Source organism: Arachis stenosperma, chromosome 9, assembly GCF_014773155.1.
Source record: "Arachis stenosperma cultivar V10309 chromosome 9, arast.V10309.gnm1.PFL2, whole genome shotgun sequence".
In the NCBI taxonomy this organism is placed as follows: domain Eukaryota; kingdom Viridiplantae; phylum Streptophyta; class Magnoliopsida; order Fabales; family Fabaceae; genus Arachis; species Arachis stenosperma.
In genome coordinates, this window is record NC_080385.1 from 17,339,951 (window position 1) to 17,412,039 (window position 72,089).

The window sequence follows — 72,089 nt, forward strand, 5'->3', positions numbered from 1 at the left end:
TTACACTAGAAGGGTCACTTGATCAAAGGTTGGACCAAGTCCTCACAACTATATGTGAAGAGGGCGCACAATGAGGCAGATTCAAGAGGAAAGCCGTTCAATTGAGAAGCATGACCTCAAGCCCTGGCTAGAGGATGGTTAGAGTTCATACAACGCTCAATCATTCCCACTAGCAACCGGTCTGAAGTTACCATAGACCGGGCCATCATGATTCATAGCATCATGATTGGAGAAGAAGTGGAAGTTCATGAGGTTATAGCTCAAGAACTCTACAAGGTGGCGGACAAGACCTCCACTTTGGCAAGATTAGCCTTTCCTCACCTCATTTGTCACCTCTGTTATTCAGTTGGAGTTGACATAGAGGGAGATACCCCATTGATGAGGACAAGCCCATCACCAAGAAAAGGATGGAGTACACAAGAGACCCCTCTCATCAAGAAATCCCTGAGATTCCTCAAGGGATGCACTTTCCTCCACAAAATTATTGGGAGCAACTAAACACCTCCCTAGGAGAATTGAGTTCCAACATGGGACAACTAAGGGTGGAGCATCAAGAACACTCCATTCTCCTCCATGAAATTAGAGAAGATCAAAGAATCATGAGGGAGGAGCAACAAAGACAAGGAAGAGACATTGAGGAGCTCAAGCACTCCATAGGATCTTCAAGAGCAAGAAAGAGCCGCCATCACTAAGGTGGACCCATTCCTTGATTTCCTTGTTCTTTATTCTTCTGTTTTTTCGATTTTTATGCTTTATGTTTATCCATGTTTGTGTCTTATGATCATTAGTGTCTTAGTGTCTATGCCTTAAAGTTATGAATGTCCTATGAATCCATCACCTTTCTTGAATAAAAATGTGCTTAATTGAAAAGGAAAGAATTGCATGAATTCTGAATTTTATAGTAGTTTAATTATTTGATGTGGTGGCAACACTTTTGTTCTTTGAATGTATGCTTGAACAGTGCATATGTCTTTTGAACTTGTGGTTCATGAATGTTGGCTCTTGAAAGAATGATGAAAAAGGAGACATGTTACTGAGGATCTGAAAAATCATTAAAAATGATTCTTGAAGCAAGAAAAAGCAGTGAATACAAAAAAAGAAGAGGAAGCAAAACGGAAAAAAAAAAAACCGAAAAAAAAGAAAAAAAAGAAAGAAAAAGAAAGAAATAAGTTGTGATCCAAGGCAAATAAATGTGCTTAAGAACCCTGGACACCTCTAATTGGGGACTTTAGCAAGCTGAGTCACAATCTGAAAAGGTTCACCCAATTATGTGTCTGTGGCATGTATGTATCCGGTGGTAATACTGGAAGACAGAGTGCTTTGGCCACAGCCAAGACTCAATAAGTAGCTGTGTTCAAGAATCATCATACTTAACTAGGAGAATCAATAACACTATCTGGATTCTGAGTTCCTAAAGAAGCCAATCATTCTGAATTACAAGGGATAGAGTGAGATGCCAAAACTATTCAGAGGCAAAAAGATAAAAGCCCCGCTCATCTAATTAATACTGATCTTCATAGATGTTTTTGGAGTTCATTGCATATTCTCTTCTTTTTATCTTATTTGATTTTCAGTTGCTTGAGGACAAGCAACAATTTAAGTTTGGTGTTGTGATGAGCGGATAATTTGTACACTTTTTGGCATTGTTTTTAGTATATTTTTAGTATGATCTAGTTTAGTTTTTAGTATATTTTATTAGTTTTTAATTAAAATTCACTTTCTGGACTTTACTATGAGTTTGTGTGTTTTTCTGTGATTTCAGGTATTTTCTGGCTGAAATTGAGGGACCTGAGCAAAAATCTGATCCAGAGACTCAAAAGGACTGCAGATGCTGTTGATTCTGACCTCCCTGCACTCGAAGTGGATTTTCTGGAGCTACAGAAGCCCAATTGGCGCGCTCTCAACGGCGTTGGAAAGTAGACATCCTGGGCTTTCCAGCAATATATAATAGTCCATACTTTGCCCAAGATTTGATGGCCCAAACCGGCGTTCAAAGTCACCTCAAGAAATTCCAGCGTTAAACGCCGGAACTGGCACCTGATTGGGAGTTAAACGCCCAAACTGGCACTAAAGCTGGCGTTTAACTCCAAGGAGAGTCTCTACACGAAATTCCTTCATTGCTCAGCCCAAGCACACACCAAGTGGGCCCGGAAGTGGATTTTTATGTCATTTACTCATCTATGTACTAGTTTTCTATAAGTAGGACCTTTTACTATTGTATTAGAGAGCTTTGAGAGAGCTTTTAGGGAGCTTTTGATCATGTTTTTATGATTGAACCCTCTTTGGGAGGCTGGCCATTCGGCCATGCCTAGACCTTGTTCTTATGTATTTTCAACGGTGGAGTTTCTACACACCATAGATTAAGGTGTGGAGCTCTGCTGTACCTCGAGTATTAATGCAATTACTATTGTTCTTCCATTCAATTCCGCTTGTTCTTTTACCAAGATATCACTTGTTCTTCAACATGATGAAGGTGATGATTGACGCCCATCACCATTCTCACCCATGAACAAGGTGACTGACAACCATTCTTGTTCTACAAGCATCTGAGGCTTAGTGAATATCTCTTGGATTCCTGATTGCACGATGCATGGTTGATCGCCTGACAACCGAGTGCTCGCCTGACAAACGAGCCAGCCATTCCGTGAGATCAGAGTCTTCGTGGTATAGGCAAGAACTGATGGCGGCATTCAAGAGAATCCGGAAGGTCTAACCTTGTCTGTGGTATTCTGAGTAGGATTCAATGACTGAATGACTGTGATGTGCTTCAAACCTGTAACCTACTGGGCGTTAGTGACAGACGCAAAAGAGTGATTCTATTCCGGTAGGGGAGGGAACCAAACCGGTGATTAGCAGTACTGTGACAGAGTGCGTGCATTAGCTTTCACTGCGCGGATGGGAGGTAGCTGCTGACAACAGTGAAACCCTACACGAGCTTGCCATGGAAAGGAGTAAGAAGGACTGGATGAAGACAGTAGGAAAGCAGAGAGACGGAAGGGAAGGCATCTTCATATGCTTGTCTGAAGCTCTTACACCAATGATATACATAAGTATCTCTATCTTTACCTTTATGTTATTTTCGTTCATCATCTATACCCATTTGAGTCTGCCTGACTGAGATTTACAAGGTGACCATAGCTTGCTTCATACCACCAATCTCCGTGGGATCGACCCTTACTCGCGTAAGGTATTACTTGGACGACCCAGTGCACTTGCTGGTTAGTTGTGCGAAGTTGTAGTGATCACAATTTCGTGCACCAATCACCTTCTTCACAATTAAGCGCGAATAAACATCTTAGATAAGAACAAGCGTGTTTGAATGGAAAACAAAGGAATTGTGATAAATCATCGAGACGCTGCAGAGCTCCTCACCCCAACAATGGAGTTTAGAGACTCATGCCGTCAAAAGTATGTAATTCAGATCTGAAAATGTCATGAGGTACAAGAAATGTCTGTAAAAGTTGTTTAAATAGTAAACTAGTAACCTAGGTTTACAGAATATGAGTAAACTAAGATAATTGGTGCAGAAATTCACTTCCTGGGGCCCACTTGGTGTGTGCTGGGGCTGAGACTAAAGCTATCCACGAGTAGAGGCCTTTCTTGGCGTTAAACTCCAGGTTATGACGTTTTTGGGCGTTCAACTCCGGATCATGACGTTTTTCTGGTGTTAACTCCAGACAGCAGCATGAACTTGGCGTTCAACGCCAAGTTACGTCGTCTATCCTTGCGCAAAGTATGGACTATTATATATTTCTGGAAAGCCCTGGATGTCTACTTTCCAACGCCTTTGAGAGCGCGCCAATTGGACTCCTGTAGCTCCAGAAAATCCATTTCGAGTGCAGGGAGGTCAGGATCCAACAACATCAGCAGGCCTTTCTGGCGTTAAACTCCAGGTTATGACGTGTTTTGGGCGTTCAACTCCGGATCATGACGTTTTTCTGGTGTTTAACTCCAGACAGCAGCATGAACTTGGCGTTCAACGCCAAGTTACGTCGTCTATCCTTGCGCAAAGTATGGACTATTATATATTTCTGGAAAGCCCTGGATGTCTACTTTCCAACGCCTTTGAGAGCGCGCCAATTGGACTCCTGTAGCTCCAGAAAATCCATTTCGAGTGCAGGGAGGTCAGGATCCAACAACATCAGCAGTCCTTTTTCAGCCTAAGTCAGATTTTGCTCAACTCCCTCAATTTCGTCAGAAAATACCTGAAATCACAGAAAAATACACACACATAGTAAAGTCCAGAAATATGATTTTTGCCTAAAAACTAATATTATTTTACTAAAAACTAACTGAAACATGCTAAAATCTACATGAAATTACTCCCAAAAAGCGTACAAAATATCCGCTCATCAAAGAGGTTGGGAAGTTCTTACCAACCCCATTCAATGAGTCGGAATCTTGATGGTTCAAGAGTTCTATGCCAATGCATGGATCAGCAAGAACCATGATCAAAGTGTGAACCTTGACCCAAAGAATTGGCTTACAATGGTTCGGGGGAAATGCTTAAATTTTAGTCCGGAAAATGTAAGGTCGGCATTCAACATGCCCATGATGCAAGGAGATGAACACCCTTACACTAGAAAGGTCAACTTTGATCAAAGGTTGGACCAAGTCCTCATAGACATTTGTGAAGAGGGCGCTCAATGGAAGAGAGATTCAAGAGGGAAGCTGGTTCAACTGAGAAGGCATGACCTCAAGCCCGTGGCTAGGGGATGGTTGGAGTTTATCCAACGCTCAATCATTCCCACTAGCAACCGGTCCGAAGCTACTATAGACCGGGCTATCATGATTCATAGCATCATGATTGGAGAGGAAGTAGAAGTTCATGAGGTTATATCCTAAGAACTTTATAAGGTGGCGGACAAGTCCTCTACCTTGGCAAGGTTAGCCTTCCCTCATCTCATTTGTCACCTCTGTAATTCAGTGAGAGTTAACATAGAGGGAGACATCCTCATTGATGAGGACAAGCCCATCACTAAGAAAAGGATGGAGCAAACAAGAGATCCCACTCATCATGAAATCCCTGAGATACCTCAAGGGATGCACTTTCCTCCACAAAACTATTGGGAGCAAATCAACACCTCCCTAGGAGAATTGAGTTCCAACATGGGACAACTAAGGGTGGAGCACCAAGAACATTCCATCCTCCATGAAATTAGAGAAGATCAAAGAATCATGAGAGAGGAACAACAAAGGCATGGAAGAGACATTGAGGAGTTCAAGCACTCCATAAGATCTTCAAGAGCAAGAACAAGCCGCCATCACTAAGGTGGACTCGTTCTTTAATCTCCTTGTCCTTTATTTTTTTGTTTTTTCGAATTTTCATGCTTATGTTTATCTATGTTTGTGTCTTAAGATCATTAGTGTCTTAGTGTCTATGCCTTAAAGTTATGAATGTCCTATGAATCCATCACCTTTCTTAAATAAAAAATGTTCTTAATTGAAAAAGAGAAGAATTGCATGAATTTTGAATTTTATAACAAATTAATTATTTTGATGTGGTGGCAATACTTTGACTTCTGAATGTATGCTTGAACAGTGCATATGTCTTTTGAATTTGTTGTTCATGAATGTTGGCTCTTGAAAGAATGATGAAAAAAGGAGACATGTTACTGAGGATCTGAAAAATCATAAAAATGATTTTCTTGAAGCAAGAAAAAGCAGTGAATACAAAAAAAAAAGAAAAAAAAGGGAGAGAAAGCAAGCAGAAAAAGCCAAAAGGCAAGGGTAAAAATAAGGTCGTGATCCAAGGCAAAAAAAAAAAAAAAGAGTGTGCTTAAGAACCCTGGACACCTCTAATTGGGGACTCTAGCAAAGCTGAGTCACAATCTGAAAAGGTTCACCCAATTATGTGTCTGTGGCATATATGTATCCGGTGGTAATACTGAAAGACAAAGTGCTTTGGGCCACGGTCAAGACTCATAAAGTAGCTGTGTTCAAGAATCATCATACCTAACTAGGTGAATCAATTACACTATCTGGATTCTGAGTTCCTATAGAAGCCAATCATTCTGAATTTCAAAGGATAGAGTGAGATGCCAAAACTGTTCAGAGGCAAAAAGCTTAAAGCCCCGCTAATCTAATTAATACTGATCTTCATAGATGTTTTTGGAATTCATTGCATATTCTCTTATTTTTATCTTATTTGATTTTCAGTTGCTTGGGGACAAGAAACAATTTAAGTTTGGTGTTGTGATGAGCGGATAATTTATACGCTTTTTGGCATTGTTTTTAGTATGTTTTTAGTATGTTTTAATTAGTTTTTATTATATTTTTATTAGTTTTTAGTTAAAATTCAATTTTCTGGACTTTACTATGAGTTTGTGTGTTTTTTTTGTGATTTCAGGTATTTTCTGGCTGAAATTGAGGGACCTGAGCAAAAATCTTATTCAGAGGCTAAAAAGGACTGCAGATGCTGTTGGATTCTGATCTCCCTGCACTCAAAGTGGATTTTCTAGAGCTACAGAAGCCCAATTGGTGCGCTCTCAATTGCGTTGGAAAGTAGACATCCTGGGCTTTTCAGCAATGTATAATAATCCATACTTTGCCTGAGATTTGATGGCCTAAACTGGCGTTCCAAATCAGCTCAAAACTGCCCAGCGTTAAACGCCGGAACTGGCACAAGAATGGGAGTTAAACGCCCAAACTGGCACAAAAGCTGGCGTTTAACTCCAAGAAAAATCTCTACACGAAAATTCTTCAATGCTCAGCCCAAGCACACACCAATTGGATTTTTTGTAAACCCTAAGCTACAAGTTATCTACAAATAGGACCTTTAACTATTGTATTTTTCATCTTTTGATCACTTTAGATCTTAGGATCATCTTTGGACGTCTAGTTCTTAGATTATTGGAGGCTGGCCATTCGGCCATGCCTAGACCTTGTTCTTATGTATTTTCAACGGTGGAGTTTCTACACACCATAGATTAAAGTGTGGAGCTTTGCTGTACCTCGAGTATTAATGCAATTACTATTGTTCTTCTATTCAATTCAGCTTATTCTTGTTCTAAGATATTCATTTGCACTCAAGAACATGATGAATGTGATGATTATGTGACGCTCATCATCATTATCACTTATGAATGCGTGCTTGACAACCACCTCTGTTCTACAAGCAAACAAGGCTTGAATGTTTATCTCTTGGATTCCTTAATCAGAATATTCGTGGTATAAGCTAGAATTGATGGCGGCATTCAAGAGAATTCGGAAGGTCTAAACCTTGTCTGTGGTATTCTGAGTAGGATTCAAGGATTGAATGACTGTGACGAGCTTCAAACTCGCGATTGTGGGGCGTTAGTGACAGACGCAAAAGAATCACTGGATTCTATTCCGACATGATCGAGAACCGACAGCTGAATAGCCGTGCTGTGACAGAGCGCGTTGAACATTTTCACTGAGAGGACGGGACTGTAGCCACTGACAACGGTGATGCCCAACATACAGCTTGCCATGGAAAGGAGTAAGAAGGATTGGATGAAGACAGTAGGAAAGCAGAGAGACGGAAGGGACAAAGCATCTCCATATGCTTATCTGAAATTCTCACCAATGAATTACATAAGTATCTCTATCTTTATGCTTTATTCATAAATCATTCATAACCATTTGAATCTGCCTGACTGAGATTTACAAGATGACCATAGCTTGCTTCATACCAACAATCTCCGTGGGATCGACCCTTACTCGCGTAAGGTTTATTACTTGGACGACCCAGTGCACTTGTTGGTTAGTTGTGCGAAGTTGTGATAAAGAGTTGAGATTACAATTGAGCGTACCATGTTGATGGCGCCATTGATGATCACAATTTCGTGCACCAGTGATCCACCAACACAAAGCTTGCCATAGAAGGAGCCATGCGTATTTGGAGAAGAAGACAGTAGGAAAGCAGAAATTCGGAGGACAGGTCATCTCCAAAACCCCAACATGTTCTCCATTACTGAATAACAAGTATCACCTGTTTCATGTTCTTTTACTTTTTGCAAACAAAACTCTTTTTATTATTAAACTCCTGACTAAGAGTTACAGGATAACCATAGCTTACTTCAAGCCAGCAATCTCCGTGGGATCGACCCTTACTCACGTAAGGTATTACTTGGACGACCCAGTACACTTACTGGTTAGTTGCGCGGAGTTGCAAAAGTGTGATTGCAATTTCATGCACCAAAAAGTATGCTTATAATTTGGTAAAGGAAATAAGTGGTGCGTTACAAATGGACAGGTTTCCATTAAACAACGAATCTATTCAAAACTTCATTTAGAATAGCGCATGCCAACCTTAAGTCAACTTTGTCAAAATTGAACAATGGTTTCCATTATAATTAGGCAACAGAAAAATAATTTCAGTTTAGAACTTCTGTAAAGATAATTCAAAACTTCAAAAAGTTTGAAACAGGAATCCAAAAGTATACTTGAAATCACCTTCTTAGAAGGATATTCAAGAAAATTAAGATGTACTTGAAAGGAGTCAAACCAAGATCAATAGTAAACTGATTCACAATGAGAGGATAAACGATGAACTAATTTGAAATGAATTAAACTGACTCACATAAAGATGAGATTCACCATAGAGGAAAAACCAAGATCAATAGTAATGTTCACAAGATGTAAAAGATTAGTTAAAAACAAGGTCAAGCACGACATTCATGGAGATAGAAGGATAAAGTGAGACTTTAGTCCGTTCATAAGAAGAAAGCTATGAGTCCAACATTTTCAAAAGAAGTAGCAATGGCATAAATAATGTGGTATGCTAAATCAAGCTCAAATCAAGATAAATTAAGTGAAGTTTATTAAACAAAACCTAATCGGAGTAAAAGCAGAAAAATCCTTTCTTCCCAGGATTTTGAAAAATGCTCAATTTCATATCCAAATAAAGATGTGCATTGGAATTATAGTAGAATTACTAAAAAGTCAATTTGTATTTAAAGCAAAGACAGTTCTGTAAACCAGTAAAAGTACAGGCGAGGAATTAGAAATAAATAGTTGTTAAGCTGTATAAGAAATCTTCAAAGTCTCATATATAGATAATAGATAAGTATATATCTAATCAACAGCAATTTTTATGAAAATCTCAAAATTGGCTGTAATCACTGTCAAATAAGAGAAAAACTGAATCAATAATTTCTCTAAGAATGGACTCGAAATCCGGAGTTAAAATGTACAGCGCATTAGGACATGTTCAAAGCCATATCAAAGGATACATGAATCAAGAAGAACTCAAACAGGGGAAGATAGATGCAACAAGGATTTTAAACAGCATATACACTTAAGATTAAACAAGAATGCATATGAATAGAGGGATAGAGTTGAAAAATCAAACTACTTTTCAAAAGGATTAGCAAACAAGAACTTCAAGTTAACATATGAAGGAACAGGTCGAGTCGAACAAAATTCAAGACACACAACCGAATAGCCTCGAGAAATAGTTTCCAACGTTTCCGAAACCTGCGATTTGATTTACTCAAAACTCGCATGTCATCTATGATAACCCATTAGTGCTCTCATATACATAATTCACTAGTATTAAGCCGGCCAAACTTAATACTAAGAATTATGTAATGCAAGACTAACAGCGTTAATCAATAGACCGTCATGTGCATAAAGCTCTAATTCTCGTCATCCGACAAGACCTAACACATGACAAACGCTCAGAGTATGCAATTGAAGCATAGTCGGTCCATTCCTCAGGCTCTACAGGAAGGACGGCTCTGATACCATAATGTACCACCCTAACTACCAAAGCTCACGCTTCTGGCTGTGCTACTCTGATACTATTTAATACTAAAATATGAGTCTGTTTAAAACTTTAAAACGCAATACCGCTCCCAAAACTACTTTCGTTCGATAACGTACATCCATAGATACCATACAACTTACATAAACCTACAAAGAATACATCCATATATATATATATATATAATATTACAAGCATTAATCAATACAATTCCTATCCCTCTTACAGAATATATCAAGATAAAGGCGAGGGTGCAATATATAATAAGCTAAAGCAATACAGAGCGTTTCAACAACAACTAAATAAATTCTTCGTAACTTCCGCGCCCATATCCTAAAAGGGGAAAAATATAGGGGGGAGAACATCATCCTTGAAAGGGTTCTCAGTAGAGGGTTTCTGGGAATTTCTGTAATAGGATACGTGAAGATAAACCGTACCAGTGATTAATAATCATCTTATGCCTCTTTTAAAAAACAACGGTTTACAATAAAAGTAAAGTCGAAAATCTTTTCTGAAAGAGGAAACTGTTCGTTTAAAACAAGATTCAAAAGCCTTTCAAAAGGTTTATCTAAGCTGAACCAAATTAACATTTCATACATTTCCAAACCAGAACCACAAAACCGAACCAACCATAAGTCCATCTCATTTTAACCATGGCCCTAGGCCCAAACAATCCAACAGCAACCAATCCACCACAATCCAACAGGGTTTCAATCGCAAGCACAAGTAGGAAGGTTCAAGCATAAACAAACAGTTACAGCAAGTAGAACAATTAGCAGTTAATCACAAGTAATCACAAAGGTAAACCAAGTACAATATGCACACCCAAACAATGTCACATAGATGCATATGATGCATGCCTGTCCTAGTGGCTGATGATATCATCTGTCGGTTATAGAGCCAACTCGACAAGTCCAGGTAGCTAACCATTGGACTGTCCCTCTGTCGTGCATCCCCAACTCGAGTTATACTCATCATAAACTTGATCATAATCATGATCCATATCCAACACCCTCACTGGTGTATATTCACGAGGGTGAGCTCATCTGGGGCTTTCACAGCGCCCGATCACCCTTACAACATAGGGTCAACAGAGTCTCGAGTTTTCACCTAGAACACGTGGTGGCTAGCCATTGCTTTCTTCCATGGAACTCGTGTCTCAGATAGTGGAAGTGCAAAATCACAATTATCAATATCTCAACATATATGCATTCATTCTCAGCCATGGATCAACATCAATCTCAGCCATCCGGCTTAAGTTCATAATTCATAGTCAGCTAACCGGCTCATAACATATTTCGCAATCAACCATGATTCATTATCATACACAGCCATTCCGGCTCATCATAAAATAGCACTTCCACCATTCCACATCATCAAATTCATAAAATCGGCATTTAAGCCATAAATCACTTTTTCTCAATTCATTTCACTTTGAAATCAAAATTTAACTATTTTCAGCCTTGGCTTTAAAGATCTCATTTCTCAAATCATCTCAGGCTCATAAGCCAAATTTACTCAAAGTGTGTTCCCTTTTTAAAACAAAGCTGCTCTCAGCATTCTCTTTCCAAAACTTCCAAAACCATGGAAAGCTATTGATTCATTTTGGAAACATTAAAAATCATCCATCCCACAATGGGATTTTATAACAAAAGTTTTTCGGCAGAGTCCCAAGTCTTTAGGGGAGAATAATATAACTCATTTTGCCAAATTCACTTAAAATCATTAAAATCCTTGGCTTCCTGATTTGAGTACTAAAATAGGATCTAAGCCAATCCGAGTCATGTAATCAATTACTCCTTTCAAAGCCATTTTCTTTACTTAAAAAAAACCGGCTTCAATTCCATGATTAAATCTGAAGCGTTTCAAACTACTAAGAGAATCGTTTTTGTTGTATTAAACTAGAGTTCAAAGGATACTCTAAATCTTATTTAAAACGTCAAAATAATGAGGTTCATCAATCGAAATCCAATTCCTTTTAAAATCACGAAAACTCTTCCAAGGGACAATCTTTATGTTTAATAGAGAAAAACATAAGCCCGTTTTACCTTTTAAAATAGCCTCAAAGCAAAATTCTCTTTCGAATGACTTGTACCCAAAGACATACTAATCTTCTTGGAAAATAAGGACAAATCATAATTCTCTTTTCAATAATTCTTTTAAAGCGTAGCTTCATCGCTTTCATAATTGTTCTAAGTAAAGATAATAAAAGAAGTCCTAAATTCACAATCATCCAAGTAAATAGGAAAGGCATTAAACTCAAAATTTCCCAAATAACATTTCAAATAAAGACTCGGATTTTATAGAAAATTTGGCAGCATCTCCCCTAAAACTTGGACTTTGCCACTAAACCGTTCCTTAATCCCTTTCAACAGTCCAAAATCCAAAATCAATTCAAAATCAAGCTAAATCCAACAGTCGCCTCATTGGCATATCTCAAGGAAACCATTTCAAGATCAAATCGTTATCAACCGATTACACTCATTTCTAAAGCTTTAAAGAAATGGTTCAGCAACAAATCATTTAGCAAAACCAAGTCAATTAAAGTAAACCAGGCTGAATCCAAAAGTGCATTCGACTTTTCACATTATCAAAACAATTAACTCAATTCAAATCAATACTCAACGAATTAAACTCGATCTCAAATCTTTAAAAGAATCAACTTGAAAATATTCCGTTTCACAAAACCGCACAACAATCCAACCAACAAACGTTCATAATCAATCGAGGCAAATCAAGTCATACATAAAACCGATACAATCAACAAATATACATTTTCTCACATCAGTATCCATATGTAAGAATTCCAATATAAAAAAATATAGTTTTCAGAAAGCGCCCCTATCTCAAAATACAAATCTATAGCACAAACGTCTCAGAGAGTCCTTTCCGCCTCAACCCAATATGACGGCAACCAACAACTCGGCTCCACTTGCTTCCTCCACAATCTCAACAACTCTAATCGCAACATACAACAATCGAATCCCAATCTTATGGAAATTAACGCCACAAAATTCAGCGTATGATAACAGAACAGTAACCAAAAGGGATTCCATATCGAAAACGCTTACCAAAACTAAAAAAGAACGGCCAAATCAAGCAACGGTAGTCCTGGCGGTGGTTCTGGCAACAACCGCGCTATACCCGATGACTAGAACAGCAACAATCAGAATTCGAACCTATGTTACCAAGCCTCAGAGTCTTTAACCAAGCATAACAGAATACTAACTAAAAGGGCTTTCCAAAATAAACATGCTTACCGCAACTAGGGAAGAACTACACCGAGTAGCGGCAGCCCCGATGGTGGTTCTGGCAACACCTGCGTCACTCTCGGTGAGCGGAACGATGGAATCAGCGATGCAGCTGCTCCGAATGGCAAGCACGGCGATGGACAACACCAGCAGTGGTGAATGGCAGTAGCTCCGGTGTGGGTCCGGCAGCGGCAACTCGCATAACTCCTAGCACAAACAGCCTTAGTACAACTCTCATGGCATAGGTGAATTTTAACAGATAAGGAAATTAAAGACGGTTTAGTGCTTACTGACGATCGGATTTTCTATCGGTAAAGAATTTCACAAAAATAATCACGTTGTAAGTATAGCTTCTAAACCAACAGAAAATCCTTTCATACAAACGTTTGGTTGTCACAAGTAACAAAACCCAATAAATTTATAAACCGAAGTATTCAAATCTCGGGTCGTCTTCTCAAGGAATTGCAGGAAAGTATGATTTATTATTGGTTATGAAAAATAATATTTTTGGGTTTTTGAAATAAGGAGCAAGTAGTTTGAATGACAAGAAAAATAAAATAATAATAATAAAATCTCTTGGCAAGGTATAAGAACTGGAAATCCTATCCTAGTTATCCTTATCAGGTGTGATGAGAATTGTTTATTGCTCCCACTTAGTTAACTCGTACTAAATACAGGAAAGTCAAGTGGACCAATCAATTTGATCCTCAAGTCCTAGTCAACTCTTGTGGAAAGACTAGCTTTAGAGCGATCCAAATTAATCAGCAATTTTCCAATTTTAATCACTGCTGAGTTTGATGACTCAAGTGTTACCAATTACTCAACCAAAGCCAAAAGGAAAAAAATATACTCGAATGGAAATAATTTGGATAAAGCGTAAGCATCAATAACATAAATTAAAGAAAGCAGTCATAACTTTGAAATACCTCAAATTATATTAATTAAGAAAATCCTAACATGAATGGTTCATAAATTAAATTGGAAAAATAAATAAAAGGAACAATGAACCTGGAACTTAGAAAAAATTATAAGTTGAAATAATAATAAATCCTAATCCTAATCATAAGAGAGATGAGAGAGACTCTCTCTAAGAACTACATCTAAATCCTAAAACTATGTATGAATGTATGTTGTATCAAATCTTCCATGAATGGATGCATTTTCTCACTTTATAGTCTCTAATCTGTATTTTCTGGGCTTAAAATTGGGTCTGAAATAGCCTAGAAATCGCCCCCAGCATTTTCTGGTTCGTATAGGTCGCGGCAAAGTGACGCGGAGGCATCGTCCACGCGTTTGCATGGGTTGAAATTCGCAGATGCGATGCGTGCGCGTCATCCTTGCGTCCACGTCGTCTAACTTCGAGGCAGCTATAGCAAATTATATATCGTTGTGAAGCCCAAATGTTAGCTTTCCAATGCAACTGGAACCGCGATATTTGGACCTCTTTAGCTCAGGTTATGGTCGATTTAGTACCAAGAGGTCAGGGTGGACAGCTTTAGCAGTTCCTTCAGTTTCTTGTATTCTTTCCAGTTTTGCATGCTTCATTTTCATCTTCTGAGCCATTCCTGCCCTGTAATCTCTGAAATCACTTAACGCACATATCACGACATCGAATGGTAATAAGAGAGGATTAAACATAGGAAATTTAAGGCCAAAGAAGCATGTTTTCAATCACAGCACAAATTTTGGAAAGGAATTGTAAAACCATGCAAATAGTATGAATAAGTGGGTAAAGAGTTGATAAAAACCAGTCAATTAAGCACAAGATAAACCATAAAATAGTGGTTTATCACTTACCAAAGAACACCGCTTCAGTGGTGGTTTCAGGCGGACAGGCACGGCGGCGCGACCCCAGACGGCAGAGGCGATGGGGAGCACTGGGGTTTAGTGAGCAGATTGGGCGGCGGGAGGAGGCATGAACGACGGCTTCGACAGCAACATCTCCCTCCACCCCGCGCGTGTGCTCTCTGTTCATGAGCCACCAAGGATGGCGATGAAGGGGACCTGGCAGCGACAACGATGCGGCTCCAAGGTGGCGGCAGGAACCTCGAAGGCGTTCAGTCTTCACCGCGATGGCGAGCTCGTGGCGGGCGCGGCGGTGGCTTCTCCTTCCCAGTCCTGGCTCTGCTCATCACCCTCTCTCATGGCTTATTTCGATCTCTCTCTTTCTCAGCTTGGTTCGGCGACATCAGCAATGGGACATACTTGATGGAAAGCAGAACGGACGACAAAGCTGATCGCAGAAGACGCGACAGCGATTGCGACGGCGGCGAGCCCTGGCTGTGGCGTCGTCCCTGCCCCTCTGATTCTCCATCCTCTTTTCTGATGTTTCCCTCCATGCGTGTGTGTGTGTGTGTGTTCCTATGCTGAGGGAGGATGAGGGTGTGCTGCTTGATTTGGGGGAAAGGCTGCGTAGCTGCTGGGTTGTGGGGAAACCGGTTTTCAGGGTTAGGGTTTCATTTTTTTTAAACTTAGGGCTAAGGGCAATTTGGTACTTTCAAACAAAAATGGGAATAATATATTAATTGAAACCCAAATTAAATCCAACGGTAATTATATATAGAAAATACTATTTGTTCATCAATTTCACAAATTATTTTCAATAAAATATTCAAATCCAATATTTGGAAATAATATAACTAAATCCTTTATTTTCCCAAAACACCAGTATTAATATTTTAAAATATTAATTATTTAGTCCAAATCATATAAAAATTCTTATTATTCCACAACTACCAACTTTATGATTTAAATATAGAAAATAATCCAATAATTATAAAATTGGATAATAATCATAACTTATCTCAAATTCAATAAATCAAAACTTGCCTTAATTATCTTTAATAAAATAATTTCTGAAATTAAGGCTTTAAGTAACTATATGATTTGAGACTTGATCATAATAAGACTTTTCAAAAGTTCTAGATCTTACAGCATGCGCACATAGCAGAAATCATAAAATTCTGCAACTTTGCAAAATTTCAGATTTTGACACCAAACTTTGAATGATCATAACTTCCTCTACAAAAGTCCAAATTTTACAAACTTTATATCAAATTGAAGAGTTTTCAATGGACTTTAATTCTAAATAAATTTTAAAAACTTTTGAAAACTAAGGCACAAGTTTTGACCCTTCAAAGTTCACTAAAAACCAGTTTTTACCAAAAACTTTAAAAACTTACTTTTACCAAAACTCTCATTTCAAATCCAAATATTCACAACCCAAAAATACTAGAATCACTCAAGAATCCATACCAAATATTTTTCAACCACATTAACCATTCAATCATATAAACCCTTGAATACTCACCTCATCCAACTCTAAATTCAACCTAACATCACATCCAATTTCCTTAATACCACCATTCAAATTCTCAACAATAACCAATGCTACAAGTATCAATTCTTTCATTCTATTATCATCAATCAATCCATTCAAATCATCAAACCACCTCACTCATTTAACTACAACATGAACCACTATAACCAAATCAAAATCATCATTAACATCCAAAACCATCATAAAAGCACTCATAATCATCATCAACCATCAACAACATCAACAATCACTACAAATCCTCATAAAACTCACATCCTTCAACAATAGTCATCAAATAACCTCAATATTAGCTCCGGATCAAAAGTTATGGAGCTTTGAAGGAGGAGGTGAATAGTTTTTCCATGGTTTCTCTTCTCTCTTCTCTCATAACCGAGCTCCCTCTCTCTCTCTCTCTTTAATGAAAATGAGCTGAAAGCTCATTAAAGGAGGCATATATAAGTTGGGCTTGGGACCAACTTGGGCCCGGTCTAACCCATTAGCGGTTTTAGCCTGTTTGGCCCACTTTGGGCCAAAATCTTTAAGATTAGTGTCCGATTTTTAATTATAAATTATTTTTATCCTTTCAAAACAATAAAACAATCTTCAAAATATTATTTTCCAAAATACGCGGTACTGGACAGACTAGAGCTGGTACTGACCGCTTAAGCGCCAGTACGCATTTTTTTTACAAAATTTTTTGAAACAGATATATTTTCCACCTCAGAAAAATCCATTGAAATCAAATTTTCATCTTTAAATTTTAAAAATAAAATTTCTAAATTTTGAATCTATCTCGAGCACTTAAAATTATTATTTTTATTAAAACGGTTTTAATTGAAAAACTCTGGCTCTTACATATCCACTCTGCCCCTACCCACTTGGTGCTGGGTCTTGGACAGACGGGGCGGGGGTCAGATTTAGGTCATACTATAAAATACATTTAAACTTTCATTGCGATCTTTGTATTTTGAAGAATCATCATTGTTTTTCATTCAAGCTTCTAAATTACAATACAAGTTCATGTTATTCGATTATATTGTGAGTATTAATATTCATCATTAGTTTATTAGATGTTATTTTGTTATTGATACTACTCTTATTTAATTTATATCTAATCGAATTAAACATTATATTATTAATAAGATTCTAACAATAGTTGGTATCAGAGTTAAGTAAAAGTTTAGTTCTAGTATCTTTTCATGAGGCCACCATTTGAGCATATTACTAGTTGAAGAAAAAAAAAGTTGGCTGCCTACTCAGCAGTTAATCCTAATAATAGTGGGTGTAGTTTAACTCAAAAATTATGTTTCTACCACTATATCTCACGAAAATATAAAGTTTAGAACCCAAATAGAACAAAATACAATCTAAAACTCAATCTTTCTACAGAAATAGTAATTCAAATAGAGGAACTCTCTTTTAACCAAGAACTTGCAATTAATCTTATATATTATAGTATTTTAATATCGTTACTCTTATGTTATTATTCTAAACTTTGTTTGAGCAACTAAAGATTTTTTAAACTCCATCCCATAATCTTTTAAAGATAATTGTAGCAGTAAAAGCCGTTTATACGATGGTCATCCCAATGAGCAAGCCTGGTGGTAAGTCTTTCTTGAAGGCAGTAAATTTATTGGTCAGCTAGAATTAAAAACTTTAGCTGAAGCTTGAATTAAACAGAAGAAAGAATAGTTCAATAATAGTAAGAAGTAATGATAATGAAGTCTCCAGTTCTTCATGAGAAGTATAAGTAGTAAAATTAGAAAAAAAATTTCATAATTGGTCTGTACCCCTTATAAGTAAAAATGAAGTTTATAAAAGACAAGTATTTTAGAAACAAAGAGATAATAAAATATATATATGTTAGAATATAGCTACCCAGGAACTAGTAATAACCATATTATAGACATCTTAGAAGAAAAAAACTAAAAAGATACCAAGAAAAAGGTTATAATTTTATTCACATAGGACTTATCCAAGTAACAGTCAAGCCTAACTTTAGGCTACGAATCAATATCCCTATTTTAATGATTTTACGAGATACAAAATATAAAATATTTAGATATTCACTAATTGCTATACTAGAAAGTAATTGTCATGATAGTTGGATATTTTTTAATTGTTATCCAAACTTTTTCATGAGTCTTAAAAATAAATATACTTCTAAAACTCTTAAATTATATATTAAGACACTCAAAGATATGATTGATGAAAAATATGATCATGTTGAAGTAATTTATAAAATATATTACAAAATTTCAAGAATAAACTACAATTTTAGGGTTAGAAGAGAATCGTCAAAAGGCGAAACTATTATTATTCACGCTAATTTATGAAGATTTTTTGTTCAAACACCTAAAAAATTCTAACATGAAGAACTAATGAAGAATATCCCTAGAGGATGTAATAGAAAAAGAAAAAATAAAAAACACAAAAATTAGAGAAATTATTAGAAAAAGGTCCAAACATTAGATTAAGAATGAATAGGTAACAATTAGTCAGAATACCGGATTACTGGAATAAAGAAAAAATTACTCCTAGACACTATAGATAATTCTATTATAAACGAAGAAGTTATAGGGATAAACAACATTAGACCAAATATATCAACTTCTTTATATGGAATAGAAACTAATTACTCACCTACTGTCTCTCAAATCTTAGGAGTTATAATGAAATAAAAACCTTTTGAAATTGACAAAAATTAGATTAGTAAATATTTTAATACAAAATATAATACGGGATTAAGAAAATAGTATTTTATTAGATATTCTAAAAAAATCATAAAAATAGGAAACAAATTTTATGATTACTTAATAAAAAATAAAATTAATTTATACTTCTTTGATTGGTTCAAAAACTACTTTCAAAATTTAAAAAAAGAATTTTGTCCTTCAAGTAAAACAACCACTATTTGAAAAACCAGCATAGGACAAATAGTAGAGTCTCAATATCCACCGAAAAAAACTATAAAACTACAAGTAGTCCAACATTTAGAACTAGAAGTCACCCTATATAAAAATAGTGGAATAAAAAGAAATATAAACAAAAAAGATATTAACAAAGTACATCAGCAGCTTAACTACACTAATATGATCCTAAATATTATGAAAAATCAGTTAGAAAAAATTGAACATAAACATGAACAAATTAAACCCATAGAAAAGTCTATATATAAATTTCAAAATCCTGATGTGATTAAACTAAGAACAAATACGAAAGCCAACATTGATCAGCTAAAAGAAAAACTTAAATCTATAAGTCAGGAAAAAACAACTATTAATACAATAAAAATTAACAAGATGATACATAAGAATCAATATTATCCGAAACTAAGGAATTATTATCCAAGACCAACCTCATCTGACGTAAGTCTTGAAAAAAGAACACAATTAGTGCAAAATATTTTTACTGGATCTGATTTAGTAGAATAAAACTTAGATGAGTTAAGTGAACAAGCTATTCTAAATCTAATGTGTAGTATGACTATGATATCAACTGCTTATAAGAAGAGAAACAATAAGTAAAAATATATACTGACAGTAGATTACAAGAAAAATAAGAAGAAAAAATACGAGTAATAAGTAAAAATTAAGAAACTTTTGTCAACAGTAAGGCATCACCACTGAAAAGGCACTTAGCAACAAAAATAGAATCATTATGAAAAGAAATATAAAGAATTATGGAACAGTATATGTATCAACCTAGGGAACCATGCATATACAATAGGAAATAAGCCAATGAAAAAATATAAAAAAATAAAAATAAAATAATAAAAAAAGTGACAAGAAGAATATAGTCCGTTGGAAATGTAAGAAACCAGGACATTACGCTAACAACTATAAAATAGAAAAAAAAATAAACAAAATTACTAATGAAGAAGTAAAAAAAACTTTAGCTACTATATTAATTGATAGTAAATCAGATATCGAAACAGAAAAAAATATTCTTATGATGATTCAGAAAATTTTATACAACAGTTAAATATACTATCTTCCTCAGATTCTTCTGAATTAGAAAAAGAAGACTCATGTTGAGGATCAGGAATATGTAATTGTGATAGTTGTATAAAATCCTTAAATGTAATTACGAGAACTCAAGAAAAGTCAATCGATACATTAAATAGAGAATAAACAAACAAACGAGCACTTTGATATTCATAATAGATAAATTAAAAGATTCTTTCTTAAAAGATGTATTCATATTTTATTAAATGATCTGATTAGAAAAGAAGAAGAAATTAAAGATGAGATAAGGCCAATAGAAATTAAAGAGATATATAGTAGGTTTAGGATTTCTAAGAAAGAAACTTCTTTAAAACATCTACAAGAAAAAATAAAAATGTTGAAACTCAAAATTTTTAAATTAAAACAATAGGATATCTCTTTTGACTATAAAATACTGAAATTAGATGGAGAAAACATAGTAAAGTTGAAAAGGAAAAAGAATTATTAGAATTAATAAAAGAAGGAGAGGAGGTCATAATTCCATAGAATTACATTAATAAACTAACATTACTTATTAATCAGAAGTGGTATACTTAGGGACGGACATACGGGGGTGCGAGTGGAGGTCTCGACCCCAACTTTTTTTTAAAAAAATTAATAGTAGTAAGTTATTAAGTATGATTTAATTATTTAAAAAATTTATTTAATATTTTGTCTAATATAAATAAGGGTAAAGTATACTTTTTGTCCTTGAAGTTTAACAAAAGTTTTTAAAATACCCCTAAGTTTTATTTTGTTTCAATTTTGTCCTAAAAATTTTCAATTTGCATAAAAAATATCTATCTGACAGCTAATTTTTCAAAAAATTTAAGACCGATTCAACAACAATTTCATAAGAACAACCCCTCAACACAAGCAAATCAATCATAATTTTCATGCATTTTTGTTAGATTGGTCTTAAATTTTTTATAAATTTAGCCGTCGAGGATATATTTGATGCAAATTGAAAACATCTAAGACAAAATTGAAACAAAATAAAATTTAGGGGTATTTTTGAAACTTTTATCAAATTTCAAGAACAAAAAGTATACTTTATCCTATAAATTATAGTCTAGTCCAACCTAAATATTAATGATTTCTAATATCTAAAAAGTAAGTATCAATATTAAAAAAATATGAAAAAGATATTATTACTAATATTTTTTAATTAAATATAAAATTTTTTTAATATGAAAAAGTATTCTTTTTTTTTTCTTGTGATAGTCTTTTTTTATTCATTTGGTATTAATTCTTTCTATTTCAACTACTACAACAGAAAGATCTTTTTTAGCTATGAATATTGTGAAGAATGACTCAGAAATAAAATGAAAGATGAATTTCTTGTTAATTGTCTTTTAATTATATCGAAAAAAATTGCTGAAAAAGTCGACACAGATTTTATTATCGATGAATTTTATAATGCCAAGAATCGACTACTTCATTAGTAGAAAGTATACACATATTTTTTGCACTTTAAAATATATTATCTATCGGTATATTTTTGTAATACATTTTACATTATATAATTTTTGCATAATTTTTTAATATTATATATGTCATTAGCCCCCTCATAATAATATTTTTGGATCTGTCCCTGGGTATATGGTGCACGAAATTGCAATCACACTTTTGCAATCCCGCACAACTAAACAGCAAGTGCACTGGGTCGTCCAAGTAATACCTTACGTGAGTAAGGGTCGATCCCACGGAGATTGTCGGCTTGAAGCAAGCTATGGTTATCTTGTAATTCTTAGTCAGGATATCAATAATTATCAGGTTTAATTGTGAAAAGTAGAAGAACATGAAATAAATACTTGTTTTGCAGTAATGGAGAACAGGTTGAGGTTTTGGAGATGCTCTATCTTCTGAATCTCTGCTTTTCTACTGTCTTCTTCTTCATACACGCAAGGCTCCTTCCATGGCAAGCTGTATGTAGGGTTTCACCATTGTCAATGGCTACCTCCCATCTTCTCAGTGAAAATGTTCAACGCGCTCTGTCACAGCACGGCTATTCCTCTGTCGGTTCTCGATCATGTCGAAATAGAATCCAGTGATTCTTTTGCGTCTGTCACTAACGCCCCACAATCGCGAGTTTGAAGCTCGTCACAGTCATTCAATCCCTGAATCCTACTCAGAATACCACATACAAGGTTTAGACCTTCCGGATTCTCAAGAATGGCCGCCAATATATTCTAGCTTATATCACGAAGATTCTGGCTAAATAATCCAAGAGATATCCACTCAATCTAAAGTAGAACGGAGGTGGTTGTCAGGCACACGATCATAGGTGAGAATGATGATGAGTGTCACGGATCATCACATTCATCAAGTTGAGGAGCAAGTGATATCTTAGAATGGAAACAAGCGCTTTTGAATGAAAAACAGTAGTAATTGCATTAATCCATCAAGACACAGCAGAGCTCCTCACCCCCAACCATGGGGTTTAGAGACTCATGCCGTAGAAGATACAATAAGAAACGTGTAATGTGTCAAAAGGTAAAGATACAATGTCAAAAGATCCTATTTATAGTGAACTAGTAACCTAGGATATACAGAAATGAGTAAATGACGTAAAAATCTCCTTCCGGGGTCTGCTTGGTGTGTGCTTGGGCTGAGAATTGAAGTTTTCATGTGTAGAGACCTTTTCTGGAGTTAAACGCCAGCTTTTGTGCTAGTTTGGGCGTTTAACTCCAACTTTTGTGCGCCGGGAATTCTGAAGCTGGTTTGCAACGCCAATTTAGGCCATTAAATCTCGGGCAAAGTATAGACTATTATACATTGCTGGAAAGCCCAGGATGTCTACTTTCCAACGCAATTAAGAGCGCGCCAATTGGGCTTCTGTAGCTCCAGAAAATCTACTTTGAGTGCAGGGAGGTCAGAATCCAACAACATCTGCAGTCCTTTTTCAGCCTCTGAATCAGATTTTTGCTCAGGTCCCTCAAATTCAGCCAGAAATTACCTGAAATCACAAAAAAATACACAAACTCATAGTAAAGCCCAGAAAAGTGAATTTTAAATAAAAACTCATAAAAACATACTAAAAACTAACTAAAATGTACTAAAAACATACTAGAAACAGTGTCAAAAAGCGTATAAATTATCCGCTCATCACAACACCAAACTTAAATTGTTGCTTGTCCCCAAACAACTGAAAATCAAATAGGATAAAAAGAAGAGAACATACTATAGACTCCAAAATATCAATGAAACTTAGCTCCAATTAGATGAGCGGGACTAGTAACTTTTTGCCTCTGAACAGTTTTGGCATCTCACTTTATCCTTTGCAGTTTAGAATGATTGGCATCTATAGGAACTCAGAATTTAGATAGTGTTATTAATTCTCCTAGTTAAGTATGATGATTCTTGAACACAGCTACTTTATGAGTCTTGGCTGTGGCCCAAAGCACTCTGTCTTCCAGTATTACCACCGGATACATACATGCCACAGACACATAACTGGGTAAACCTTTTCAGATTGTGACTCAGCTTTGCTAGAGTCCCCAATTAGAGGTGTCCAGGGTTCTTAAGCACGCTCTTTTTGCCTTGGATCACTCTTTATTTTTATCCTTGCCTTTTTATTTAAAAGGGCTATTGGCTTTTTCTGCTTGCTTCTTTTTTTTTTTTTTTGAATTCACTGCTTTTTCTTGCTTCAAGAATCAATCTGATGATTTTTTAGATCCTCAATAACATTTCTCCTTTTCCATCATTCTTTCAAGAGCCAACAAGTTTAACATTCTTTAATCAACAAATTCAAAAGACATATGCACTGTTCAAACATTCATTCAGAAAACAAAAAGTATTGTCACCACATCAAACTAATTCAACTAGTTTCAGAGATGAATTCGAAATCCTGTACTTCTTGTTCTTTTGTGATTAAAGCATTTTTCATTTAAGAGAGGTGATGGATTCATAGGACATTCATAGCTTTAGAACATGAACCTTAAATTTTATTACTCATGAATTAAGAACAAGACTAAAAAATAAATATAAGATAAGACTAATAGTAATAGAAAACAAAAATTTAAATGACTCTAAAATAGACTCCTAATGATAGAGGTTATCACAGAGTTAGGACTCAACAACCTTGATTTTGAGAAGTGGATGCTCCCTCAACTTGTTGGGTATTTGACCCTTCAAGGGAGAGCTTCTGGCGCTTCAACTCCTGTAGTTCACGCCCCTGCTTCTCTTGTTCCTTCAGCAATTTGCAGAGCATGCAGTTTTGATTCTGCTGTTCTTCCTTAATTTGTTCCATAGTTTCTTGCAGCTTGGCAACAGATGCTTCTAGGCTGGCCCAGTAGTCAATTTCAGGAAGTTCAGGGAGGAATTCTTGCGCCCTCCTTTTGATAAAGTTATCTTGCATTTGTCCTTCCATTGACTTCTTGGTGATTGAATGTTCAATTGGAATGAATTCATCTACTCCCATCCTCACCCCAGCATCTTTACATAGCAAAGAGATTAAGCTTGGGTAAGCCAATTTGGCTTCAGTGGAGTTCTTGTTTGCAATTGTGTAAATCTCACAAGCAATCAGATGATGAATCTCCACTTCTTTTCCCAGTATAATGCAATGAATCATCACTGCTCTCTTGACCGTGACCTCAGAACGGTTGCTAGTGGGCAATATAGAACGCCCAATGAAGTCTAGCCAACCTCTTGCAATTGGTTTGAAATCTCCCCTCTTGAGTTGGTTTGGGACACCTTTGAATTGGTTACCACTTAGTTCCAGGGAGGCATATGTCCTCTAGAACTTGATCCAATCCCTTATCTACTCTCACCATTCTCCTATTAAAGGATTCAGGATCATCTTGTAGTTAAGGCAATTTGAAGACCTCTCTTATTTTGTCCAGATGGAAGTAAATAATTCTCCCTCTGACCATGGTTATGTAGGTATGAAAAGCAGTTTCAGTCATTCTCTGCTTATCTGTCAGCCACAGATTTGAGTAGAATTCCTGAACCATGTTTCTTCCAACCTTTGTCTCAGGGTTGGTTAGAACTTCCCATCCTCTGTTTCGAATTTGCTATTGGATCTCTGGATATTCGTCTTCTTTCAGATCGAATTTAACTTCCGGGATCAGTGACATTAGACCCATTATTTTGTGGTAATGGTCTGCATGTTCTTTGGTTAAGAACTTATCTTGACTCCAAAGATTCTTTGAAGTTTCTCTTTTTTGCCTCTTGAATTGGTTTGTTTTCCCTTGGGAGCCATGGTCTTGATGAGCCTTAGCTTAGTGATCACGGAAAAGCACACCAAACTTAGAGGTTTGCTTTCCCTCAAGCAAAAAAAAGGAAAGAGGAGAGAGAGGAGGAGAGCAAATTCAAATGGTGGGGAGAGAGGGATGGCCGAACGTGTATTTATAAGGGAGGGGGAGAGATTTCGAAAATTTTGAAGGAGATTTGAGAAGATATAGAAAGAATTTGAGAAGATATTTGAGTTTTTGAAGAAGATTTGGAAAGGATTTGAAAGAGATTTGAAGAATGATTTAGAAAATTGTTTAATTTTTGAAATTTGAAGGTGAATGATGAAAGTTTGTAATGTGTTTATACAGAAAATTATGGATTAAAATAAGAAAGTTTGAAAAAATTTGAAGCGAAAAGCAAAATCACTGTCCCCTACCTTTCTGGCGTTAAACGCCTAGAATGGTATCCATTCTGGCGTTTAACGCCCAATTGGTGGCCATTATGGGTGTTTAACGCCCAGTCAGGTGCCCTAGCTGGTGTTAAATGCCAGAAACCCCTTTATCACTGGGCGTTTTGCTGAACGCCCAGGATGCTGCAATTCTGGCGTTAAACGCCCAGGATGCTGCAATTCTGGCGTTAAATGCCCAGAATGGTGCCTATTCTGGCGTTTAACGCCCAAAATGGTGCCTTTACTGGCATTAAACGCCCAGAATTGTATCCATTCTGGCGTTTAACGCCCAGAGTACCCTTTATTGGCGTTTTCTTACCAGCAAGCTCCTTTTTCCACTGAATCCTTCTGTAACTCTGTGAATTCCTTCAATTTCGATGATCAACCTTGAAGAATATGTATCAAACTTTTATTAAATAAAACAGATAACCTGCTAATGACTGGGTTGTCTCCCAGCAAGCGCTTCTTTATTCTCTTTAGCTGGACCTTTACTGAGACTCATTCATGCCTCAGTTTTGAGCATTCCTGCTCAAAATTGCTTTCAAGATAATGTTTGATTCTCTGTCCATTAATAATAAACTTTTTGTCAGAATCAATATCCTGAAACTCAACATATCTATATGGTGAGACTCCTCTAATCACATATGGGCCCCTCCACCGGGATTTAAGTTTTCCTGGGAATAGTCTAAGCCTAGAGTTGAAGAGCAGAACTTTTTGTCCTAGCTCAAAGACTCTGGATGACAACTTCTTGTCATGCCACTTCTTTGCCTTTTCCTTATAAATTTTTGCATTTTCAAAGGCACTGAGTCTGAACTCCTCTAGCTCATTTAGCTGGAGCAATCTTTTTTCACCGGCTAACTTAGCATCCATGTTTAGGAATCTGGTTGCCCAGTAGGCTTTATGTTCCAGTTCCATGGGCAGATGACAGGCCTTCCTATAGGAGTCTTGAATGCTGTTTTGTATGCCCACAGAGCATTGACGATTGGATTTTTGACGGTTTAGAATTTTCCAAATGAACTCTCGTTGTAAAGTATAGTTTCTAAACCAAACAATAATCCTTTCATACAAAAAGTTGTTTGTCACTAGTACAAACCCCTAAAATTTATAAACCGAAGTATTGGAACCTCGGGTCGTTCTCCCTAGGAATTGTAATGAAGTGTCTTGTTATTGATTGTGAGTTATATTTGGGGTTTTTTAAGATTTTAGACAAGAAATATAAATGGCAAAGGAAATAAACTAACAACTAGCAAAGCTCTTGGTAAGATATGAGAACTAGAAGTCCTATCCTAGTTATCCTCCTCAATTGTGATGACAAGTTGTTCATTGCTCCCACTTAGTTAACCTCTAACCATGGAGGAAAGTCAAGTGGATGAATCAATTTGATTCCTCAAATCCTAATCAACTCCTAAAGGAAAGACTAGCTTTAGAGGCATTCAAATCAATTAGCAATCTCTCCAATTATCAATCAACAAAGGAATTAGATAACTCAAGAGTCACTAATTACTCTACCTAGGCCAAGAGGAACAAAACTTACACTAAAACTAAAAGAGACATTTCAACAAACACATAGAGTGCAATAGAAGTAAACATTATTAAATGCAAGAATTAAAGGAATCTATAACTACAAAAACAAGAGATCAACAATGGAAGGGCAAAGAAGACACATTTATTATGAATTACCTCTTATTGAATTGGAAGAATGTAGAAAGAACAATACTAGATCTACAACAAAATGTAATAACAACATAAAGGAAATTACAACAAAAGAGTGGAAGAAGAATGAATCTAACAACAAAGAATTGAAAGGTAGAAGTAGAAGAAAGCAAAGATTAAAACCTAGATCTAAGAACTAAACCTAATCCTAATCCTAATTCTAGAGAGAAGTGAGAGCTTCTCTCTCTAGAAACTACTTCTAAAACTAAACTTAAACTAATGGTTACTAGATTGTTGATTCCTCTTCAATCCTTGGCTTAAATAGCATCAGAAATGAGTTGGATTGGGCCCACAAGGCTTCTAAAATCGCTGGCCACGTTTTACTTTAAGTGGACCATATGGCAGCAACGGCGCGTGCGCGTACTATGCGCGTGCGCGCCACCATACGTGTAGCAACTATGGCAAATCTTATATCGTTTCGAAGCCCCGGATGTTAGCTTTCTAACCCAACTGGAACCGCATCATTTGGACCTCTGTAGCTCAAGTTATAGTCGATTAAGTGCGAAGAGGTCGGCTTGACAGCTTTCCGGTTCTTTCATTTCTTCATGAGTTCTCCAACTTTTCATGCTTTCTTTCTTCATTCCCTTGGTCCAATCTTTGCCTCCTAAACCTTAAATCACTTAACAAACATATCAAGGCATCTAATGGAATCAAGGAGAATTAGATTTAGCTATTTTAAGTCCTAAAAAGCATGTTTTCACTCTTAAGCACAATTAAAGGAGAATATACAAAACCATGCTATTTCATTGAATAAATGTGGGTAAAAGGTGATAAAATCCCCTAAAATCAATACAAGATAAACCCTACAAATGGGGTTTGTCAAGCATCATCCAAGCTCTTTGCCCAATCCTTTCTACGGGCAATAACAGTCCGTTCCAGGATTTTTTTTAGCTCTCTATTAGAGACTTCAGCTTGCCCATTTGTCTGTGGATGATACGGAGTTGCTACTTTGTGGCTAATTCCATATCGGACCATAGCAAAGTATAGCTGTTTATTGCAGAAATGAGTGCTCCCATCACTGATTAGTACTCTGGAAACACCAAACCTGCTGAAGATGTGTTTCTGGAGGAATTTCAGCACGGTCTTAGTATCATTATTGGGAGTGGCAATTGCTTTCACCCATTTAGATACATAGTCTACTGCTACCAGAATATAAGTGCTTGAGTATGATGGTGGGAAGGGACCCATGAAGTCAATACCCCATACATCAAACAACTCAATCTCTAAGATCCCTTGTTGAGGCATGGCGTAACCATGAGGCAGGTTACCAGCTCTTTGGCAACTGTCACAGTTACGCACAAACTCTCGGGCATCCCTATAGAGAGTAGGCCAGTAGAAGCCATATTGGAGGACCTTAGTGGCTGTTCGTTCACTTCCGAAATATCCCCCATACTGCGATCCATGACAATGCCATAGGATCCTCTGTGCTTCCTCTCTAGGTACACATCTGCGGATCATTCCGTCTGCACATCTCTTAAAGAGATATGGTTCATCCCATAGGTAGTACTTGGCATTTGAAATTAACTTTTTTCTTTGCACTCTGCTGTACTCCTGGGGTCTGAACCTCACAGCTTTATAATTTACAATGTCTGCAAACCATGGAGATTCCTGAATGGCAAAGAGTTGCTCATCTGGAAAGGTCTTAGAGATCTCAGTAGAAGGGAGGGACGCCCCAGCTACTGGTTCTATTCGGGACAGATGATCAGCTACCTGGTTCTCTATCCATTTTTTGTCTCTTATTTCTATATCAAACTCTTGCAGAAGCAACACCCACCTTATGAGCCTGGGTTTTGAATCCTGCTTTGTGAGTAAGTATTTAAGAGCAGCATGGTCAGTGTACACAATCACTTTTGACCCTACTAAATAGGATCTAAACTTGTCAATGGCATAAACCACTGCAAGTAACTCTTTTTCTGTGGTTGTGTAATTCTTCTGTGCATCATTTAGAACACGGCTAGCATAATAAATGACGTGCAGAAGCTTGTTGTGCCTCTGTCCCAACACTGCACCAATGGCATGGTCACTGGCATCACACATTAGTTCAAATGGTAATGTCCAATCTGGTGCATAAATGACTGGTGCTGTGACCAGCTTGGCTTTCAGGGTCTCAAACGTCTGCAGACATTCTGTGTCAAACACAAATGGCGTGTCAGCAGCTAGCAGGTTGCTTAGAGGTTTTGCAATTTTTGAAAAGTCCTTTATGAACCTTCTGTAAAATCCTGCATGCCCTAGAAAGCTTCTGATTGCCTTAACATTGGTAGGTGGTGGTAATTTTTCAATTACTTCTATCTTTGCTTGATCCACCTCTATTCCTTTGCCTGAAATTTTGTGCCCAAGGACAATTCCTTCAGTCACCATAAAGTGACATTTCTCCCAGTTTAAGACCAGGTTAGTCTCTTGGCACCTTTTCAGGACAAGTGCTAGATGATTAAGACAAGAGCTGAATGAGTCTCCATATACTGAGAAGTCATCTATGAAGACTTCCAGGAACTTCTCTACCATATCAGAGAAGATGGATAGCATGCATCTCTGAAAAGTTGCAGGTGCATTACACAGACCAAAAGGCATTCTTCTGTAGGCAAACACGCCAGAAGGGCAAGTGAATGCTGTTTTCTCTTGGTCCTGAGGATCTACTGTAATTTGGTTATAACCTGAATAACCATCCAAAAAGCAGTAATAATCATGACCAGCTAGTCTTTCTAGCATTTGGTCTATGAATGATAAAGGAAAATGATCCTTTGTGGTGGCTGTATTGAGCCTTCTGTAGTCAATACACATACGCCACCCTCTAACTGTTCTTGTGGGAACCAGTTTATTCTTTTCATTATGAACCACTGTCATGCCTCCCTTCTTGGGGACAACTTGGACAGGGCTCACCCAGGGGCTATCAAAAATAGGATAAATAATCCCAGCCTTTAGTAACTTAGTGACCTCTTTCTGCACCACCTCCTTCATGGCTGGATTTAGCCGCCTCTGTGGTTGAACCACTGGCTTGGCATTATCTTCCAATAGGATCTTGTGCATGCATCTTGCTGGGCTAATGCCCTTAAGATCACTTATGGACCACCCAAGAGCTGTCTTATGTGTCCTTAGCACTTGAATTAGTGCTTCTTCTTCCTGTGAGTTTAAAGCAGAGCTTATGATCACTGGAAAAGTGTCACCCTTTCCCAGAAATGCATACTTCAGGGATGGTGATAGTGGTTTGAGCTCAGGTTTGGGAGGCTTATCCTCTTCCTGAGGAATTTTCAAAAATTCTTTTGTTTCCTCTGGTTCTTCCTGATCAGGCTGAACATCCTTGAAGATGTCCTCTAGCTCTGATTCGAGACTCTCAGTCATATTGATCTCTTCCACCAAAGAGTCAATAATATCAGCGCTCATGCAGTCATTTGATGTGTCTGGATGCTGCATAGCTTTGACAGCATTCAACTTGAACTCATTCTCATTGACTCTCAGGGTTACTTCCCCTTTTTGTACATCAATAAGAGTTCGTCCAGTTGCTAGGAAAGGTCTTCCTAGGATGAGAGTTGCACTCTTGTGCTCCTCCATTTCCAGCACTACAAAGTCAGTGGGAAAGGCAAATGGCCCAACCTTGATAATCATGTCCTCAATTTTGCCTGATGGATATTTAATGGAGGCATCAGCAAGTTAGAGACATATCCGGGTTGGTTTGACTTCTTCAGTCAAACCAAGCTTTCTGATAGTGGATGCAGGTATTAGGTTGATACTTGCTCCAAGGTCATATAGGGCTGTCTTGGTGCAAGCACCTTCTAATGTGCATGGTATCATAAAGCTTCCTGGATCTTGAAGCTTCTCTGGTAAGCTTTTCAGGATGACTGCACTGCATTCTTCAGTGAGAAACACCTTTTCAGTTTCTCTCCAATCCTTCTTATGACTTAAGATCTCTTTCATAAACTTAGCATAAGAGGGTATTTGCTCAAGTGCCTCTGCAAACGGAATCTTTATTTCAAGAGTCCTTAGATAGTCTGCAAAGCAGGCAAATTATTTATCCTGTTCTGCTTGGCAGAGTTTTTGAGGATAAGGCATCTTGGCTTTATATTCTTCAACCTTAGTTGCTGCAGGTTTATTCCCTACAGAGGTGGTTGGAGAAGCCTTCTTAGAGGGGTTACTATCAGCACTCTCAGGTGTCTGATTCCTCATTGGCGTTTGAACGCCAGGACTGGGTGTAAGATGGGCGTTTAACGCCAGCTTTCCACCCTTTTCTGGCGCTTGAACGCCAGAACTGGGCAAGTAATGGACGTTTAAGGCCAACTTTTCCCCCCTTTCTGGCGTTTGAATGCCAGGAGTATTCCTCTCTGGGCTCTTACTATCCTCAGAGGGATTTTGGGCAGTGGTTTGGTTATCCTCTGTCAGTTGTTCCTTTCTTGGCTTTTTGCCACTTTGAGCAGTGTTATTTAATGTCTTCCCACTCCTTAGTTGAACTGCTTGGCATTCTTCTGTTATCTGTTTAGATAACTGCTGTTTTGTCTGATTCAACTGTGATTCTATATTCTTATTAGCAATTTTAGTTTCTTGGAGCATCTCTTTAAATTCTGCTAACTGTTTTGTCATCAGGAGTAATTGCTGATTAAGCTCAACAACCTATTCATGAGGATTAGGATCAATAGTTACTGCCATGGCTTCTTCTTTTGTATAGGGCTCACTGCTAGAGTACAAATGTTGATTTCTAGCAACAGTATCTATGAGTTCTTGAGCCTCTTCAATCGTCTTTCTCATGTGTATAGATCCACCACCTGAGTGGTCTAAAGACATCTGAGCTTTTTCTGTAAGCCCATAGTAGAAGTTGTCTAACTGTACCCACTCTAAAAACATTTTAGAGGGGCATTTCCTTAGCATACCTTTGTACCTCTCCCATGCTTATAAAGGGATTCATTATCCTCTTGTTTAAAGCCTTGGATGTCCAGCCTCAGCTGTGTCATCCTTTTTGGAGAGTAAAATTGATTCAGGAATTTGTCTGATAACTGTCTCCATGTTTTTATACTTGCTGTGGGTTGGTTATTCAACCACCTCTTAGATTGATCTTTTACAGCAAATGGAAACAGTAATAATCTGTAGACATTCTGATCCACCTCTTTATCACGTACTGTGTCAGCAATTTGTAAGAACTGTGCCAGAAACTCAGTAGGTTCTTCCTGTGGAAGACCGGAATACTGGCAATTTTGCTGCACCATGATAATGAGTTGAAGATTTAGCTCAAAGCTGCTTGCTTTAATGGGAGGTATACAGATGCTACTCCCATATGCAGCTGTAATGGGGTTAGCATATGACCCCAGAGTCCTTCTAGACTGCTCACTTCCACTTAGGTCCATGATGGAGAAAGAGAGATGATGTGGATATTATTTTATTTTATTATTATTATATATATATTATTTTTTTTAAAGTAACCGAAAATAATAAAATAAAATAAATGGAAAATAAAATAAAAATTTGAAAACCAAAAGAGAATAAAATCAAAGCAAATTGAAAACTAAATTAATTAATTAATTAAAAAGATTTTGGAATTAGCAATTAAAAAGATATGATTGAAAATTGTTTTGAAAAAGATTTGATTTTTGAAATGAGGAAAGAGGAAAACAACAAAATGACACCAAACTTAAAATTTTTAGAAAATCAAACACAAATTTTCGAAAATTTAAAAGAAAACACAAAGAAGACACCAAACTTAGAATTTTTAAAGGTAAAGAAACAACTAAGACTATGCAAATTCGAAAAATTAAGAGAAAGTAAAAGCATGCAATTGACACCAAACTTAAAATATGAAACTAGACTCAAATAAAAGACTCTAAACCAACAAAATAAAATACTCCAAATCTAAGTAACAAGATAAACCGTCAGTTGTCCAAACTTGAACAATCCCCGGCAACGGCACCAAAAACTTGGTGCACGAAATTGCAATCACACTTTTGCAATCCCGCACAACTAACCAGCAAGTGCACTAGATCGTCCAAGTAATACCTTACGTGAGTAAGGGTCGATCCCACGGAGATTGTCGGCTTGAAGCAAGCTATGGTTATCTTGTAACTCTTAGTCAGGATATCAATAATTCTCAGGTTTAATTGTGAAAAGTAGAAGAACATGAAATAAATACTTGTTTTGCAGTAATGGAGAACAGGTTGAGGTTTTGGAGATGCTCTATCTTCTGAATCTCTGCTTTTCTACTGTCTTCTTCTTCATACACGCAAGGCTCCTTCCATAACAACTTTAATCGTACTCTTTGGATATTATGAATGGAATGTAATGCCCCAAGGATTAAAAAAATGCACCAAGTGAGTTTCAAGAAATTATGAATAATATGTTTTACTCATATATAAATTTTACTATAGTTTACTTAAATGACATACTTCTATACTCTAAAGAAATTAACCAACATATTTAGCACCTAGAAAAATTCACTAATATTATAAAAGAAACGGGCGCGCTACACATCCATGTAACCATGTAATCAAGTTGGCCCAATTCCAAATAGAATCACGCACATTAATGAGAGTGAAAACACGAGCCCACTCATTATGAAAAGACGTTACTTCTTCTTCTTCTTCTTCTTCTTCTTCTTCTTCTTCTTCTTCTTCTTCTTCTTCTTCTTCTTCTGCTCACGTTATAGGCTTCACCGTTCTCCTCTGCTCGCATATTCGTGGCCTACTTTCATTTCCTACATTGGTCACGAGTATGGCGGCCCTAGCTGAGGTTCCATAGCTGGACGATGATGTGCGACCCCCACCCCCTGATGCAGATGACAGGGAGGTTACTATCCCCTGGGGTGGTTGGGTGCACGAGAGGCCACCTGCTAGACGCCGCTCTAGGGCTAGAGCTGTCGTGGGGACACCTTCACCATCAGCCCCTACAACTGCCCCATCATCCTCTACAGCCGTAGCCCCCTCATCATCTACAGATCCTCCAGCAGCACCTGAGCCTACCTATCTCCTGGTCCAGCATCTTTTCCGGTTCTTAGAGCGAGAGCGACGCCATGTCAGACGCCGTTTAGATCGGATGGACCAGGCACTTATCTCTTTGGGTGCTGAGCTACCTCCACTTCCCGATTCTCCGACCTCCGATGAGCAGGATCATCAGGAAGAGGATGCGGAGGCTCCAGTTCAGCAGGATGCCCCTGACACCGCGGAGCCACCACAGACTCATGAGGAGCCGGTCCCACAGCCAGAGCCTATCGTTGTACCTCCCACTGATCCTCCGGTTTAGCATCGAGGACGATGCTTGATTCTAAGTGTGGGGAGGGCACCGGTAGCATTATTTGGGAACCGGTGAACTTTTCGGCCTAGTTATCTTATTTTGCACATCTTTGTATATATTTTGATGCATTTCTAGTTTGCTTTGGATACTTTTATTGCTTATTTTGGATTTTAGATATTTTGATGCTTTTGGATATTTTAGATGTTTTGGATGATAGATTTCGTACTTTTAGTTGGATTTTTCTTTATACATTTTTGTTTATCTTTGTTATTAGTTTGTGGTTGTGATTAGAAATCATATTTTGAATTGCAAATATTTAGTTACCCTCTTTGCATAAGAAATTGGTTTTAAGTGAAAAAGGAAAGGGTGAACTAAGAAAATTTTGAATTTTTCAATCACAACAATGCTTAGTCAAACATTGAGATTTTTCAAGAAGCTTAAATAGAGGGCATTGACCCAATTGATTGAAAAAAAATTTTGGGTGAAACTTGCTTGAATTTCATACTTTGTGAAGCATGTATTGAACTAAGAACACAAGCTTGTGAGACTTGAGCCTATTGATGTGGTTACATTTTATAACCACTTATTTTCCATTCTTGTGTGAAATTGCTCTCCTTCTATGATTGTGATCCTTGGTTTGCTTGATTCTATATATCCATTTATTTCTTGTATTTATGCATTTATATGATTGAGGCCATTATTTCATTAGCCACTTACCCAAGTAGCCAACCTTTTATTCTCCATTGTTAGCCAAATTTTGAGCCTATGCTTAACCAACTTATTCTTATTTTAGCACATTACGAGCCTTAAAGCGGAAAACAACAAATGTCCTTTATTTGGATCTTTGATTGGCTTAGGCTAGTGAGTGTGAGTGTCATCCAAGAGTGGGAAAACTTTGGGACATTGGTTGGGATAAACGGGTGTTTGTGTTTTGTATTTTTATATTGGGGAATTGGTACATACTCATGTATTGATTAAATGTATAGACCTTATGCATTGATGTTCTTGTGTATAATTTGAAAGAAAAAAAAGAAAAAAATGAAAAGAAAAAGAAATAAAAAAATATAGAAAAAAAAGAAAAAAAAAAGAGAAAAAAAAGAAAAGGAGAAAAAAAAAGGAAATGATGATGAAAAAGAAAAAAATATATATATAATAAAGAGGGGACAAAATGCCCCAAAGTGAAGTCAATAAAAAGGAATCAATGCATAGGTGTTGTGAATCAAAAAAAAAAGGGAATGCATGAATATGTGAGAAAAAGTGAAGAATGGGTAGTTAGAATAGTTTGAATTTGTATAGGTCATTATATAGTTAGGTGGGGAAGTCTATGCTAATCAAAGATTCAAATTCTAGTCCACTTAACCATAAATGATCCTACCTTGACCCTAACCCCATTACAACCTAAATGAAAGACCTCATGATGAATGTATGCATGCATTGAATAAGTGTTGATTGTTAGAAGAAAATCAAATTTCGAAAAGCTTGAATAGAAGAGAATTGAGTGAATTAACCCTTAAACACTTGAGTGAATAGAGCGGATATACATCCGGTGAGGGTTCAAAAGTTCAATTACATGTATTCACCTCTATTGTCTATATTCTTGCAAGTTTGAACTCTTCATGACAATTCAATACAATTGCGGTTTGGACTTAATTCCTATATGCCTAGCTCTTGTGCTTATACATGCTCTCTTGGGAATTGATTTGTTTGAACTAAGCATTTCCAATTGCTTTAGATAGCTGCCTTTAGATAGGACTCATGTAGTTTAGTTGCATTCAATGTCATACCCCTTAGTTCCTTCTTAATTTAGCATGAGGACATGCTAAGGTTTAAGTGTGGGGAGGTTGACAAACCCCAATTTGACGGTTTGTTTTGCATTGAATTTAGAGTATTTTGATAACCTTTTGCCATATTTAGCTTAGGAATTAGCATGGTTTTGTTGTCTCTCCCATATTTCTGCTTAAGTGTAAAAACATGCTTTTTAAGCCTTATTTTGATGAATTCTAGTTTCTCTTTGATTCCATAAGATGCCTTGATGTGTTTGCTAGTAATCTCAGGTTGAAATAGGCTAAGCATGGATCAAAGGAAGCAAGGAAGAAAGCATGCAAGTGGAGAGAAGCACAAAAAGCCAAGGAATTGATCTAGGCCATGCACGCGCACGCGCACAAGGCGCTCGCGCGCACATTGCGATACAGGCCAAGGACGCGCACGCGTACCGTGCGCGCACGCGTCGATGATGGCACATGACCTCACTAATGCAACACATGCCTGGCGATTTGAGAGGGTTTCTGAACCCATTTTTTTGGTGCCAATTGCTAAGGGAAAGGAATAAAAGGATGAAGAATTAAGGGGAAAAGGGGGATAGTCATTAGGGAACCATTAGTTTAGTTTGAGAGTTAGTTTCTAGAGAGAGAAGCTCTCACTTCTCTCTAGGATTAGGATTAGGTTTAGTTCTTAGATCTAGATTTAGATTCATTTTCTTCTACTTTTATCCTCTCAATTTCCTTGTTATTACATTCATCTTCCTCTACTCTTTTGTTGTAATTTCCTTTATGTTGTTCTTAGACTTTGTTGTAGATCCACTTTTGTTCCTTCCTTTCTCTTTCAATTCAATAAAGGTAATTCATAATAGTTGTGTTCCTTTTGATTTGTGTTGTTAATTCTTTTGAATAATTGTTGTTAGATTTTGCTCTTGTTGTTGATTTACTATGTTTCCCTTTTATGCCTACCAAGTGTTTGATAAAATGCTTGGTTGGATTTTAGTGTAGCTTTTGTTTCTCTTGGTCTAGGTAGAGTAATTAGTGACTCTTGAGTTATCCAGTTCTTTTGTTGGTTGATAATTAGAAGTTGCTAATTGATTTGAATGCCTCTAAAGCTAGTCTTCCCTTAAGGAGTTGATTAGGATTTGAGGAATCAAATCGATTCATCTACTTGACTTTCCTCCATGGTTAGAGGTTAACTAAGTGGGAGCAATACACAATTCTCATCACAATTGAGAAGGATAACTAGGATAGGAATTCTAGTTCTCATATCTTGCCAAGAGTTTTATAGTTGTTAGTTTACTTTCTTGCCATTTATCTTTCATGCTTCATATCAAAACCCCAAAATAACTTACAACCAATAACAAGACACTTCATTGTAATTCATAGGGAGAACGACCCGAGGTCTAAATACTTCGGTTTATAAATTTTAGGGGTTTGTACTAGTGACAAACAACTTTTTGTATGAAAGGATTATTGATTGGTTTAGAAACTATACTTTACAACGAGATTTCATCAGTGAAATTCTAAACCGTCAAAAAACCAATCATCAAAATGGCGCCGTTGCCGGGGAGTTGCAATGGTGTTATGTTATTGGTTATTGTACATATGTGAATATTGTAAATAGTTTGTCTTTTGCTTGTTTTTTTTAGTTTTTGTTAGTTTTATTTTTGTTTTTCCACCATGAATTCTCACTTTGGCTATGAGCTTGGTTTTAATTGTGTTGTAGGTAATGAGAGCTTCAATGAGGAAGTGTATCAAGGATGGGACAATAAAAGGTGGAAGGAGCCATATGCTTATGATCAATCTTCATGGCAACAACCTCCACCCATGCACTATAAAGAAGAGCCATTCTATGATGCATACCAATCCAATGGCTATGGTGAATCACCTTGTGACTTCCAAGCACCGCCACCATATGCCTATGAATCCCATCCTCAACATGAATCTCAACCATTCTCACAAGCCTTTCCATACCAAGCACCTTCCTATGATCCCTATCCCTCATATAACCAATCATCCATACCATATTTTTATGGCAATTATGAGCAAGAACCCTTGGAACCACCACAACCCTATCAAGATTACTACCAAGAACCACCTCAATACACACAATCTCTACAACCTTACCGAGAAGAACCACCTTCCTATTATGAACCCCCTCTCCAAAATGATGAACCTTCTTACCCACCACAAGCCCCAATAGACGATTCTCTCACTTTGTTACTTCAAGGACAAGAAGCCATGAAGCGGGATACACTTGAGTTTGTGACCAACTTGACCAAGGTAGTGTCTACTTTAGCCTACCAATGCTTGAATACTCAAGGTACTTCCGTGACCACATGTGAAAGGTCAAAAGAAGAGCAAAGCATGAAGGAGAAATTGGAAAATTCGGTGGAAAAGGAGGAATCAAATTTGGTGTTGGAGCAATTGGAGAAGCCTATGATCATTGAAGAAAAGGAAGAAGTGGTTGAAGATTTAGGAGATGTTGAAAGTCCATGGGAATGTAGCATCATGGAGCACTCTTCCAAGAAGCTTGAAATTGATGTTGAAGAGGGTGCGCAACCTCCAAGGCATATCATCGTTGGAGACTTGAAAGAGGCTTATCAAAAGATGGATTCAATCATGGATGAATTTCTCTCTATAATGGAATCCTCTCCCGTTGGACACGAAGTTGAAATTGTAAAAGAGTATGCACAACCTCCCAAGGAAAGCGAAAATGGCATGGTGTACATTGAAATTGAAGAATATGAAGAGGTTGATCAAGAGATGAACTCATTCATCAATGAATTTCTATCCCAAATTGAATCACCTCTCATTAGACAAGATGAAGTTCTTGAAGACAACACCAAGCCAAGTGGAAAAAGGGAAAAGGTTGAAATTGAAGAAGCTTGTGAAGAGGTGGAAACAATCAAAGAGGAGCACAAGGAAGTGGACCTTGCATTGTCTAAGTGTGGGGAAGTCCCCCTTCCCAAGTTACCATCCAATACAACATTTAAGTGGGTAAAATCTCTATCTCTAAGCTTTAATTTCTCACCTGAATATGGTTTGATTGAAAATGATGGTCAACTTAGAACTCTTTGTAGAATTAAAAGTGAAAATGAGTTGTGTAGTGGTTGGAAAGTAGGTGTTAAGCCTATCAAGGTCAAAGCTTTAAGGTATAGGGATGATGTTGGGACAAGAATCACTTTGTGTGGATCTAGAAGGAAGCACTGGTGGAGTAAAGAAAATTCCATGTGTCAATCACCCTTAGGTCAACCATCCATCCGACAAAATCATGAAACTCAACTAACGGATGGATGTGAAGATAAGATATGGGATCCCAGTTCGCTACATGAAGACCAAATATGGGGACTCATATCTTGGGTGGAATTTTGCCTAAGCTTGATGAAAAGGGTTGGAAATTCTGTCAACCAATTGAGAAGCAAAGATCCTTGGAGATTCAAGGATGAGTACAAACATAAGCCACCATGACAACAAGCACCTCAAAATGTCCAACTTAAGGACTTAAACTAAAAGTGCTAGGTGGGAGACACCCCACCATGGTAAACTCTTTCCACTCTCTTTTAAATTTACTTAATAAGTGATTTTAGTTACCATTGTAGGTAGATGTTTCATACAAATTTGTTTGTACAACTTAATTGTTAGCTTAGTCACATGCATGTTGTGTTTAGTAGTAGATGAATAATATTGAAATTGCATTTTTGTGAATTGTATGATGGTTGAGTGAATAAGAGTTGTGAACACTAAGGGGAGCACCCAGCAAAATTTTTCAAAAAAAAAAAAGAGAAGGATGGGTGGACGCGCGCGCAACACGTACGCGCACGCGTCCCTGTGCGGATGCACCACGAGCCACACCCCCCGAGAGTTGGGCCTCTCTTGGGCAACCATTATGCCCTGAGCCCAACATGACCCACGCGGACGCGCACTACGTGCGTGCGCGCCGACTATTAGAACATGAGAGTTCGCGCGGACGCGCACCTGCCGCGTCCGCGCCGATTTGCTGCTGCATATGATTGAGCCAAACCACAGAGAGTTGAGCCATTTCTGGGCTAGCTTTAGGCCCCAAGCCCAACTCGATCTGCGCAGGCGCGTACTTGCCGCGTGCGCGCCCATATGCCCAAGAAAGAATGTACGCGAGCGCACGCATTGCGCTAGCGCGCCATATCACAATTCGTCAATATACGCGGACGCGCACTTGCCGCGCGCGCGTCCTTGCGTGCTGCCACCAATCTAGGCTTCCAACCTGAGAGTTGGGCGTGCCTCAAGCCCATTCTAAGCCTCAGGCCCATTCTAAGCCTCAGGCCCAATCTAATGTACGCGTGCGCGCACTGTACGCGCACGCGCCCTTGCCTATTCTGCCATCCCACGCTAGAGCACACCGTAAGCTCACGCGTGGATCTCCATTCTTCCCAATGCGCGCGGACGCGTACATGCCGCGTGCGCGCAGATCTGGTGGCGCGACTCCCAGGCCATTCTCCAGAGAGTTAGGCCTAAGTTGGGCCAACTCTAAGCCCCTAGCCCAACTCCATGCACTCGTGCGCGCAATGTACGCGCACGCGTCCTTTCCTATTTTGCTCATCCACGCTTAAGCGCTTTGTACGCGCACGCGTAGGTCCCAAGTTTCCTCAACGGACGTGGACGCGCAAGGTGCGCACGCGCGCCGATTCAAAAATATGGATAACCCTAATGCGCGACGCACACTGCGCAGTCGCGCACATCCTCTCTCCCTCCCCATTTTCCCTTCTTCTTCCTTCCCTCCACACCACCTCTGTAACCGCCGTCAACCACCGCCGCGGCCGCCACTGTTCACCATCAACCTTCTCTCCCTCCTTCCCTCACTCACCTCGTCCTCTCTCTCTCCTCCATTCACTCTCTCTCCGCCTCCGTCTCTCACCTTCACAGCACCGGCAGCCACCACCGCCGCCATTCCACCATCGCTGCCGGCAGTACCCTCGGCGACCCCTTCCCTCTCTTTTAGTCTCACACACCCTCGCCGGCATTCTCTCACTCAGCCCCTCATTCTTCCGACCACCACCGCCGCCACTCATCTTTCCGGCCACCATCCACAGCGGCGCAGCTCCTGGCCCAATTGCCCCCCCATCCTCCCTTCCATTATTAATTCCCCTACTCCCAGGTTCTTGTCCCATTTCTGTTATATTTTTTCTGTTTTTCCTTTTTATTATTCGTTTATGGTTAATTACTGTAATTGCATGTTAGTTAGTTAGACTTAGAACTTTGTATGTTAGGTTAGATAGAAATAATTGCGGTTAGGTAGCTAGGGCTGGATAGAGGATTCTAGGCCTGATAAGTGCTCCGTTCGTGCATATTATGTTGTCTGCTTCTCTGGATGTTGTATGCTGATTTTGGACTGTTTTTGTGCATTTCTTGTTGTCTGACTACTATACCACTGCTGCTGTACCTAATTGATGTTGTTTTCTATGCTAATTGCGCTAATTTGCTATCCGGGAACGTTCTATTTTAAGCCGGAATGCTGCCCGATTTTCAAGAAAATTAGTCCCATTTTAGTCTTTATTTCAAATTTGGGCAAATTTCCGTTTCCTTTCAACTTCCCGGATTTGCACATCCATTGTGAACATAAACCACAATTTCTCTTTTCATTGCGCCAAATATCATCATATCACTAATCCACTTTTCTAACTTACTAATTTCTTTAACCGTTTTACTTCCACTCACCTTTAACCCTCTTTAACAATTCTTTCAAAAATATGATGATATTATTGCATTTTTTTGGTTTACTTGTTCAATTTTGCATATTCATTGCAACATCATGATTGTTTTTGATAATTGCATCCTGAACATGCCTTCTTTGTTACATGCTAAATGTTTTATATATTCAATCATATTTTTCAGGATGTCGGATAAAGGCAAAGCCATAGCCACTGCTTCTAAGAAGAGAAAGCAATCTACCCCCTCCATTCCTTCCATCTACAAGCACTATGCTAAGAATCCATTGAATGATGAGGAAAAAGAGAATCAGCAGTTGCCTTCTACCAATCCGGACAAATTCTCCAATCTCTACTGTGAGCTTCGGTTTTCTAGATATCGAACAAAGAAGCTGAATATTGAGAAGAAGTTGCTCCTGCCTAATGATGTGAGACGGTCCATTACCGGTCGGATCCTTGAGTTAGGCATTGACTTTGTTGACCGGGATTTGGGTGATATAAATATATCTTGGGTGAAGGAATTCTACTGCAACTTCTTCCGTCCGACCTTGGATTCAGTTCAGGTGCGGGGTAGAGAGATTATGGTCACTGAGACTGCTATTGAGGAGGCCTTACATTGCCGACACATTCTGAATGACCTGTGTGCCCATCAGCAGGCAGAGATAGCCATCCATACCATGACTTTTGACTATGAGGCGCTTAGGCGCGTGATTGGGATACCAGATGCTGCATGGGTTATGGATGCGGGCAACACCAAGCCTAAGGAGATGTTGTTTACTCATTTGACTAGGGAGGCCAGGACTTGGCAGATGATCTTCGCCCACTACGTCCTACCTACCACCCACTTCTCTGAGATCCCCATGGAGATGCTCCTGCTGATTGTGTGCGTCATGGAGGGGAAGGATGTCTCTTTCCCTAGACTTATTAGACAGTGCATGTGGCGGACGCATATTCGTGGCCTACTTCCATTTCCTACATTGGTCACGAGTATGGCGGCCCTAGCTGAGGTCCCATGGCTGGACGATGATGTGCGACCCCCAGCCCCTGATGTAGATGACAGGGAGGTTACTATCCCCTGGGGTGGTTGGGTGCACGAGAGGCCACCTGCTAGACGCCGCTCTAGGGCTAGAGCTGTCGTGGGGACACCTTCACCATCAGCCCCTACAACTGCCCCATCATCCTCTACAGCCGCAGCCCCCTCATCATCTACAGATCCTCCAGCAGCACCTGAGCCTACCTATCTCTTGGTCCAGCGTCTTTTCCGGTTCTTAGAGCGAGAGCGACGCCATGTCAGACGCCGTTTAGATCGGATGGACCAGGCACTTATCTCTTTGGGCGCTGAGCTACCTCCACTTCCCGATTCTCCGACCTCCGATGAGCAGGATCATCAGGAGGAGGATGCGGAGGCTCCAGTTCAGCAGGATGCCCCTGACACCGCGGAGCCACCACAGACTCATGAGGAGCCGGTCCCACAGCCAGAGCCTATCGTTGTACCTCCCACTGATCCTCCGGTTTAGCATCGAGGACGATGCTTGATTCTAAGTGTGGGGAGGGCACCGGTAGCATTATTTGGGAACCGGTGAACTTTTCGGCCTAGTTATCTTATTTTGCACATCTTTGTATATATTTTGATGCATTTCTAGTTTGCTTTGGATACTTTTATTGCTTATTTTGGATTTTAGATATTTTGATGCTTTTGGATATTTTAGATGTTTTGGATGATAGATTTCGTACTTTTAGTTGGATTTTTCTTTATACATTTTTGTTTATCTTTGTTATTAGTTTGTGGTTGTGATTAGAAATCATATTTTGAATTGCAAATATTTTGTTACCCTCTTTGCATAAGAAATTGGTTTTAAGTGAAAAAGGAAAGGGTGAACTAAGAAAATTTTGAATTTTTCAATCACAACAATGCTTAGTCAAACATTGAGATTTTTCAAGAAGCTTAAATAGAGGGCATTGACCCAATTGATTGAAAAAAATTTTGGGTGAAACTTGCTTGAATTTCATACTTTGTGAAGCATGTATTGAACTAAGAACACAAGCTTGTGAGACTTGAGCCTATTGATGTGGTTACATTTTATAACCACTTATTTTCCATTCTTGTGTGAAATTGCTCTCCTTCTATGATTGTGATCCTTGGTTTGCTTGATTCTATATATCCATTTATTTCTTGTATTTATGCATTTATATGATTGAGGCCATTATTTTATTAGCCACTTACCCAAGTAGCCAACCTTTTATTCTCCATTGTTAGCCAAATTTTGAGCCTATGCTTAACCAACTTATTCTTATTTTAGCATATTACGAGCCTTAAAGCGAAAAACAACGAATGTCCTTTATTTGGATCTTTGATTGGCTTAGGCTAGTGAGTGTGAGTGTCATCCAAGAGTGGGAAAACTTTGGGACATTGGTTGGGATAAAAGGGTGTTTGTGTTTTGTATTTTTATATTGGGGAATTGGTACATACTCATGTATTGATTAAATGTATAGACTTTATGCATTGATGTTCTTGTGTATAATTTGAAAGAAAAAAAAAGAAAAATGAAAAGAAAAAGAAATAAAAAAATATAGAAAAAAAAAAGAAAAAAAAGAGAAAAAAAAGAAAAGGAGAAAAAAAAAGGAAATGATGATGAAAAAGAAAAAAAATATATATATAATAAAGAGGGGACAAAATGCCCCAAAGTGAAGTCAATAAAAAGGAATCAATGCATAGGTGTTGTGAATCAAAAAAAAAAGGGAATGCATGAATATGTGAGAAAAAGTGAAGAATGGGTAGTTAGAATAGTTTGAATTTGTATAGGTCATTATATAGTTAGGTGGGGAAGTCTATGCTAATCAAAGATTCAAATTCTAGTCCACTTAACCATAAATGATCCTACCTTGACCCTAACCCCATTACAACCTAAATGAAAGACCTCATGACGAATGTATGCATGCATTGAATAAGTGTTGATTGTTAGAAGAAAATCAAATTTTGGAAAGCTTGAATAGAAGAGAATTGAGTGAATTAACCCTTAAACACTTGAGTGAATAGAGCGGATATACATCCGGTGAGGGTTCAAAAGTTCAATTACATGTATTCACCTCTATTGTCTATATTCTTGCAAGTTTGAACTCTTCATGACAATTCAATACAATTGCGGTTTGGACTTAATTCCTATATGCCTAGCTCTTGTGCTTATACATGCTCTCTTGGGAATTGATTTGTTTGAACTAAGCATTTCCAATTGCTTTAGATAGCTGCCTTTAGATAGGACTCATGTAGTTTAGTTGCATTCAATGTCATACCCCTTAGTTCCTTCTTAATTTAGCATGAGGACATGCTAAGGTTTAAGTGTGGGGAGGTTGACAAACCCCAATTTGACGGTTTGTTTTGCATTGAATTTAGAGTATTTTGATAACCTTTTGCCATATTTAGCTTAGGAATTAGCATGGTTTTGTTGTCTCTCCCATATTTGTGCTTAAGTGTAAAAACATGCTTTTTAAGCCTTATTTTGATGAATTCTAGTTTCTCTTTGATTCCATAAGATGCCTTGATGTGTTTGCTAGTAATCTCAGGTTGAAATAGGCTAAGCATGGATCAAAGGAAGCAAGGAAGAAAGCATGCAAGTAGAGAGAAGTACAAAAAGCCAAGGAATTGATCTAGGCCATGCACACGCACGCGCACAAGGCGCTCGCGCGCACATTGCGATACAGGCCAGGGACGCGCACGCGTACCGTGCGCGCACGCGTCGATGATGGCACATGACCTCACTAATGCAACACGTGCCTGGCGATTTGAGAGGGTTTCTGAACCCATTTTTTTGGCGCCAATTGCTAAGGGAAAGGAATAAAAGGATGAAGAATTAAGGGGAAAAGGGGGATAGTCATTAGGGAACCATTAGTTTAGTTTGAGAGTTAGTTTCTAGAGAGAGAAGCTCTCACTTCTCTCTAGGATTAGGATTAGGTTTAGTTCTTAGATCTAGATTTAGATTCATTTTCTTCTACTTTTATCCTCTCAATTTCCTTGTTATTACATTCATCTTCCTCTACTCTTTTGTTGTAATTTCCTTTATGTTGTTCTTAGACTTTGTTGTAGATCCACTTTTGTTCCTTCCTTTCTCTTTCAATTCAATAAAGGTAATTCATAATAGTTGTGTTCCTTTTGATTTGTGTTGTTAATTCTTTTCAATAATTGTTGTTAGATTTTGCTCTTGTTGTTGATTTACTATGTTTCCCTTTTATGCCTACCAAGTGTTTGATAAAATGCTTGGTTGGATTTTAGTGTAGCTTTTGTTTCTCTTGGTCTAGGTAGAGTAATTAGTGACTCTTGAGTTATCCAGTTCTTTTGTTGGTTGATAATTAGAAGTTGCTAATTGATTTGAATGCCTCTAAAGCTAGTCTTCCCTTAAGGAGTTGATTAGGACTTGAGGAATCAAATCGATTCATCCACTTGACTTTCTTCCATGGTTAGAGGTTAACTAAGTGGGAGCAATACACAATTCTCATCACAATTGAGAAGGATAACTAGGATAGAAATTCTAGTTCCCATATCTTGCCAAGAGTTTTATAGTTGTTAGTTTACTTTCTTGCCATTTATCTTTCATGCTTCATATCAAAACCCCAAAATAACTTACAACCAATAACAAGACACTTCATTGTAATTCCTGGGGAGAACGACCCGAGGTCTAAATACTTCGGTTTATAAATTTTAGGGGTTTGTACTAGTGACAAACAACTTTTTGTATGAAAGGATTATTGATTGGTTTAGAAACTATACTTTACAACGAGATTTCATCAGTGAAATTCTAAACCGTCAAAAAACCAATCATCAATAACATCCATGTATTTTTTACATGGATGTAGAGTTTTTTCCTAAAAGAAAATGGTCTTGTCTTATCTGAAAAGAAGATGAAAATATTTATAACAAGAATAAGATTTTTGGGGTATGAAAATTTTCAAGGGACAATTACTTCAATTAAAAGATCAGTTAAATTCATAGAAAAATTTCAAGATAAAATTATTAACAAAAAGTAACTATAAAGATTCTTAAGATGCTTTAATTATGTAGCAGAATTTGTATCAGGAATAAGAACTTAGTGTGAACTTCTATATAAAAGATTGAGAAAACAACCTATTCCTTGGATAGAAAACATGTCCAAGATAGTTCGAAAAATTAAAATTATAGTTAAAGAGATTCCTTGTCTAAGTATGCCTGACTCTAAGGCAAGTCTAATTGTCGAGACAGAAGCCTCATAATTAGGGTACAGAGGAATACTTAAACAAGTTCTTCCAAACTCATTAAAAGAACAAATAGTTAAATATCATTGTGGGATATATAATTCGGTCCAGAAGAATTATGCCACTATTAAAAAAAATACTAGCCATTGTCTTATGTGTTTCATGATTTCAAGAAGACCTGTTTAATAAGACATTTTTAATCATGATTGATTGTAAAGCTGCTTTTAGTATGCTAAAAAATGATGTTAAAAATCTAGTTTCTAGACAAATATTTATTAGATAGCAAGCCATATTATCATGCTTTGATTTTGCTATTGAACACATTAAAAGTGAATCGAATGCATCACCTGATTTTCTAATAAGAGAATTTTTGCAAGGTAGAAATGAGCAAGAAGTAAGTAAAAAGTGAAGATTATGATCAACCACTTGACCAACCAGTGACTCCATTACAAGCTAAACAATTAGCCATTTAATCTTTGACAATATCACAGGTTATTAAGAGAAAAAAATCATCTGCATCAACTAAAAACTTATATAAAATTTCTACCATTAATAAATATATATTATTACAATCATCTGATCTATTTAAAACTAAATCATTATCAGAGGAACATTCTTACCATGAAAAGCCTGTACCGATGAAAATAACGGCCTTAGAAAAAGAATGGTTCAAGATGGATAAAAGAACCCTTTATAAAACAATTTTTTCAAATACTTTCCATTACCCACCAGCAAGTATTCAAAAAATCCAAATCTTCTATGGATTTATTTAGTTGACACAAGATCTATTGAATTAACCCACAATAAAGATCCAATCACAAAAGACATAATATACTATAAAATTAAGATCCTCAAAGTAATAACTCTATCATAATGGGAAAGACCTCCTTTTCACTGTAAAAAATTTACTAGAAAATTCGAACTTCAAAATTACTCCTATTAATATGATTATATATATGCTTGGTAGTACACCTTGTATCTTTCTCTGAATTTGCACTCTTGGTTCATCTGGTTCCGCAAGAGAATTTTTCTGTCTTCCTGTTTTACTGATATTCAATAATATTATCAGTACATATTTTTACTCCAATTTGTACTACTATATTATATATTTGGCCAAATGTTAGACCTTCATATGGTATTTGAGTACCAAATAGAGATTTTAGTTTTTGTAAAACTTTTTTTCAAAAGAGTTTGGCTAAAGCTGCTATAAATCTATCTTTCTAAAAAGGAGTTGCTGCATTATCTCTCGTTATTACTTTAAAGATGAAAACATCTTTATACCACCTGTAGTCAGACATTATGGGACATTGTAAGCTCATTAGTTGGATTTCTATTCTCTCTTTAAAAATATTTGGGTCTCCTAAAAAGTTTTTTAAGATTGTAAAGATTAAGGTTGCTGTAGCGTCTTATGTTTGGTCTTCTGGTTTCACACTATTTAAGATGAAATCTTTTTCTGGTAAGTTAGAAAGTTATCCCACCATCCTTTTAATTGTCCCATAAATCCTTAGGTAATCATTGTAAAACCTGGTTATTTAATAAATAATTAGCTCATAAATTAATATTTATTCTAGAAAATAAAAAATGTAATTTTTATGGTTTAATATAATAGAGAAAATTAAAACGAGAATTTTGACACTAATTTTAAAAAAATCGGCTCAAAATTGGACCAAACGAACCAAACCAGTCGAACCGAACCCAAACCAGTCCCGTGGGCCCTACTTCCTCACTTAATTAAATGAGCTTAGCTCATTTCTCTCTCCCATTTCATGCCATTCACGCTGCTGGTGCAGCAAGATGGGAATATCCCCAATTCCCAAACTCAAACCTTCATCCAATCTTCAATCCTTGCTAACTTTTGATTCGGAGCTCCGATTGACGTACCGTTTGCAGCCATGCGATCATGGTGTTGAACTCTACAAATCCCATAAATTTATTTCTAAGGTAAGCTACGAATTGATTTCAGTTTTTCAGTCCTTGATTTTGAAATTATTGGGCAAAAGTGTTGAGATTTTGAGCTTTTTGATGTTATAAGATCTAATTAGCTTGAAGGGAAGACTTAGTCTTGTCTCCTTGATCCTTGGGTAAGGTAAAGAAATCCTAAACCCTTGTGGTTTGTCCAATTTCATGTGCCCTAGTGTTAAAATTGTTCAATTGTATGAACTAGTTGAGTTTATGTTAAATTAGAGTTGAAATTGTCAAATTGGAGCTTGATTGAAGTCTTGGAAAGGCTTGGAGTGGGATTTTGGTGCTGGTAGATCTATTTGAAAGGTTTTGGAGCCTTGAAAGTTGAGGAAAAGTTGAATTGGTAGTGTTCTGGGTTAAGCGGGTGATGCATGAGCATCTTTCTTATCTTTTCCTAGTGAATTTGCATTTAATTTGTTAAGTTTAATCAAGAATTAATTATCTTTTAGCCAATATGGATGCTACGTTGAGTCTTGTGCAATTCTGTTTATTTTAGGTAGCATTCAGCTGGATTTGATGGAGTTTCTGCAGCACAAGAATTGAAGAAGATGACAGCGAAGAGCGACACATGCGCGTGATTTAGAGCTTTCCATGGCGACGCAAGCGCGTGCCTGACGCGTACGCGTGAAAAGCGAAGTTGCACAGCGACGCATACACGTGACTGACGCATACGCGTGACATGTGCCACGTGCAGAAAATGCAGAAAAAATGCTGGGGCGATTTCTAAGCCCCATTTTGGCACTCAAGTAAGGCACAGCTCTCTGCCAAGTTAGGCGCAGATCCAGTGTAGCCAAGTGGTCCCCACGTTACATGGCATGGATTATTTAATTGATTCTGATTCAAATTTAAATTTGAAAAAGAGGAAAAGATATTATCTTAATTTTAGATATTAGATTTTAAATTAATTAGGATTAGTTTTAAAAAGGAGAAATTTTTCTTCTTTAGGGAGATTCCATTAGGGAATTCTATACAAATTAACATTCCATCTCAGACAATTTACCAAAATCCTTATTTTCTCTCTGAGTCATGAGCAACTAAACATCCATTGTTAAGGTTAGGAGCTCTGTCTATTGTATGGATTGATACTATTATTTCTCTATTTTAATTCATGTTTTGATTTATATTTCAATAATTGTTTTCGTTCTTTATTTTATGAATTTGGGTGGAACGGAAGTATGACCTATGTTCTAATTGAGTTCTTGTATAACTTGGAAAAGCCCTTTACTTAAACAACAGCTTGAAAATATATTATCCTGAATTTATAATTGTTTGTATTTAACAGGATACGTGACATATAATCCCCTTATTTTTGGATAATTAGGATTCTTGTGGCATATAAACTGAAATTTGATCATCACTCTCTAATTGAAATTAATGGACCAAGGAATTGGCAGTTGATGAATTTTAGAGGAGATTAGGAAGGTCTAAGGAATTAGGGTCTAGTCACAAATAGTTTGCCATGAATTAAATCTTGCATGATTAAAATAGTTAATAAAAAAAGTCAGTCAGGAAAATAGATAACTCTAAAGTCTTAACTATTTTCTCCCATATTTTATTTTCAACTTAATTACTTGCTGCCTTCTGATATTTTGACTTTTTAAACCTTTTGAACATCTCAAAACCATTTTCTGCTTGTCTAACTAAGCCAATCACTCAATCATTGTTGCTTGATCCATCAATCCTCATGGGATTGACCCTCACTCACCTGAGGTATTACTTGATACGACCCGATGCACTTGCCGGTTAGTCTATGGGTTATAAATCCCGTAGTAAGTTTTTGGTGCCGTTGCTACGGATTGACTGTGATTAACAACTATCAGTTGTTTGATTGCTTAGATTAGGCGTTTTAATTATAATTTAATTTAAATTTTATTTAAAATTTTTTGAAAAAAAAATTTCTGTTCTGTCTTCTTTGCTTTCCTTTTTACCACATGGTGCGTTTAATTCTGTTTGGTATCTTGTGCTAAGGAAAAATAATAGAAAGAGATCACATGGATTACTACTCACACCCAAGTAGTGATTCATATTGTGGTGGATGGAGGAACTATCCAAATTTTGGTTGGCAAAGTCAAAACCAAATAAACTTCAATGCTCCATGTTCCAACTATCAAGAGCCACCACCTCCATATTCATATCAAGAACCACCATCTCCATATTCATACCAAGAACCACCACCTCTCTATCCATATCAAGAACCATCATCCTTCTACACATATCAAGAGCCACCATCTCCCTATTCATACCAAGAACCATCCTCTTTTTACACTTATCAAGAAACATCATCTCCTTCTTATACATATCAAGAGCCACCATCTCCTTATTCATCTCAAATACCATCAGATCTTGAGCTTCTCATGAAAGAATTCATATATGATATAAAGACGAGTGTCAAAAATGTAGAGAATTATGTGCAGCTGATTACCAAATCCCAGGAAGAAGAACAAGCAAATTCTTTCCCAAGAGATATAATGCAAGATCCTATGGAAGAAAGTGAGGAAATCAATCAAAGGAGTTCATACTCCAGTGAATTAGAGAACTTTTCACCCTCACACATGAAAGAAGAGGAAGATGCAAAAACAAAGGAGGAAGATGCACCAACAAAGGAGTTTGTAAGGGATGAAACAATTATGGGAATCTATACTCCAATGAAGCAGAGAGTGGCATAGAGGGTGAGTTTATTGAACCACTAATTCAAGAAGTTCTTGATGAAGGGTACACTCTAACCATCACACAGCGCCCAAATCTTGAAATCAAAGAAGTGAAGGCAATCAAGGAAAGCACTGAAAAGGGGATTGTGACCAAGAAACAGAAGAAAATATCTATGAAGAAGAAAAGGTCAGCAAGAAATAATTCCACCTCTACCCCAACAAGTAAGGTGAATCTAGCTAATCACAATAAAAGAAAGCTTGTTAGGAGGACTTTATATCAGGGGGAACTAATCTTCACCTCTCTTCCCTTGGAGACATTTCTTCTAACCAACTGGAAGAAGAGGAAGAAAATTCAACAATCAAGTGTCAAGCTAGTAACATTAAAGAAGCGCTTGTCGGGAGGCAACCCGATAATTTCGTATCCTTAGTTATTTTCGTAGTAGTAGTTTTCTTATTTATTTGATTTTTCTTAAGTTCTATCTGATCATGCAGCTATTTGAGAACAGGAACTGAACACTTAGAAAAATATTTCAAAAAAAAGAAAAAGAAGAAGAAGAGAGACGAAGAAGAAAAGTTACCGAGAGATGAGCAGGAGTGGCGCAGGAAGTGTATTTTGCGCACAAATTGGCTAACGCGTACGCGTCCATGACGCGTGCGTGTCAATTACAATTTTGGCACTCCACGCGTACGCGTCAAGCACGCGCACGCGTGGATGAGTAAAATCGGCGTAAAAGGTGTTTAGCCAGAGAGTTATGCTGGTGTGGGCTGGAACTATGCTGGGCGCACAAGCCCCACCAAGCGGATGCGTCCCTGATGCGTTCAAGTTGTTTTTCCATCCTGGCATTCCACGCGTACTTATCCCGGACGCGTTCGCGTCCTGGACGCCTTCACGTCGCTTGAAATTCGTGCGATCCACACATACGTGTGCCTCATGCGTACGCGTCGCGTGCGACGCCCAATTGAACCACCTCAGCGCCTGATTTCAAATCATCCACCTCCCAAATCCTAATTCTCTCTTGTTCTTTTATCCTTTTATTCTTCTTTTATCATACTAATTAATTTTCTTTCCCTCTCTGTTTTCAGTTCTTTTTTGCTTGAGGACAAGCAAACCTTTAAGTTTGGTGTTGACACTTCACTTATGGCTTCTCTGTTTACCACCAAAGGGAGATGAATGTGCTTCATGAAGGAAAGAGATGACCACCAACATAACTGAGGTGGTTGAGTTTCTTTCATTCTATTTCTCTTCCGTTCTTATTGTGTTGTCTTCTGTTTTCTGTTGCTTTGATTGCTTGCATGATCTTTAGTACTTTTAGTTAAAAAAAATCTGTCTCATGTATTGCTCACTAAAGCTTGAATTCAAAAGAAAAATAAGTGATGTATTGCATGAGAAATTGAGTTATAGTTAAGAGTAGTCTTATTTACGTAAATGTGGTGGTATTATTTGTGATTGTGAATGCATGATATGAACAGTGCATAGTTGAATTTGAATTAAAGGATGTTGATGTACAAGGAACAGGAATCTAGAAAGCTATTATGAATTCTCTGAAATAACCAAAAGTTTAATCCTTGAAGCAAAAGAAATAGCAAAAGAAAAAATATATAATAATAAAAGCAAGGTCCAAGGCTCTGAGTATCAATGACTAGGGAGGTCATACATGATTAAAAGCTCAAAGAGTTGTTTCCTTAGTCATATACTTGTGGTGTAATTGTGTCAAGTAATCCTTGAGACAAAACACTTAGAATCGAGACCAAATGCGTTTAACAGAGTATGCCAAAGGCTTTGAGCACCACTGTCTGGGAGTAACTGAAAGAAAAATCAAAACTTAAAGGAAGTTTCCCAGTTAAGTGCTTGTGGTGTTTCTGTGTCAAGTAACCCTTGAGACAAAACATTTAAAGTCACGGCTAGGCTCAAGGTGCAAAGTACCAAAGAAAAACAAATTAAAGAAAATTATGCTGTGTTCAAGGATTAAAGTGGAGTATAAAGATCAGAGAATTCATAATATAATCTGAATTCTAATTCCGAATGACACTGACGTTCCTCTGATTTAAAGGAAAGTGAGATGCCAAAACTGTTCAAAATTACAATGAATAAACCCCACTATAAGAAGAGACATGAGCTTAATCGAACTATCATTCTCATGCAAATTCACATCCTAAGCCTGTATTATTTTGGTTGCTTGAGGACAAGCAACAATTCAAGTTTGGTGTTATGATGCGTGAGCATCTTTCTTATCTTTTCCTAGTGAATTTGCATTTAATTTGTTAAGTTTAATAAAGAATTAATTATCTTTTAGCCACTATGGATGCTACGTTGAGTCTTGTGCAATTCTGTTTATTTTAGGTAGTATTCAGCTGGATTTGATGGAGTTCCTGCAGCACAAGAATTGAAGGAGATGACAGTAAAGAGCGACGCGTGCGCGTACCTGACGCGTGCGCGTACCTGACGCGTGCGCGTACCTGACGCGTGCGCGTACCTGACGCGTGCGCGTACCTAATGCGTGCGCGTGATTTAGAGCTTTCCATGGCGACATGTGTGCGTGCCTGACGCGTACGCGTGAAAAGCGAAGTCGCACAGCGACACGTACGCGTACGCGTGACACGCAGAATAGACCATCGACGTGTACGCGTGACTGACGCGTACGCGTGACATGTGTCACATGCAGAAAACGCAGAAAAAATGCTGGAGGCGATTTCTGGGCCCCATTTTGGCACTCAAGTAAGGCACAGCTCTCTGCCAAGTTAAGCGCGGATCCAATGAAGCTAAGTGGTCCCCATGTTACAAGGTATTGATTATTTAGTTGATTCTGATTCAAATTTGAATTTGAAAAAGAGAAAAAGATATTATGTTAATTTTATATATTAGATTTTAAATTAATTAGGATTAGTTATAAAAAGGAGAAACTTTTTTTCTTTAGGGGGATTCCGAATGATTCCATTAGGAAATTCTATACAAATTAACATTCCATCTCAGACAATTTACCAGAATCCTTATTTTCTCTCTGAGTCATGAACAACTAAACCTCCATTGTTAAGGTTAGGAACTCTGCCTATTGTATGGATTGATACTATTATTTCTCTATTTTAATTCATGTTTTGATTTATATTTCAATAATTGTTTTCGTTCTTTATTTTATGAATTTGGGTGGAACGGAAGTATGACCCATGTTCTAATTGAGTTCTTGTATAACTTGGAAAAGCTCTTTACTTGAACAACAGCTTGAAAACATATTAACCTGAATTTCTAATTGTTCGTATTTAACAGGATACGTGACATATAATCCTCTTATTTTTGGATAATTAGAATTCTTGTAGCATATAAACTGGAATTTGATCATCACCCTCTAATTGGAATTAATTGACCAAGGAATTGGCAGTTGATGAATTTTATATGAGACTAGGAAGGTCTAAGGAATTAGGGTCTAGTCACAAATAGTTTGCCATGAATTAAATCTTGCATGATTAAAATAGTTAATAAGAAAAGTCAATCAGGAAAATAGATAACTCTGAAGCCTTAACTATTTTCTCCCATATTTTATTTTCAACTTAATTACTTGATGCCTTCTGATATTTTGAAGTCACTTTTTAAACCTTTTGAACATCTCAAAACCATTTTCTGCTTGCCTAACTAAGCCAATCACTCAATCATTGTTGCTTGATCCATCAATCCTCGTGGAATCGACCCTCATTCACCTGAGGTATTACTTGGTATGACCCGGTGCACTTGCCGGTTAGTCTGTGGGCTATAAATCCCGCACCAGCAGAGAATCGGCCAATGTATGGTTTCGGTTTCTTATATCTAAAATGTAATGTGGTTGTGAAAACTTAGGCTAGTGACCCATAGGATAGGAATTGAATTTGTGATGATAGTTGATTGGTTGTTGGAATTGTTGTATGATTATGTGATTGTTGGCTTTTGGAGTGTATGATTAAAGCTCTTGATTGATGATGTATGTGAGTTTTGTATGATGACGATACTTGGTATATATAAAGGTTGAATTAAAGTTAAAATTGTGCTTGATATGGATAATTGGTCTTGTATGTTGATCATTGTGGAATTAGAGACCTTGGTGGTGGAGTTTGATGAAAATGAAAGATTGGTATTAGATGATATATATTGTGGATTTTTGAGTTAAAATTTATGAAGTAGAGTGTTGATGTGTTGTGGGATGAATATGGAAGTTGTAATGTGGTTGAGATTGAAATAGTAAGGTTTTGGTTGGTTTTAAAAATGAATTTAGAAGTACATGTTTTGGAAATTGGGGGTTTATGAGCTTTGGAAAAAAATGGAATTTTGATGAACTTCAACGGATCATATCTTGAGCTATTATTTTTGGAATTTGATGATTTTTATATCAAATGAAAGATAATTTCATAAGCTTTAAAATGGTTTAAATTTGGTGGAAATCCAAATTTTATGGAAAGAGATATGATCATTGCAAGTTTGGGATTGAAATTTTAAATTCTTCAAATTCTGCAGAATTTGTGATTTCTGGTTTGTGTATGCACGCACACCCTGTGAATTTCTGGACCTGTGCGCACGCACACACTTGTGCGTACGTACACACAGGGAAGTGGCTGCGGAGGATGGTGGAGTGCTGTGTATGTGATATAGGCCGAATGGCTGTGTACATGATATGAGCTGAATGGCTGTGTGTGATATGAGCAGAATGGCTGTGTGTGATGATGGTTTATGGCTGAATCGGAATTATGATTTTTAGCCGGATGGCTATGATGAATTGTGATCTATGACTGGAAATGAAAATATGTATTTGAATGATTTTGTATCTAGAGCTCTCTTTCTCAAAAGTGTGACCCCAGAGAGATGGAAGAAGGTGAGGATCCCCTTCCTTGTTCCTCCTGGTATTGTAAAATCGCCCCAAGCGAGATGGTGGGAGGTTAGGATCCCCTCCTTGGTTCCTCCTGGGCATATGAGAACGTATCTCCTGAGTAAATGCAAGGGTTGTAGTTTTGCCCCCACTTGCTCCAGGTTGGTTAGTATAGAGGCTCCTCAGGTGGACACAAGGGTTGTGGTTTCGTCCAACTTACCCCGAGTTATGATGAGTGATGATATGGTTATAAGGAATGATTATGGAATGTGTATGGATGGATGTGAAATGATTATCTGAGATACGAGTTTTTCTGGATGAAAGCAGTGACTAGCCACCATGTGCTCTAGGTAGAGACTCGATACTCTGCTGACCCTATGTCGTAAGTGTGGCCGGACACTGCGAAAGGTCCGGATGAGCTCGTCCCCGTGATAAACACCAGTGTGGGTGTTGTATGATTATGATGATAATTATGATTATGTTTATGATTTAGAATTACTCGAGTTGGGGATGCACGATAGAGAGACCGTTCAATGGTTAGCTACCAGGATTTGTCGGGTTGGCTCTATAATCGACAGATGAGACTCATCGACCACTAGGACAGGCATGCATCATATGCATCTATATGTCTTGTTTGGATTGCCTAAGTGATTGCATAATTAAATGCTACTTGATTATCTGCTATATTTGAATCCTATTTGTAATTTCTCTGTTTGTAATAACTGTGTTTGTTGCATTTGGTTCTGCTGGTGGTTGGGAGGTTCGGAGGAGTTGGAACGGGGAGTTTTAGATAGTTCTGAAGACCCTTAGCTAGTTGCCTATTTTATCTTTATGGTTTAGTTATGTTTTAAGCTTTATTTACCTGTTGGAAGTTCTAGGATTGCCTTCAGCTTTCCCAGGATATTATATGTTAGATAGGTGGGCACTGTTACCATGCTGAGAACCTCTGATTCTCACCCATGCGAGATTTGTGGTTTTCAGATACAGGACAGGCGACACCTCGCTGAAGCATGCTGAAAGCTTCTGATGTTGCGAAGATCTTTATCTTTTGGGTTTATTTTGGTTATTTGTATTTGTTTAGATGCTTATTGTCTCCACTTATTATATATATGCTATATTATTCCTCTTAGAGGTGATTTTGGAGACTCAGGTTTTGTAACTCTGTATTTTAGGTTTTTCTCTATATCTATATATGTACATACACTTATTTGCTCGGGCTGATTTATCTTTGTGAGCCGAGTCTTGAGTTTTGTTATATGTATTTTTGGAACTCTTGGTATATTAAATCCTTAGCTTGTTCTATCTTGTTTTGTCTGCTTTATCGCTTCGTGAGCGTTACGTTTTTTTTATTTTGACGATTTTTGCTTTATCCCCTTCTTTAAAAAGGCTCCTAGTTATAAACCTTTTTCACTATATTATATATTAAATTTTTATATTTAGAGGTCGTACTGCCTCGCCACCTCTGTTTTACATCTTAGGTGTAAAGCTCTGTGTGGTAGGGTATTACAATAATGACTGTTGCTTCTCTATTACTAGCTCATTTTGCCTTATAAGTAGTTGTTTCTGTAGTCATACTACACATTAGATCTAAAATAGCTTGTTCACTTAACCCATCTAAGTTCCATTCTACTAAATAAGATCTAGTAAAACTATTTTGCACTAATTATTTTTCTTTCTTCAACTCTTACATCAGCTGGTGTTGGTCTTGGATAATAATTTCTTAGTTTCGGATAATATTGATTCTTATGTGTCATCTTATTAATTTTTATTGTATTAATACCTATTTTTCTTGACTTATAGATTAAGTTTTTTTTAGCTCATCAATGTCAACTTTCACGTTTGTTCTTAGTTTAATCACATCAAGACTTTTAGGCTTTTCTATAGGTTTAATTTGTTTATGTTTATGTTCAATTTTTTCTAACTGGATTTTTATAATATCTAGGACCGTATTAGTGTAGTTAAACTGCTAATGTACCTTTTTAATGTCTCTTTTGTCTATACTTCATTCTGTTCCACAGTCTTTATATGGAGTAGCTTCTAGTTCTAAATTTTGGGCTACCTATAGTTTTATAGTTTCTTTCGGTGGATATTGAGACTCTACTATTTGTCCTGTGTTGATTTTTCAAATAGTAGTTGTCTTACTTAAAGAACAAAACTCTTTTTTGTAATCTTAAAAGTAGTTTTTGAACCAATCAAAGAAGAAATTGATTTTATTTTTTATCACCTAATTATAAAATTCTTTTCTTATTTCTATGGTTTCTTTTTCAGAATATCTAGTAAAATACCATTTTCTTAATCACATATTATATTTTGTATTAAAACCTTTCTTAATCCAATTTTTATCAATTCTATTAGAATAAAGTGGTAATGGTCTCTAATTTTTGTGTCCAATCCTCCATTATTTTTTGTTTTTGTGTTTTGGTTGTGTGTATTGAGATATTTTGATGATTTTGGTGGTTTAGGTATAATCTAGCCTTGGATAATCATTGGATTTTACCCCAATCACCAATGGGTGAGGTAAGGAATCATTATCCCCTTTTAATTTTCTAATTTTAAGAGGTTAGGATATTAAAATTGTGAATGTGTATGAAATTATAGGAAATTAGGTTGAATGTATGTGAAGTTGATCTCAAATTGATGAAGTAGAGTGTTTGAATTAGAACTCTGGTGGTTGGAAGCTTGTCAAGTGAATGTTGAAGGCTTGAAAACTTATGGAAACGACGGCTTGGGGTGTCTTATGGCTTGGGAGATAATCGGCTAAGGTATAGTTTCAGTTTTCTTTAGTTAATATATAATGTTCTGTGAACTCTAGGCTAGTTGCCTTAAGATAGGTTGAATTGCATGAATTGTTTAAATGAAATATATGTGATGTATGAACATTGGTTGAACTTGAATTGTGGAATGAATTGGTATGGTGGAGGTTGTGGTGATGTTATTGAATAAGGATGCTGGTGCACGAAATTGTGATCACTACTTTTCACAACTCAAATAATCCCAGTAATGAATCCAAAAACTTGGTGTTCAATACCATGGCATAAACACAACTTCGCACAACTAACCAGCAAGTGCACTGGGTCGTCCAAGTAATAAACCTTACGCGAGTAAGGGTCGATCCCACGGAGATTGTTGGTATGAAGCAAGCTATGGTCACCTTGTAAATCTTAGTCAGGCAGACTGAACTGGTTATGGATGATATATGAATAAAACATAAAGATAAAGATAGAGATACTTATGCAATTCATTGGTAAGAATTTCAGATAAGTGTATGAAGATGCTTTGTCCCTTCCGTCTCTCTGCTTTCCTACTGTCTTCATCCAATCCTTCTTACTCCTTTCCATGGCAAGCTGTATGTTGGGCATCACCATTGTCAGTGGCTACAGTCCCGTCCTCTCAGTGAAAATGTTCAACGCACCCTGTCACGGCACGGCTATTCAGCTGTCGGTTCTCGATCATGTCGGAATAGAATCCAGTGATTCTTTTGCGTCTGTCACTAATGCCCCACAATCGCGAGTTTGAAGCTCGTCATAGTCATTCAATCATTGAATCCTACTCAGAATACCACAGACAAGGTTTAGACCTTCCGGATTTTCTTGAATGCCGCCATCAATTCTAACTTATACCACGAAGATTCCGGTTAAGGAAATCCAAGAGATAAACATTCAAGCCTTGTTTGCTTGTAGAACGGAGTGGTTGTCAGGCACGCGTTCATAAGTGAGAATGATGATGAGCGTCACATAATCATCACATTCATCATGTTCTTGGATACGAATGAATATCTTGGAATAAGAACAAGCTGAATTGAATAGAAGAACAATAGTAATTGCATTAATACTCGAGGTACAGCAGAGCTCCACACCTTAATCTATGGTGTGTAGAAACTCCACCATTGAAAATACATAAGAACAAGGTCCAAGCATGGCCGAGAGGCCAGCCCCCGAATGATCTAAGAACTAGGCGTCCAAAGATGATCTAGAGATCTAAAATGATCAAAAGATCAAAATACAATGGCAAAAGGTCTTATTTATAAAGAACTAGTAGCCTAGGGTTTACAGAAATGAGTAAATGACATAAAAAATCCACTTCCGGGCCCACTTGGTGTGTGCTTGGGCTGAGCATTGAAGCATTTTCGTGTAGAGACTCTTCTTGGAGTTAAACGCCAGCTTTTGTGCCAGTTTGGGCGTTTAACTCCCATTCTTGTGCCAGTTCCGGCGTTTTACGCCAAAATTCTTGAGCTGATTTGGAACGCCGGTTTGGGCCATCAAATCTTGGGCAAAGTATAGACTATTATACATTGCTGGAAAGCCCAGGATGTCTACTTTCCAACGCTGTTAAGAGCGCGCCAATTGGGCTTCTGTAGCTCCAGAAAATCCACTTCGAGTGCAGAGAGGTCAGAATCCAACAGCATCTGCAGTCCTTTTCAGCCTCTGAATCAGATTTTTGCTCAGGTCCCTCAATTTCAGCCAGAAAATACCTGAAATCACAGAAAAACACACAAACTCATAGTAAAGACCAGAAAAGTAATTTTTAACTAAAAACTAATAAAAATATACTAAAAACTAACTAAAACACACTAAAAACATACTAAAAACAATGCCAAAAAGCGTACAAATTATCCGCTCATCACAACACCAAACTTAAATTGTTGCTTGTCCCCAAGCAACTGAAAATCAAATAAGATAAAAAGAAGAGAATATGCAATGAACTCCAAAAACATCTATGAAGATCAGTATTAATTAGATGAGCGGGGCTTTAGCTTTTTGCCTCTGAACATTTTTGGCATCTCACTTTATCTTTTGAAATTCAGAATGATTGGCTTCTATAGGAACTCAGAATCCAGATAGTGTTATTGATTCTCCTAGTTAAGTATGATGATTCTTGAACACAGCTACTTTATGAGTCTTGGCCGTGGCCCAAAGCACTCTGTCTTCCAGTATTACCACCGGATACATACATGCCACAGACACATAATTGGGTGAACCTTTTCAGATTGTGACTCAACTTTGCTAGAGTCCCTAATTAGAGGTGTCCAGGGTTCTTAAGCACACTCTTTTTGCCTTGGATCACAACTTTATTTCTTTCTTTTTCTTTCTTTTTCTCTTTCTCCTTTTTTTTCGTTTTTTTTTCTCTCTTTTTTTTCGCTTCTTTTTTTTGTATTCATTACTTTTTCTTGCTTCAAGAATCATTTTTATGATTTTTCAGATCCTCAGTAACATGTCTCCTTTTCTATCATTCTTTCAAGAGCCAACATTCATGAACCACAAATTCAAAAGACATATGCACTGTTTAAGCATACATTCAGAAAACAAAAGTATTGCCATTCTTCTCTTTTTCAATTAAGAACATTCTTCTCTTTTTTCTTCTCTGTTTAATTAATTTGTTATAAAATTCAAAATTCATGCAATTCTTCTCTTTTTCAATTAAGAACATTTTTCATTTAAGAGAGGTGATGGATTCATAGGACATTCATAACTTTAAGGTATAGACACTAAGACACTAATGATCACAAGACACAAACATAGATAAACATAAGCATAAAATTTCGAAAAACAGGAAAATAAAGAACAAGGAAATTAAAGAATGGGTCCACCTTAGTGATGGCGGCTTGTTCTTCCTCTTGAAGATCTTATGGAGTGCTTGAGCTCCTTAATGTCTCTTCCTTGCCTTTGTTGCTCCTCTCTCATGATTCTTTGATCTTCTCTAATTTCATGGAGGAGAATGGAATGTTCTTGGTGCTCCACCCTTAGTTGTCCCATGTTGGAACTCAATTCTCCTAGGGAGGTGTTGATTTGCTCCCAATAGTTTTGTGGAGGAAAGTGCATCCCTTGAGGCATCTCAGGGATTTCATGATGAGTGAGATCTCTTGTTTGCTCCATCCTTTTCTTAGTGATGGGCTTGTCCTCATCAATGGGGATGTCTCCCTCTATGTCAATTCCAATTGAATAACAGAGGTGACAAATAAAATGAGGAAAGGCTAACCTTGCCAAGGTAGAGGACTTGTCCGCCACCTTATAGAGTTCTTGGGCTATAACCTCATGAACTTCTACTTCTTCTCCAATCATGATGCTATGAATCATGATGGCCCGGTCTAGAGTAACTTCGGACCGGTTGCTAGTGGAAATGATTGAGCGTCAGATAAACTCCAACCATCCCCTAGCTACGGGCTTGAGGTCATATCTTCTCAATTGAACCAGCTTCCCTCTTGAATCTCTCTTCCATTGGGCGCCCTCTTCACAAATGTTTGTGAGGACTTAGTCCAACCTTTGATCAAAGTTGACCCTTCTAGTGTAAGGATGCTTATCTCCTTGTATCATGGGCAAGTTGAATGCCAACCTTACATTTTTCGGACTAAAATCTAAGTATTTCCCCCGAACCATTGTAAGCCAATTCTTTGGGTCCGGGTTCACACTTTGATCATGGTTCTTGGTGATCCATGCATGGGCATAGAACTCTTGAACCATTAAGATTCCGACTTGTTGAATGGGGTTGGTAAGAACTTCCCAACCTCTTCTTCTAATCTCATGTCGGATCTCCGGATATTCACTCTTTTTGAGTTTGAAAGGGACCTCGGGGATCACCTTCTTCAAGGCCACAACTTCATAGAAGTGGTCTTGATGCACCCTTGAGATGAATCTCTCCATCTCCCATGACTCGGAGGTGAAAGCTTTTGCCTTCCCTTTCCTCTTTCTAGAGGTTTCTCCGGCCTTGGATGCCATAAATGGTTATGGAAAAACAAAAAGCAATGCTTTTACCACACCAAACTTAAAAGGTTTGCTCGTCCTCGAGCAAAAGAAGAAAGAAGAGAGTAGAAGAAGAAGAAATAGAGGAGATGGAGGTGGCTTTGTGGTTCGGCCAAAGGGTAGAAGTAGTGTCTAGGTTGTGTGAAAATGAAGGAGTGAAGATAGGTTTATATAGGGGTGGAGAGAGGGGTAGGGTTCGGTCATGTAAGGGTAGGTTTGGGAGGGAAAGTGGTTTGAATTATGAATGGTAAGGTAGGTGGGGTTTTATGAAGGATGGATGTGAGTGGTGAAGAGAAAGATGGGATTTGATAGGTGAATGGTTTTTGGGGAAGAGGTGTTGAGGTGATTGGTGAATGGGTGAAGAAAAGAGAGAGTGGTGGGGTAGGTGGGGATCATGTAGGGTCCACAGATCCTGAGGTGTCAAGTAAAATTCAACCCTGCACCAAGTGGCGTGCAAAAATGCACCCTTTGCCAATTCTGGCATTAAACGCCGGGCTGGTGCCCATTTCTGGCGTTTAACGCCAGCTTCTTGCCCTTTCCTGGTGTTTAACGCCAGTCTGGTGCCCCTTTCTGGCGTTAAACACCCAGAATAGTGCCAGACTGGGCGTTAAACGCCCATTTGCTGCCCTTACTGGCGTTTAAACGCCAGCAAGGCCTTCCTCTAGGGTGTGCTATTTTTCTTTTTGTTTTTCATTCTGTTTCTGCTTTTTCAATTGATTTTGTGACTTCCCATGATCATCAACCTATTAAAACATAAAATAACAAAAGAAATAGATAGATATAATAAAATTGGGTTGCCTCCCAACAAGCGCTTCTTTAATGTCAGTAGCTTGACAGTGGGCTCACATGGAGCCTCACGGATACTCAGAGCAATGTTGGAACCTCCCAACACCAAACTTAGAGTTTGAATGTGGGGGTTCAACACCAAACTTAGAGTTTGGTTGTGGCCTCCCAACACCAAACTTAGAGTTTGACTGTGGGAGCTCTGTTTGACTCTGTTTTGAGAGAAGCTCTTCATGCTTCCTCTCCATGGTGACAGAGGGATATCCTTGAGCCTTAAACACAAAGGATTCTTCATTCACTTGAATGATCAATTCACCTCTGTCCACATCAATCACAGCCTTTGCTGTGGCTAGAAAGGGTCTGCCAAGGATGATGGATTCATCCATGCACTTCCCAGTCTCTAGGACTATGAAATCAGCAAGGATGTAATGGTCTTCAACTTTTACCAGAACATCCTCTACAAGTCCATAAGCTTGTTTCTTTGAATTGTCTGCCATCTCTAGTGAGATTCTTGCAGCTTGTACCTCAAATATCCCTAGCTTCTCCATTACAGAGAGAGGCATGAGGTTTACACTTGACCCTAAGTCACATAGAGCCTTCTTAAAGGTCATGGTGCCTATGGTACAAGGTATTGAAAATTTCCCAGGATCTTGTCTCTTTTGAGGTAATTTATGCCTAGACAAGTCATCCAGTTCTTTGGTGAGCAAAGGAGGTTCATTCTCCCAAGTCTCATTACCAAATAACGTGTCATTTAGCTTCATGATTGCTCCAAGATATTTAGCAACTTGCTCTTCAGTGACATCTTCATCCTCTTCAGAGGAAGAATGCTCATCAGAACTCATGAATGGCAGAAGTAAATTCAATGGAATCTCTATGGTCTCAGTGTGAGCCTCAGATTCCCATGGTTCCTCATTAGGGAACTCATTGGAGGCCAGTGGACGTCCATTGAGGTCTTCCTCAGTGACGTTCACTGCCTCTTCCTCCTCTCCAAATTCGCCCATGTTGATGGCCTTGCACTCTCCTTTTGGATTGTCTTCTGTATTGCTTGGGAGAGTACTAGGAGGGAGTTCAGTAATTTTCTTGCTCAGCTGACCCACTTGTGCCTCTAAATTCCTAATGGAGGACCTTGTTTCAGTCATGAAACTTTAAGTGGTTTTGATTAGATCAGAGACCATGGTTGCTAAGTCAGAGTGGTTCTGCTTAGAATTCTCTGTTTGTTGCTGAGAAGATGATGGAAAAGGCTTGCCATTGCTAAACCTGCTTCTTCCACCATTATTATTGTTGAAACTTTGTTGAGGTCTCTGTTGATCCTTCCATGAGAGATTTGGATGATTTCTCCATGAAGAATTATAGGTGTTTCCATAGGGTTCTCCCATGTAATTCACCTCTTCCATTGAAGGGTTCTCAGGATCATAAGCTTCTTCTTCAGATGAAGCATCCTTAGTACTGCCTAGTGCATTTTGCATTCCAGACAGACTTTGAGAAATCAAATTGACTTGCTGAGTCAATATTTTGTTCTGAGCCAATATGGCATTCAGAGTATCAATCTCAAGAACTCCTTTCTTCTGATTTGTCCCATTGTTCACAGGATTCCTTTCAGAAGTGTACATGAATTGGTTATTTGCAACCATTTCAATTAGCTCTTGAGCTTCTGTAGGCATCTTCTTCAGATGAAGAGATCCTCCAGCAGAGCTATCCAAAGATATCTTGGACAGTTCAGATAGACCATCATAGAAGATACCTATGATGCTCCATTCAGAAAGCATGTCAGAAGGACACTTTCTGATCAATTGTTTGTATCTTTCCCAAGCTTCATAGAGGGATTCTCCTTCCTTCTGTCTGAAGGTTTGGACTTCCACTCTAAGCTTACTCAATTTTTGAGGTGGAAAAAACTTTGCCAAGAAGGCATTGACTAGCTTTTCCCAAGAGTTCAGGCTTTCTTTAGGTTGTGAGTCCAACCATATTCTAGCTCTGTCTCTTACAGCAAAAGGGAATAGCATAAGTCTGTAGACCTCAGGGTCAACCCCATTGGTCTTGACAGTGTCACAGATTTGCAAGAATTCAGCTAAAAACTGATGAGGATCTTCCAGTGGAAGTCCATGGAACTTGCAATTCTGTTGCATTAGAGAAACTAATTGAGGCTTAAGCTCAAAGTTGTTTGCTCCAATGGCAGGGATAGAGATGCTTCTCCCATAGAAGTCGGGAGTAGGTGCAGTAAAGTCACCAAGCACCTTCCTTGCATTGTTGGCATTGTTGTTATTTTCGGCTGCCATAGGTTCTTCTTCCTTGAAGAATTCTGTTAGGTCCTCTACAGAGAATTGTGCTTTAGCTTCTCTTAGCTTTCGCTTCAAGGTCCTTTCAGGTTCAGGGTCAGCTTCAACAAGAATGCCGTTGTCTTTGCTCCTGCTCATATGAAAGAGAAGAGAATAAGAAAATGTGGAATCCTCTATGTCACAGTATAGAGATTCCTTGAGGTGTCAGAGGAACAGAAAAATAGAAAGAATAGGGAGAAGAATTCGAACTTAGTGAGATAGAGTTCGAATTGTGCATGGAGGAGGAGTGGTACTCCATAAATAGAAGGATGTGAGAAGAGGGGAAGAAATTTTCGAAAATTAATTAAAAACATTTTAATAACATTTTGAAAAATTGATTGATAATTTTCGAAAACTAAAAGTGAGAAAGAAATAAAGTGATTTTTGAAAAAGATTTTGAAATTAGAAATCAAAAAGATGTGATTGAAAACTATTTTGAAAAAGATATGATTAAGAAGATATGATTCAAAAGTTATGGTTTTAAAAAGATGTGATTGAGAAGATATGATTTGAAAAAAAATTTAAAAAGATTTGATTTTAAAAAATAATGACTTGGCTAACAAGGAAAGATATGATTCAAACATTAAACCTTTCTCAACAGAAAAGGCAACATACTTGAAATGTTGAATCAAATCATTAATTGATAGCAAGTATATTTGAAAAAGGAAAGAAATTGATTTTGAAAAAGATTTGATTGAAAAGATATGATTTGAAAAAGATTTGATTTTGAAAAAATTTTTTGAAAACTTGAAAAAAAAATCTTAATTGAAAACAGAATCTTCCCTCTTGTGCCATCCTGGCGTTAAACGCCCAGAATGGTGCACATTCTGGCGTTTAACGCCCAAAACACTACCCTTTTGGGCGTTAAACGCCCAGCCAGGCACCCTGGCTGGCGTTTAAACGCCAGTTTGCCTTCTTCACTGGGCGTTTTGAACGCCCAGCTTTTTCTGTGTAATTCCTCTGCTGTATGTTCTGAATCTTCAATTCTCTGTATTATTGAATTGAAAAGACACAAATTAAAAAATATTTTTGGATTTTTAATAATGAAGAATAATCAAAATGCAACTAAAATCAAATAATAATGCATGCAAGACACCAAACTCAGCAGTTTGTATACCATTGACACTAACAAAATGAGAATGCATATGAGAAACAACAAAACACTCAAGTCAAGAGAATTTAAAGATCAGAGCAAGGAAATCATCAAGAACAACTTGAAGATTAATGAAGACACATGAATGAATGCAAGAAGAACAGAAACATGCAATTGATACCAAACTTAAAATGAGACACTAGACTCAACAAGAAACATAAAATATTTATATTTTTTATGATTTTGTAAATTTTTTTGGATTTTTCAAAAATTAAGTGGAAAAGAAAATAAAGGTATCGAAATTCTTAATGAGAATTCCAGGAATCATGCAATGTTAGTCTTAAAGCTTTAGTCTAAAGAAATTAGACATGGCTAGCCAAGCTTCAGCAAGACATTGCATTCAAGAGCTAAATTGATGAGAATCAATCAGCTTTGGTGATGATAAGAACATCACCTTGAAACACTAGAATTCATTCTTAAGAACTCTGAAAAAAAAGATACATAATCTAAGCAACAAGATGAACCGTCAGTTGTCCAAACTCAACAATCCCCGGCAACGGCGCCAAAAACTTGGTGCACGAAATTGTGATCACTACTTTTCACAACTCAAATAATCCCAGTAATGAATCCAAAAACTTGGTGTTCAATACCATGGCATAAACACAACTTCGCACAACTAACCAGCAAGTGCACTGGGTCATCCAAGTAATAAACCTTACGCGAGTAAGGGTCGATCCCACGGAGATTGTTGGTATGAAGCAAGCTATGGTCACCTTGTAAATCTTAGTCAGGCAGACTGAAATGGTTATGGATGATATATGAATAAAACATAAAGATAAAGATAGAGATACTTATGCAATTCATTGGTAAGAATTTCAGATAAGTGTATGAAGATGCTTTGTCCCTTCTGTCTCTCTACTTTCCTACTGTCTTCATCCAATCCTTCTTACTCCTTTCCATGGCAAGCTGTATGTTGGGCATCACCATTGTCAGTGGCTACAGTCCCGTCCTCTCAGTGAAAATGTTCAACGCACCCTGTCACGGCACGGCTATTCAGCTGTCGGTTCTCGATCATGTTGGAATAGAATCCAATGATTCTTTTGCGTCTGTCACTAATGCCCCACAATCGCGAGTTTGAAGCTCGTCACAGTCATTCAATCATTGAATCCTACTCAGAATACCACAGACAAGGTTTAGACCTTCCGAATTCTCTTGAATGCCGCCATCAATTCTAGCTTATACCACAAAGATTCCGGTTAAGGAAATCCAAGAGATAAACATTCAAGCCTTGTTTGCTTGTAGAACGGAGTGGTTGTCAGGCACGCGTTCATAAGTGAGAATGATGATGAGCGTCACATAATCATCACATTCATCATGTTCTTGGGTACGAATGAATATCTTGGAATAAGAACAAGCTGAATTGAATAGAAGAACAATAGTAATTGCATTAATACTCGAGGTACAGCAGAGCTCCACACCTTAATCTATGGTGTGTAGAAACTCCACTGTTGAAAATACATAAGAACAAGGTCCAGGCATGGCCGAGAGGCCAGCCCCCGAATGATCTAAGAACTAGGCATCCAAAGATGATCTAGAGATCTAAAATGATCAAAAGATCAAAATACAATGGCAAAAGGTCTTATTTATAAAGAACTAGTAGCCTAGGGTTTACAGAAATGAGTAAATGACATAAAAAATCCACTTTCGGGCCCACTTGGTGTGTGCTTGGGCTGAGCATTGAAGCATTTTCGTGTAGAGACTCTTCTTAGAGTTGAACGCCAGCTTTTGTGCCAGTTTGGGCGTTTAACTCCCATTCTTGTGCCAGTTCTGGCGTTTTACGCTAGAATTCTTGAGCTGATTTGGAATGCCGGTTTGGGCCATCAAATATTGGGCAAAGTATGAACCATTATACATTGCTGGAAAGCTCAGGATGTCTACTTTCCAACGCCATTGAGAGCGCGCCAATTGGGCTTTTGTAGCTCCAGAAAATCCACTTCGAGTGCAGGGAGGTCAGAATCCAACAGCATCTGCAGTCCTTTTCAGCCTCTGAATCAGATTTTTGCTCAGGTCCCTCAATTTCAGCCAGAAAAGTGATTTTTAACTAAAAACTAATAAAAATATACTAAAAACTAACTAAAACATACTAAAAACATACTAAAAACAATGCCAAAAAGCGTACAAATTATCCGCTCATCAGATGCTGGTGATTTTATTGATGAGTGATAGCGAATTTAACTGGATTTTGAATGGTAGATTGAATTGGTTTGAAAGTGAGTGATTAGGTTTGGGTTGAATAGATTGATGATTTGAAAATGATATTTATTAGGTGTTGAATGGTTGAAATTGGTATGGTTGATAAGATTTAGATGTGGTTGGATTGGTTTTGAATTGAGAATTTTAGAAAAATAGAAGATTTGTAACTTTTGGTAACAACCAATTTTTGACCAATTTCAACCGGACATAACTTGGCTTTCGGAACTCCAAATCTTGTAAAACTTATTTTGAATAAAAATTGGATTTGAGAAGTTTATAACGTTCAAAGAACGGACTAAAAATAATTTTTAACGAAAAAGTTATGCGCGTTTGATGCTTGGTACGGAAAACTGATTTTTCTGAACTTGGCAACTTTTTGGGAAGTTTTACATGCATGCGTACGCGAGAAGGTTGTGCATACACGGGAATACAGCTCTGTTCAGTACTTTCGCGATGTCTACAAGCTAATTCTCTTTCCATTTGTTGTATGGGACAGAGCTAAGCAGTGGCTTGACACTCATTCCAAGGAGAGCTTGCATACTTGGGATAAGGTGGTCAACAAATTTTTAACCAAGTTTTTGTCACTTCAAAAGCTGACTAAGCTGAAGACTGATGTTTAGACTTTCAGGAAGAGAGAGGGTGAGTCTCTCTATGATGCTTGGAAAATATACAAGTTGATGCTCAAGAAATGTCCTCATGATATGTTCTCAGACTGGATTCAATTGCAAATTTTCTATGATGGAGTTTTTGAGACCACTAGAATGTCTCTGGATAATTCTACAAGCAGGTCACCCCACATGAAAAGATCCCTGATGAGGCTATAGATTTGATTAAAATGGTTGCTAACAACCAGTACTTGTATTCTTCTGAGAGGACCTATGTGAAGAAGGGAGTCATGGAGTTGGATGTTTTGGATGCTATTCTTGCTCACAGAATAAGGCCATGCCTCAGCAAATTAATTCTATTATACAACACTTGAGTGCAATACAAGTCTCAACCATTAATGCTCAAGATACATCTTATGACATGAGTGGTGGCTTCCATCAAGGTGAGAATCATGGTTATGGCCAGTTTATTCCTGAATAGGTTAATTACATGGGAAATTCCTCTAGAAATCCCAATAATGATCCATATTCCAAGACATTTAATCAAGGATGGAGGAATCACCCACACTTTGGGTGGAAAGATCAACCTCAGAGGCAACCAAACATAAACAATAATTCTCAGGGTGATTTTAATCAGAACAACTTCAACAACCGTCAGTTTCAGCCCTCTTAGCCACAGTAAGCACCCTCTCAACCTCAAAATTCTCCTGACTTGGAATCTATAGTTGCAGAGCTCTCCAAGAGTACTCTTAGTTTCATGTAGGAAACCAGAGCTTCACTTAGGAACTTGAAGGTTTAGAATGGCCAAATAGCCACAAATGTTAGTGAGTTACAAAGTTCTTGGAAGTCTTTAGAAAGTTACAAATCAATATTCTTTTTGCTGAGGTTTTAGAGCAAATGTCTCTCTATGTCAAGTTCATGAAGAAGTTGCTATCTAAGAAGAGGCCTTTAAAGAGAGATGAGACAGTAGTCTTGACCAAGAAATGTAATGCCATAATTTAGAGTAATTTGCCAAGGAATATGCCTGATCTAAGGAGCTTTCAAATACCATGTACCATTGGAAACACAACCTTTGAGAAAGCCTTATGTGATCTGGGAACAAGCATAAATTTAATGCCCTTGTCTGTGATGAAGAAGTTACAAATCAAAGAAGAACACCCAACAAGGATAGCATTACAAATGGCAGATAAATCTTTGAAGCATGCACATGAAATAGTGGAGAATATCTTGGTCAAAGTGAAAAAGTTCTTCCTCTCAACAGATTTTGTGATTCTTGACATGAGGGAGGATGAAAATGTCTCTATAATCCTTGGAAGACCATTCCTAGCCACCGGAAGAGCTCTCATTGATGTAGAAGAGGGTGAATTAGTAGTTAGAA